Here is a 72089-nt window from a genome sequence, read left to right as displayed (position 1 = left end):
ACATCTACTAAGAACTGATTTTACAAAACTCGGCCTACTTTACTAAGTTGTGCCTTTTAACGAAAATCGACCCCTAAAGGGGTAAAACGGGGGTTGGAAGTTTGTATGAAAATCCTATGTTTTTGAAGTAAGAGACTTGAAATTTGAAATGTATGCTCTATAGATGGTGAGAAAGTGTTCAAATAATGTATCTTTAGAAATCAACTCCCTTTTGGGGTTAAAACGGGGGATGGTAGGTTTACTCACTCATCACGAAATCTCCGAAACTATAACACCTACAAACTTAAAATATGGCAGGTAGGCTCCTTATAGGGCGTAGACATTCGCTAAGAACGGGTTTTACGAAATTCAACCCCTAGAGGGGTAATACGGGGTCGGAAGTTTGTATGAAAGTCTTACGTTTTTGAAGTAAGAGACTTGAAATTTAAAACATATGCTCTATAGATGGTGAAAAGGTGTCCAAATAATGTATCTTTAGAAATTAACTCCCTTTTAGGGTTAAAACGGGGGATGGTAGGCTGACTCACTCATCGCCAAATCTCCGAAACTATAATAGCTACAAACTTGAAATTTGGTAAGTAGGCTCTTTATAGGACATAAACATCCGGTAAGAACGGATTTTACGAAATTCGACCCCTAAGGGGGTAAAACGGGGGTTGGAATTTTGTATGAAAGTCCTATATTTTTGAAGTAAGAGACTTGAAATTTAAAATGTATGCTCTATAGATGGTGAAAAGATGTCCAAATAATTTATCTTTAGAAATCAACTCCCTTTTGGAGTTAAAACGGGGAATGGTACGCTGACTCACTCATCGCGAAATCTCCGAAACTATAATAGCTACAAACTTGAAATTTGGCAGGACGGCTCCTTATAGAGCGTAGACATCCGCTAGGAACGGATTTTCCAAAATTCGACCCTTAAAGGGGCAAAACGGGGGTTGGAAGTTTGTGTGAAAGTCCCATGTTTTTGAAGAGACTTTAAATTTAAAATGTATGCCTTATAGATGATGAGAAGGTGTCCTAATAATGTGTCTTTAGAAATCAACTCCCTTTTGGGGTTAAAACGGGGGATGGTAGGTTGACTCACTCATCACGAAACCTCCGAAACTATAACAGCTACAAACTTGAAATTTGGCAGATATGCTCCTTTTAGGGCGTAAACATTCGCTGAGAATGGGTTTTACGAAATTCGACCCCTAAGGGGGTAAAACGGGCGTTGGAAGTTTGTATGAAAGTCCTATGTTTTTGAAGTAAGAGACTTGAAATTTAAAATGTATACTCTATAGATGGTAGAAAGGTGACCAAATAATGTATCTTTAGAAATCAACTCCCTTTTGGGGTTAAAACGGGGGATGGTAGGTTGACTCAATCACCACGAAATCTCCGAAACTATAACAGCTACAAACTTAAATTCGGCAGGTAGGTTCCTTATAGGGCGTAGACATCCGCTAGGAACGGATTTTACGAAACTCGACCCCTAAGGTGATAAAATGGGGGTCGGAAGTTTGTATGAAAGTCTTATGTTTTTGAAGTAAGAGACTTGAAATTTAAAATATATGCTCTATAGATGGTGAGGAGGTGTCCAAATAATGCATCGAAATCTATATATATAGAAGTGAAGGGATCACTCATCACGAGAACTCAAAAACCGCTGGATGGTCTATCCATCCAGGTTGGACAAAGATAAAGTTTGGCAGGGATGTAGATTATAGTTAGCAGACGTCCGCTAAGAACGGATTTTACGATATTCCATCGCTAAGGGGGTTTAATTGGGGTTGATAGTTTGTATGAAACATATACAGCCTGGAAATAAAACCAAAAATGTGGTGTATAGAGAGGTTTTATAGAAATAACTATTAAAATATACTAAGTTGTGCCTTTTAAAAAGTTAGTCAGTTTGATAAGCATTTCAAGTGACTGAAATAAAAAAATAATTTGCGTTAAACATCTTAATAGTAATAATACATATCTTCATAACCACGAGTCCCCAAAAGTGTATGTGATCGATTCGCTCAAAATTTACTGAATGGATTTTCATGCGGTTTCACCATTGTAGAGAGGGCTCCACCATTGGCAAGAGGAAGGTTTACGGAACGGCTAAGCCGATTTTGATGAGAGTTTCACTGGAAGTTTGCCGGCAAAACTTTGTGACACACTAATTTCAACGCGGGCGAAGCCGCGGGCACAGCTAGTAATATTTACTTGCGCCTCAAAAGTGTAGTGGATTAATGATATACTTTTCTGTTATAACTATTGCTATTTACTTGTGTTTCTTTTTTAATGATTATAATTATATAAAAAAGTGAACGTTGTTATCATGGACAATTAAAGGCAATTGCGGCGCGAAGGTAGAGCAGCGTTACTGATTAAGCTCCATTCCTTTTCCTATATAGAGATGAGCCATTTTCCCAGTTGTGGGATGATTATACTATAGGTTTATTCAGTTCCGTTAAGTTTATGTAAGCAATGTTTTATAGAACTGCGGTAAAACATAGTTTTTACAACTTATGAGATATACAATTCGAGACTCTATATTATCTACATATGTTCTCTACGTTTCCTATTTTCTGTTAAATTCTATTTAGTACATGTTCAATTGTTACTGATGTTATCCCAGAAATAATATAAGCACTTACTTAAACATAACGCTTTAATTACACTTAGCTTTGAAGTTATCATAACGGTAACTGACGCTAGTTTCTGTGTTACTGCACACATTTATCTCATAGGAACGGCAAACGACCAATAACTCTTGCTTTCAGTGATATTAACACTATCATAGGTTACTCTTCAGTTTTATGAAGACACATTAGACTAGAAGTTTCCATATATGTCGTGGAAAGCTTGTTCTCAATTGCTTTTTATATAATTTGAATTTGGGATCGCTAGTTTTCCTCTTCCAAATTTATAATATTAATTATAGAAAATGTAAAACATTTTTATTTTCATGTATAAAGTTAGTATTATAACTTTTTCCTAATTAGTGCAAGAATTAATGCATTTTATATTACTCAATCTGATTTTTAATTTTAATTTTCTATTTTTCGTTAAAAGTTATCAATCTCTTAAAAAATGGTTTGATATCGTCTTAAGAGCGAATCGCAAATGAATACACGGTCCATTAGGTTTTTTTTTTTTTCAGTGAATTAATGTGGCACCTATTTATCGACTTTTTGTATAGTTAGCTTTTTTCAAATGGATTAAAACTATTTTATGATCAATGCTCAGATCTTGAGCTATATAATAACTACTCAAATATCGATATAGCTCCACTTTTTCAAAAATGACGTCACGTTTATCCGCAACTGGTGCCGAGTGTGATTCATCTTTGACATAAAAATTTCCTGAGCGAAAAGGTTTAAACCAATTTTGTGGTTGTTTAACTGATACTGCATTAGGTTTATAATCGTCACAAAGTTTTTTCGCAGTTTTAGGCGCATTTTTTTCTTTTTTAAAGTAAAACTTGTAAATATCCCGAACTGAATTTTCGAATTTCTTGGTTGGGTTCAGCCATTTTGGTGAACATAAAAACAAATATAAGTGGCGGGAAACTGTTTATTGCTTTTTAATTTGATTTTACAGATACGTGCGGAAAGAAAGTTCATTTTTTCGCACTACACAGCCTTTCCTGCAACAAGAGTTCAGGTAAGTTTTCTCGCCACGGTTCCCTAAATGATACCATAATACGCTTGCCACCATCGATGGTCCTGTTCTTATCGAGACTACTGGAATTAGTCACGATGGTGGCAAGCGACCTGATGGATTTACGTTGGTTCCCTGGGAAAGGGGACGGGTGCTTTTATGGCAACCTGCGTTGATACACTTGTTCCGTCTCCTGTCAGGGCAGAGCCGGAGCCGCAACAGAAAAAGCTTAATCAACTAAACGGCACAAATATTCGTCACTAATTCCAAATTACATCTTTGTGTCGTTTGTAGTCGAAATACTTGGACCCTGGAGTAGCAACACTAAAAATTTTTTAAGTGAGATAACTCTCCACCTGGTTGCCCCATTGGTGACAAGAGCGCTGGTGCATTTTTTGCCGAGAGAATCAAGAAGTATTAATATATATGGGATTATAACTTTAAAAAAAATTTAAAAAGAAAACTGAAACATATTGACCATGTATTTATTAAACCGAATATTAATATATTTTCATATAAAATAAAACATGCGTAATGTTTTTTTTTTTAAATATGTTTTACCAATAATTTCGCTGCCCGTACTGTGACTATATTCAGTGCAAGCGGAACGGGCAAAGCGCTAACTGCCTAATAAGTCCGCGTTCGATATTAACGGCGACATAGTTTACGGCGCCGCCTGTTCATTATTGCCGCTCCCAATTTTATGACGTTCCGATTCGAATTTATATAATTGACCAGTTAAATACCGGAGACCAGTTAACCAACTGAGTGGCTGATGTTTAATTACGTACGGCTTATCGAATTTATTGTGCCAAAATTTTCGTTACTCTCAATAATTACTTCGCGTTTATTGTTATTATATTTATGGAATCGTAAACATATTTTGAAATGAAAATCGTCGAGAAAATATTATTGTTGAAATAATATTAAAAAATATAAATTACAAAATTGATTTAGCTTTTCAAATGTATCAATTTCGACGTTGATTAACTGAGGTAGCCCGACTGGGGTAGTTAGTTACTCGACCTTAAAGAAGATCACAGCTAAATAATACTGTTTTCAAGCAGTGTTGTGTTCCTGTTGGTGAGTAAGGTGACCAGAGCTCCTGGGGATAAGCTTGATCCGTACGCTTGTTTAAATGGTGTAATTATTAATGTATTAAAAAACTGTAAAATTTCTGAAGAAAAAATTACCTAAAACGTAATGAATAATATAAATATGACTTTTAGAGCTATAAAACCTGACGCATATATATGTATTATGAATAAATTGATAAATAAGAACAATAGATGAGCTCTGGAGTCCCGAAAATATTCTGTCTACGAAAGCTCCGGGATAAAGCGGGATAGACCGAAACGTGGCCTCACCGATCCCTGACGAGTCCTTTGATATGTTATTGAGTTCAATTTACGTTTTCATATTCGAAGGCTCGTGTGCCGCCTTTCTGATGTTTTACTGAATCATATTATGTACCGAATATTCGTTATCCTCAAGATCTAGACATTGTTTTTACATTGAATAAAATAATTTACTAGAAACGACTAAATAAATTAAGAAATAGCTTTATAGAAATATAATTAGAAACAACAATATATTATCAAAGTAAATATAAGTATTATAGTTATTTTGGTAAATATACTGTGTATACATCCATATACATTTAGTAAAAAGCGGTTATTTTATTATTATAAACAGACACTCCTATTTTTTTATTTGTATAGATGATAGACTAAACAATTTTAAATCTGGTTTACTTGTAAAATATTGATCAAAAATTTAACACATATACACATAAGTTCGAGTGAGATACATTTATGAATCGTAATTATATTATTAGTTAAATATTAGATACGTACGTACCTAATCACCCCACGTGTACGTACGTTTGCTTACTACAGATACGCTAAGTTTTTTAACTATAATTACTTCACCATCAAAAAAAATTTTTTAGAAAAACATCTCGTCTATTCATGTAAAAGCACGCGCTACATATGTATAGTAGGTACAAACAATATGTTTCCTTGTTCTTCTTTGAAGAAAATAAATATATCCGAGATCAAATATAAAGACGGGAGTCCGATGAAGGCTTCTTATAATGATTATTGAAATGTTTTCCCGTAAGCCCATAGGGTTGCTCTTAATTTTGCCACAAAAAATGGCTTTTTAGTATGACAAAAGTTTTCTTGGGATCAAATATATTCCAGAAATAACAGTAAAAAAAAATACAAAGTAGCTAATCAAATAGCCCGTCCTTAATTCGACAATAAAAAAAAACAGTTTCATATTGTTTCGTTTACATAAAATTTGGTATGATTTTAGGATAATAAGTTAAATTATATATGTATTTATATTATGTAATACGTATCACATAAGTCTTTATGCACCAACTATTCCTACCGCATCTCTGTTTCATTTTTTTTCTATTGCTATTTTGTTCTATCTTACAAACTCAAAGGCTGCAAAAGCTAAGCTGTACTAGAATCAAGCAGATTTTTCCGATAGGTTGCATTAAGTACCTTCAGTAGCTTCAAGTGCAACTCTCGTTACACCGTTGGCGCGGGTAGATAATTGTGTAATAGAAAAGAAATCAATATTAATAATAAATATTTGCATTTAATAATAATTATTGCAGTAATAATAAATATTTTATTGTACATACATCGTGTCAAAATTGTGTAGCGTTTTAATCACTTTGTGTTTTTCTGAATCCTTTAACGTGTAATTAGTTTACGTCTATTTCAAATTTTAAAAATAATTAAGTGATATAATAAACAATTTGTATTTATTTTAATTATTTTACGCGTGGTCTCTAGGCGTGCTGATAGTATGTCTTCAAACATGCTGTTATATCTTTAGTTACTCTAAAACTTCCTACAACACCTATTTATATGTATATATGAACTCTAATTCAACACAGTTATTATATTATTTACGCAGGTATGTCCGCTTCTTGTATATAATTGAAATAAAATATTAAGACAAAATGTTTTTAGAAAAGGACTAAAAAAAGTCACGACCGTCCGGGTTCAAATTCGCACCAAAATTTGCAACGTTTTCCTATTCTATCATACTCGTATATTATAAATCAAAATTTTCAATCCAAGTCATTTCAAGGCATTCTAATTTACTTAAGGATAACATTATATGTTTTGTATGCAAGTATAACGATAATTTTAAAACTTCAATATCGTTGTGATATTAAAAAATCCCTTTTGCGCCTCGCTGTCGTTATTCGCAAGTCTAATAGGTCTAATAAAAATTATAGTAAGAAAATAATAATTTTATTTGTCATGATTTGTCATAAAAATAATAAAAATTATAGTAAGAAAATAATAATTTTATTTGTCATGATTTGTCATAAAAATGCGTATTAATGAAGAATACATTTATTATAAGTTATATAAGTGTAAATTACACTGATGTTAACTGATGAACACGTGACGTAATGGGTTGCTAAGCAACGAGACTCGACGCTGTTGAATAGTAGTGGACCAAATAACTTGAAACTCAGAATATGCGGAAACGTTTTAACGTACAACTCAACTAAAGCTGGTTTATCTACATTATCTTTCAGACTTAATGAACGGAATAGCCATTGTGAACTAAGTCACCAGCATAGCTTATAATATGTAAATAAATAGAACGTTTTTTTTGGTTTAAATTGCAATATTAAATATACTACGTAACTGTTAAAAAAATATTTCTTATTATCAAATTGAATTATATACGTCATTTCATATTAACCGTAAATATATTAGCAAAAAGGTAATCTTGAACCTATCACAGACTTCGAGGTTGCAATGATAAATCTTTGACAGCAGTTATTCTAGTTTCTTTATAGCAATATAAAGCGTTTGGTACACTTACAACACGTAATAACTCGAATATTTTCTTTTATCTTTAAGCAACTACAACAAAAGCTTAGGAATAATTGAGCTAACACACACTTCCTTTTTTTAAGTCGCTCAAAGAAGAGTATATAAAAAAAAATATTCAAATCGATTTCTATTACAGCTTTAGTATACAGCCTGAGACCCGCTCGAAAGGCATAGTTCTAAGATGAATCGGTATCAACAAATTGTTCTGAATAATTCATCAAAGCAGCAAGCGCTGACAAATGAAATCTAATGAATATGATATGAGATAGAAGAGAAAGGAAAACGCGCAGATTCAAGAAACTTTCACAGGGGTTTTTTCTCGCGTGACAATGGCTTTGTTAACAAATTTCTCTCGCGTATTTCCTTCTAGCAAAAAAAGCAAAAAATATAATGTAAAAGTACGTGGTTGTGCTAAGCTTGAAATTATAAAATGTGGTAGAACTTTAGAGTTCTCTTAAAAAATACAATTATGATGTTATTAAAATGTATTGCTTTATATGCTTTAATGAAAGCCAACTGAAATTTTCATATCTTTGATCTCGTTACAAGAGCATTCCATTCGAGTGAATCCAAAAAACGACCAAGTATATACAGTCAAGGTATATATAGAAGATCAAGTATATAGGTACATACAATTAGATCAATTCGCTTAATTTAGTATCACTGAAAAAAAGTATAAAACTTTGATTTTATTTATCATTAAAAAATTTTAAAACATCTAAAACTTTGAATACATAACCTTATTATTAATTTAAAATTCTGCAAATGAAAGTTCGATTCAGTCTATTACTTTACGAGATAGATTAAGAGAGAATTCCACTCGTCAACTTAGAGGATACATAATTGTAAAGTCGTGTTCGGGAAAGTTTATTGGGAATACTGAATTTGAGTAATTCGAGAGGCACAAAGCGCTCGCGATCCTTTGATATTGCTTTAGCCTACCTTAGGTTTGATTACACTGAACGATATTAAAAGCTAAAATCATAATATACAGCTTTAGTTGAGGCTATTTTTTTGGTTATCATTTGTTTATTAAATAATTACAATGTTGGTAGATAACATATGTCATTTTAATATAAGGTTATTTTAAGCCTTAATGACAGTATTTTTATGAATATAGTACAGAGTTACGTTATAAACGTCTTACTCCTTTTTTTACTCCCAATCATAGAAGTTTCAACACCATTACCATATTTTAAAACTAGATTTATGAAGAGAATCACTTCAACAACCTATCACTTGATATCTATAAAACCTACTGGTTGAATAAATGAAACAGTTTTTATTTTTTACACATATTTACATCATTATTACCTATTTATGTAATTCAAGTACATATTTATCATTATGGCGTTTTCTAGCTAAGAAAATAAATTTTAACTACCAATACAGTAGCGCGATATCTCTCAAGTCTTTGTAGCAAACCACCCTAACATTACGTACGCATATTATTATTATTGCCCTTTATATATACATGCATATATATACTATAGTATAATATTTGTATATATTTTAATATAGAACGAAGAGTCTTCATTAAGAGTCATACGTGCTGTGTGTGAACATTTCAATGAAGAAAATTCATATTACTACACTTTTTATAGAAATTAACAACCGTTTCGAGATATCTTTCTTGATTAAAGAAAGATTCTAATTTCGAATTTGCATTTTACATTTATAAAAATTATTAAGTCTATTACAAGTTAAATAACAGCGAACGAATTTTTAATTTAAAAAAATGTTTATTTGTAAAATACAATAATGTTTACAATGTGAATCATTTTACAAGACTGATTAGAAAAATAAAAATAACAAACAATTTACATTCTAACTAATTTACACTTTACGATGTCATACGGCCGATGCTTGACCACGAGACATTGTTATTTATGCAGGCCGATGCTGCCGATGGATTGCTGAACTTACATCAGATTTATATATATATATACTAGCTGTGCCCGCGACTTCGTCCGCGTGGAATTTAACAAAATAATTATTAAATATATCGGTTAGGTCTGAGAATCGGCTAACATCTATTTTTCATACCCTTAAGTTATAGGAGGGGGGGGGGGGGGTTAAGGGGTTTAATAACATATATGGCAAAATAGCGTTTGCGGGGTGAGCTAGTATATGTATACATATAAATATATTATATTGTATATATATATATACAAAATATATATATATATATATATATATATATATATATATATATATATATATATATATTACATTTTATTTTATATAAGTTTGTCATTTACTTATATTTATTCTTCCAAAACATACAAGTTTGACATATTAATTTATTCTTTAATGTCTACTTTTAAATCTACATTATATCAACTCGCATTCCCTCCTTTCCATTTCCCTTTTTCCGTCATATTACGTCCATAAAATATTTATTTCCGTACAAAAAAAAAAATGTATAACGCTGTCTACCCTAGCGGTATTTAATAAACTTTTAGAAAGGGCTACAGGCTCGTTAAATAGGCTAGTCGCTTTATACGATGCTATGCCAAAAAGCTCTAATACAGCGTGCCGATATACACAGAGTACCTCGGAACAAACACTGGCATCCGTCCACTCTTCATACATTTTCCAGCCGGCTGCAATCCTGAAATTAAAAAACCGCATTTTTCGATTAAGGTACGTAAATAAATTAGTTTTTATTCCTTCTTAGTATGAGAAGCCTTTGATAAATCCGAGACATATTTTCAGACTTAAATAGTACGATATAGTAGATATCTAAATGATTCCATATGCTTGTAATTATTGCATATTTAATATTGGGGGCGGGACATGGTTTTATCCGTGACGTCATGATGGTAATGATGACTACAGAAATAATATATTTTTTCTGGATAAGTAATTTCGTCTTATTTTTAAGTATATATAACTTTTAAAAGTTGCGGTCAAATATATTTTTTTCTTTCTTTCTCTCTTCTTCTTTCTAATGACGCAAAACGTTTGATGTAAACATGATGACGTATACATATTTTACCACAAAATATAAGGTAAGTGTACCTCCTATATAACAAGATATTGTAAGGTATTGTAAGGTCGTAAAGATTAATATTATGACACATTTCGTTAGTTAGAGATTACGCAGATACTACAAAAAATATAACACTGACTTGTCAATTACAAATTTGTGCTTCCTGTGACAAGTGAAGTCGAAAATCATAGTTTTACAGGAGCATAGTTTTAAGTGAGCTAGGTTCAATTGAAGTATCTTCTTTTGTAGGGTAAAAATTTTTCTTTCAATATACGTTTAAGTGCTGTGTGGCTACGGCATCAAAGAATATAGCCACCCCCTCTCTTCCCGTGGGTATCGTAAGAGGCGACTAAGGGATAACACAGTTCCACTAACACCTTGGAACTTAAAAGCCGACCGGTAGCGGGATAACCATACAACCGCTGACTTTGAAATACACAGGTCGAAGACAGGCAGCAGCGTCTTAGGTGCGACAAAGCCAGCCCTGCGGTCACCAACCCGCCTGCCCATCGTGGTGACTATGGGCAACACACATGAGTTCGCGCCATTTTTGGCGCGAACTTGTGGAGGCCTATGTCCAGCAGTGGACTGCAATAGCGTTTAAGTTTTTTTTTTTTTTTTTTGTGTAAACATTTAAATTTAAAGGCAGTTTACAAAAAAAAACTTTTGAGTTATGCTTGTTATTAAGTGCTAAAATTATTTGATACACGATACTTCTACAGTTATCTTTCGTAGGTTGACGAGAAAAAAATCAAGTCAAAACACATTACTAGCTATATATATCCCGAAAAGAACCTGTTAGATCTAATTAAATATCGGGTTCGATCTACACATATGACAAACATTTGTATTGACCATACAGATGTTTCTCGTGGTCTGGGTGTTTGTGCAGTCATTGTGGGTCTCCCCACTGTGCCTCGAAAAGCACATTAAGCCGTCGGTCCCGGTTGTTATCATGTACACCTGATAGCGATCGTTACTCATAGTAGGGAATATACCCACCAACCCGCATTGTAGTATCGTAGTAGAATATGCTATGATCCTTCCTCCTACACGGGGAAACAGGCCTATGCCCAGCAGAGGAATATTACAGGCTGAAGCGAAGCGAGGGACTACATGAGATGAGACCTATTTTTTGATTAACAAAAATTTCAAAAGTTCTCGGGTAACATACATTGAAAAAAATAAAAAAAAAATGTTTGTGTACTTATGTACGCACTTAAGAATTTATACTTTATTGCCTACCTAACTTCACGTTACTAATTTCTACTTTGTTGACTGGCTAACTTTAGGGTGTCGGTTTTTTGTGACGGTGTGTGTGCGCATCGAAAAAATTTAGTCTCATCGTTAAATTCAATCGAATTGAGAACTTTTAGATGAGTCTTTTTTGGAAGTCGTTTAAAAAGGATTTTTTTTTTAATGTCACTAGGTCGGCAAATAAGCGTACGGCTCACCTGATGGTAAGCGATTACCGTATCTTATAGACGCCTGCAACACCAGAAGCATCGCAAGCGCGTTGCCGACCCAATCCCCAACCCTCCCAGGAGCTCTGGTCACCTTACTTACCAACAGGAACACAATACTGCTTGAAAACAGTATTATTTTGCTGTGAGTTTTGCTGTCGAGGGACTACCCCAGTCGGGCTGCTCCATATTTTGAGCAGGAAATTCCTGCTGTGCCCTACCTCAGTTGAATTGAAGGATTGAAGGATTTAATTCGATTTATATAATTTATCAAAGAAGGTATAAACTTAATTGAAAAAGCTGTTCGTATAAAAATCCGTAAACGAACTTGTCGCCATTTTAACACATAGTTACGATGCACGAGAAAGCAAATATACTTTCTAAGTAACATAACAATAGCATCAAATAAACCAAACGTTAAGATTACGGAACATGTTCTTACACAATTAATTTCGGTATCCATGTATTGAATATCATCTTGTTTATTAGTACCGGACGCTCCTATGCCCTAGGCAAGGATCCGATATAATAGAATATTTCAACGTTATTTGCAGTACACGGATACTTAGACATGTAGCAGATAAGCCTCAGGCCGGTATTAATGTGAGGTACGGGTTTAAATCGTGTCGACACGAAGACAACTCCTTATTGGGATTAGCGCTTGGATCCGTTCCGTCAAGACCCCTTTTTCTTTGATGGCATTGTTGTTTTACCCTCAAGCAATATTTCAAAGTGTATTTTGGTAATTGTAATACAAAAATGGGTTTATTGAATGTATATAATTTGAAACAGTTGTGTACACTTTATTATCATCAAAAGGTTGTGTCAACATTCAATTGTCGAGGAATCTTTGATGTGTTTGCAATAATATTTGTTTGGGAGTTCTTGTAAGTAAACGTTTTAACAACATTTTTGTAATAAAAAGAAATATGGGAGATTTTTCAAGTTTCTTTATCAAACGCCTAAGATTGTGAGTAGAGATTAATTTTAAAAAAAATAAATTCTAGACAGTTATATGTGTTCAAATAAAACTTCTTGGTATTGGGATAAAAATGATGCATAGCTTAGAACTATCACGAGTCTTCAACAGATATCAGAAGCGTTGTCAAAAATAGAAATCAGTTGCTGTCTTGCTAGTCATCTACGCAAATACAACAAATTTTCCTTGAGTTGTATTTCTTTCATTCGTTGCTTGTTGTCGTTAACTCGGAAAAAGGAACAGTCAGATTCTAAGCTAAACAACTATTGCAGCTTCAAGTTCCTTACATATTATAGTTTGATATAAATTTTAATAAATTTAATTTTCTGAACAATAATGATTAGGAACATTTTTATTAAAAACACATAACTTAGCAGTAAATTGTAATAATTAGACTGCCACCTAAAACACATTGACTTCTAACAAATATTTTCGTTCTAGAATAACGGTTTCAATACGAGTAATGTTCATCCAAGCGTTAATTGCAGTTAACGGTCAACAGAATACAAGCAACTGAAACAAAGGACAAATTATAACTTTAATAATATGTATTCGTAGATACAAACAAGTTACCCCGAGCCTGTATAATAGACTACTGTGATATCGAATGCAAAACATTATGTAATGCTTGTTTTATGTAAATATCTTTTAGGGTATTATCACATATGTATGTTCTACTGTTACAATGCACTTTTGATGTGAATCTCAAGTTTGATCAACCTTATATTGCTAAGCTGAATACATTCTTCTTCTGCTTGGCATTATTAATCCTGGCTTTTATTGCCTGGGTTTATCTTCCAACTAACGCTCTTCCACTTTGTGCAATATTTTGTATAATTTGTAGGTAGCCACCGCTATCTTGAACGTCCGTGAGGTCTAGTGCCAGGGACAGATATTTCAAGGCACTTTCTTCTTACGTAGTCCTTCATACCGAGGCACGACATGGCCACACCACCCCCGACGCCGCTCTTGGAGTTTATCAGCTATGTCACGGACAATAACAGTAATGTAAAACTTCTATGTTATATAAACTTAATCCTTGTACAATAAAATAGTTTTAAAATAATAATAATAAAGTATTTACACATGCATGATACTAATGCTATATAAACTTTTAATATACGATATTAAGTAAAGGCGTAAGAGGCGACTAAGGGATAACAAGGTTCCACAACCACCTTGGAACTTAAGAAGCCGACCGCGATGGCGGGATAACCATCCAACTGCTGGCTTTGAAATACACAGGCCGAAGACGGGCAGCAGCGTCTTCGGTGCGACAAAGCCAGTACTGTGGTCACCAACCCGCCTGCCCAGCGTGGTGACTATGGGCAAAACACATGAGTTCACGTTATTTTTGGCGTAAACTTGTGGAGGCCTATGTCCAGCAGTGGACTGTATAGGCTGTAATGAAATACGATATTAAGTGATGCTTTTTTAAAATCACGAACAACCCTTTGCCCCTTATAGCAACACTGTTTTACCGATTCTTTATAAAGAAAGGAACGTAAGATAACGACTTATAAAAGTGTTAGAAAAAACAAGAAGGGAGAACTATGTAATCGAAACAACGATCTTACAGGTGGAAAGGCCAAGCTACGGTTATTAAATAAAATAATATTTATTATGAGTTTAGTCATAGTGCGTATTAGGAAATACCCTTATGGCAACTTTGTTATAAGCTAGTTAAGTTACTCGAACAAGTGTACGAACATTATAAACCGTCCTGCTGGCTGAGCTTTGTTGGTCGCTTGTTAGATAGTGTTGTTACGCCTTCTCTACTGAGAAATCTCCTTTGTTGTTCCATTATATGCATGAAAGTAACAATGTTGATCATTATGTAAACAAGTAGTTGAATATTACTGTAATATCAGTATTGGCTGGGTAAGTAAATAAAATCATTTTCATGTCGTTTTTTTGTTTCATGTAATCTTTACAAAGGTTGGAAAGATTTTAATGATGTTTCATTAGAAGGTTAATAACTAGTATCATAATAAGTAACTTTGATTTATTTTAAATTCAAAAGCATTATGGTTACAAAATGTAAAAACTGTTTAATTCTATGAATAAAATAAAATGTTTTACTAGAGCCAGAGTAAAATTTGTTGTCACTAACCTAAAAAGGTATCTATGTGTGAGTACGTAGAGTATTTCTGAAATTATATTCTTCAATGTAAATATATATGTACATACAAAACCCATTGAGACATCTTATCTCAATAAATATAAATACTTAACAACCTGCAAAAGAAAGCAAAAGTCGCACACTCGTACCCTTCGTACTGGCATGTGCGAGAGACACTTGAGTTTTTTTTTTGTTTAAGCACGTGTTTAAGGAGTTCACACGTGCTATCTTATTTTCACTGAATTTCGATTTGCGATAGCCACTTAACTCGTAATTTATGGTTTCCTCCTTTTATTCAATGTCGTTGTAACACTTCTCAAGTGCATCTTGTTAATATATGCTTATTTTATAACCTTATTGTGTGATTTTTGTTCATGGATATTCTTAAAACTATAACAATATGTATAGAATGAAAATGAAGTACTCAACAAATAAATATTGATATAAAAATATTGATTTCAAAAATACAATTTAATTTAATTTGCCTGTTTGTAGTATTTAGGTCTAACACAGCAAAAATTTATACAAAAACACGTGGAAGTAACATAAAATCTTACTAAGTTTGCAAAAAATCGACTTACGAACTAAATTTATTCGTAGCACTCAAATAGTAACTTTTAAAAATTTGAAGTGCAATAGTTTTTCATTAACTTATAGATCATTTTCATATTATTATTATAAACAACATATGAGGAAGAAACACAAGATAAGACTTATCATTAAATATTTTGTTCGTTTAATAAATATTCATTTTATAAATGAAAATGTGAGACATTAATTATGCGAATGAAATTAATATAATGAGTTAATATATTTACCGAGCGCTTCACATAATCGCAGATAATCACTCATCTTAGCCTCTCAGACATTCACAGGCACTTGTAAACATATTGAAACATTAAGACGCCCCCGGGAGTGGAACAGGAAGCATCGCAAATAGCAATTCCGGGAATATTGTGTAATAATTACTTATACCGCACTTCTATGTTCCGTTTTGCGTACGGCTTATATGGAAAGCACTTTTGTGTGCGTATGTATATTTAAATGTGTCAAATAAGTATTATTAAAATGAATCATATTTTTATGATCATCATCATAGATGGTAATTTTCCTTGGTCACGTCATAACTTGAGAATGATTTTATCTCTTTCATGTTTTTTTTTAATACTTAACATAAGATTTTGCGGAATAAATATTAGGGGAAAGGCAAAACGAAGAAATCGCAGAAAAATAAACAATTACACATTTATTCATTTTACAATAAACACACAACGTCTGTCGGATACACTAGTTAAATTTATAATGCACAAGAAGTTCGTTTTTCAACTTAAAATTGTTATAAATATTTTTATCGTAGTAGGTGAACCATGTAAGAAACTCTAAAAGTTTTTAAACTAAAATGTATTTACATTAACTGCTACGTTTTGCACAAAGTTTACTTCCCTACTTTCCTACCCTCACAGGGTGCCGATAGACAGACGAGTATTTCTCCAACCGTTTTAAGATGGCCATAATTCTATGCAAGTGCTTCACACCTAATAATCGGCTAACACGTTGTTATGCTTGCATTCGCTGCATTCACTAAGTGCTACTTCGGTAAATACATTTAAACGTGTTCCTAGTGCTTTGCTAAATCTCTGTTTATTGTTCTTAAGTATAATATGCATTGTGAAGTTAGAATATAATAACGTTAAGTTACAGCCTGTTTATGTTTCACTGCTGGGCGTAAAGCTCATAACATATTTTGAGAAAATGGGTATGAATATACAGCTTTATTCACCACAACATTGCTTTACGCATTGAAGAATCCAAAAACTGCTAGTCCATTATTTCAATGGAGTGTTATAATTTTTCAGATTATTAATACACACATATTAGTTTATTACTTTTATTTTATTTATATTAATAAAATTATAAACATAAAAATAAATAGTTAAAACGTATTTACGTGCACAAACTCCAAAAAACTATACCAAACGGGTTTTTTTTTTCAATCATTATTGTCAGGAGTAGGTTCATATACAAAAAATTTAAACAAATAATTAAAATATTCACAAAAAATATATGAGTCAGCTAGTTGTTAATAATAATAATAGATATTTCTTACAGATGGTACATTCAGTGTCAGCCAGATTGTTCAGAAAATCAACACGTGTCTTTATTGTAACACATCATTAGAAGGTACACGTTGAGAGAGTCGGTCACGTGTGTTAGGATTTCATTTTAGCACTTTTAACAAAAAGGCCGTGTGGGTGTATTCATTTTACACACTTTAACGTATGTTCATTATTTTCCTTTTCAAATTTACTATACAATATTTTATTAAAGTCTTTTTTTTTCATAATTCGATGGTTCTATTATTACAGGAGAATTTAAAATATTGTTTATAGCTTGATATACCCGTTTAAATGATATCAAAGTATTGGGTTACGTAACGTAAGTGGCCATTATTCATCGTAACCACATACTAAAAAAATACATCGAGAGAAAATCTGAATGGGCGCCCGTCTATACGCTAGGGTGAGTTCCGAATCATAACACAAAAGAAAAATACGGTTATTTTACACCAGCGCGGTAGATTATATCTTTTATGTTCAAAATCAACAGGAAACATTTAAATGGGGCATGTAACCTACACTTATTATTGATGCCGCAGCCAGCGGGGAGGGTGCATAAATTTCAAAATGCAAACTTCGAAAGGGTTTGTTCAAACAAAACGAGAAGTAATTTGCTTTTTTAGTAATCGCGGATACTGTTTCTCGTAGAGCTTCGAAATTAACTCCGATATTGTCGCCAGAGGAATTCCTTTTACATCGTATTTTTTGTGAGTTTAAAATTAAACGTTCGATTAACGTGATTTGTTAACATTCGCATGAATTTATTTAAAGCGTTGCGTTTAAATTATTGACATAAAAAGCTACTTCATTTGCTTCCAAAATATCTCGACTTTTATATTTATTTAATATTATCTAATTTTAGTAACTATTTGTTAAAGTCGGAGTAAACAATTATTGTTGTATATAAATTACTCAAGACGAGATATAGTTAAGGTACAACATTATTTTGAATAACTGAACTAGGTAAGCAAACACCGGGAACTTTTGACCGCAGTTTACATAACTGTTGTTAAGCAAGAGATTCTTCACCGCTTTAAGGGGTTATACTGTTGTTGTTATGAATACATTTCAGTAATGTTAATAGAGCTTCCGAAAGTTTGTGTTATTTCTGTATCAATTATATTTAATGTGTTTTATTTAGAATACATTTAATAAATAAAGTAGTTTAATTACTTACTCTTCTGTTCATTTAATATACAAGTATCCAATTTCTTTTTAATAATATGACAAAATCCTATGTCATGTTCTACTAGTGAACTTTTGTAATCATAGTAGTTTTTAAGTTCATTTAAAATTGGTGTGTGTAGTGTATTTAAGCCCCTTTTTAAAGTTCATTTTAAAGGGGGCTGAACAATAGTCATAAATCAACATTGCACCTGGTCAGTGCCACTACTGATTTCCACTTGTGGCTATAGATATACAGATATTACGAGAAAAGTTTCGTTTCGGTAATGATGAAATTGTCGCGAAGGATACATTTCTCATTCGTTTCTACTGATAATTCTGTTAAAGATCTTAAAAATATTTATAACTAGCTGTGCCCACGATTTCGTTCGTGTGAAATAAAAAAAATATTTTTTTTAACTCACAGAATTACAAAATAAAAATATTGCTAAAATAAAAGTAGCCTAAGTTACTCCTTATTACTTCAGCTATCTGCCAGTGAAACTCCCGCTAAAATCGGCCCAGCTGTTTCAGAGATTAGTGGGAACAGACAGACAGACAGACAGCCAAAAATTGTAAAAAAATGTCATTTTGGTACATGTACCGTGTATAATTCATATGCACGTAGTAAAAATCGGTTATATTAATATTAAAAACAGACACTCCAATTTTATTTATTTGTATGGATACAATTGTTTATTTGTCACTACCCACCTCTAAACTTGTTTGTATCTCTGGTAAATTTTGCACGGGTACATTGAACGAATATTGTTGTTTAAACAGGACCCATTCTGTTTACACTTTTATTAACTTGGGAATTTTTATTAAAAACAACGTCATGTAACCTAGTCGCTTGAGATTTGAAATTATTTGTGAAATTTTTACTTTTGTTTTATGAAAATGTTATAAGGTTCCTAAACCAAATTAGAGAAATATCAAAAATAAAATTATTTAACTGTAAAAATTATATATATATATATATTTTTTTTTTTTTTTTTTGATAACTTAAGCATTATTTTGTTAGGTTAAAAGCATCAAATTTTACAAAGGCAGGTAAGTAATTTAAATTTTTACCGTGGATACTTTAAATACTTACTAAAAAATAATTAAAGCTTTGTAATGTGATCTTTATATTTTACTGACCCCGCAAACGTTGTTTTGCCTTATATTTTATTAACCTCCTCAATACCCCCCCCCCCTCCCTTATAACTGAGGGGAATGAAAAATAGATGTTGGCGGATTCTCAGACCTACCCGATATGCACACAAAATTTCATATTATTTTATTAACCCTCTTAACAACCCCCCCCCTCCATATAGCTTAGGGGTATGAAAAATAGATATTGTTTGATTTTAAGACAAGTCAAGGTCAAGTCGTTGCCTACGCCGGCAATCTTACGTAGCTCGTTGGTCCAGCGGGTCGGAGGACGTCCCTGCGACGGAGACGGACGAACGTACACTGGACGTACGGAAGGACGTATACTGCGTTTGCCAAGACACTGTCTCCACTCCAGGACACGTCTGCTACAACGGCCATCGGTCCTTCGACACAGGTGACCAGCACACTGCCATTTCAACTTGCTGATTCTGTGGGCTATGTCAGTTACTTACGTTTTCTCACGAAGAGTCTCATTTCTAATCCTATCTTTGAGAGAAAAACCCCAAGCATAGCCCAGTGACCCGTTTATAGCAGAGGGCTAGCTAGATTTAATTATCATTTACTTATTTATTTATTTAGTTGCACCAACAAGATAAAAACCAATACATCACAAAAAAGTAGCATGAATATAGAATGTTGATTGTTGAGTGTCACTTCAATTACAGGTGCAAACCACAATGCGAATTAGACAATTTTTACTTCATTTGAACATAACAAGTAAATATTAAGTAACTAACACTGAATTAAATTGCAATTATTAGAACATATATAATAAAACACTTAATTAGAATAACATTGATTAATACTTAATTATTTTAACTAAATGAGAATGTAAATAGAAATAGACGGTATAAGCTAGATTGAATTAAAAATTAAAAGTTAATTACATGTAAATTTTTGACAATAGACGTAGATAAATGGAAAACTATCAGGACATTATATACATACATCAAGAATTCCAAGTACAAACTGTCGCCTACAATTCATAATTCATAATATTTTAAGCCTACACGTTTTCTAAATGAATTCAGACTATTAGAGAATATATCAATTTCAAGGCTTGAGTGGTTGACGGACACAGTGGTATTATGAATAACATTGTAGGCCTTCGTGACTCTGTTTAAAAGAGAAAACAGCCCCAGATTGGATCTAACACGTTTTTGAGCAAAAGGCCTGTATTTGTTGACTCTCGGTTGGCGCTTAGCTATATTTATATCTAACAAAGATAGAAGCTGAGGAGCATCCATGTTAGCATTAATCAGCTTGTATAGAAATATTGCATCGAGAAACCTTCTACGACTAGAAAGGGAATTCAGGTGGAAGTGTTGCAGCCTATCCGAATAGCTTGTTGAATTCTTCAACATATTACAACTATATGACAAGTGCCATAGGAATCTTTTCTGAACGCTTTCCAAACGCTTGCTATACACCTCGTAATGCGGATTCCAAACAATTTCCAACAATCATTAGAACACTAATCATCTTTAAGACTAAATAATTTTTAAAGGGTTGCGAAAAAATATAAGAATTAAATGCAGTACCTATATTAGTTAGAAAATGCGCATAAAATATAATAAAACAAAGGTTTTATTATACTGTCGTCTACGCTTAATTTTTATATCAGCATTCTTTTTTTAAATAACTATATTTTCTCAAAAGAAAAATAAATGAATTAGCTTAAAATAATTGTATGGAAACGCATTATTTAGGTAACCTATTCGCTAGGATTCGCATTTTTTTCCATAACTCAACAAATACAACTTGCTAAGTATGTACAAGGAGGGGAACTATCGCAAACAATCTTAAAGTCAGATATTTTTCTAACGCTATCAGACTCCCATGATGTATGTCCCACGCCACATGTTAAGTATTAGCGATACAGTAGGCTTAAGTCCGACGATCATAATATATGATGCCAGGGATTACTAAGGATTTGTCGCTTTAGTTCTGTTGGTGGTCTGACACCCTTGCGTTTTTTTTTGCGTGACATACGTTGAAGAGTCTGTAAGGGTGATGCATCTGGTCCTATTCGCGTGTTTTTTAGATACTCGAATCGAAGTGGTATTTAGTAATGTTCAATATGAGAGATTTATCATATTTATTATAATTTTTCGTACTATCTCGTACGTTATTTACATTTTACTATCGTTATGGATTTTAAAAAATAATGACATCTCTAAGGAAAATTCTGACAATTGTGTATTTTTCTGCGGAATTTTGCTTTACTATCATTTTTACCCATTTTAGTCTCTAATGACATTAAAAAAAAAAACTTGGATGAGTTAATCAAACCCGACAATGTTCAATTTTTAAGTACGTCCAAAATTAAAATTTAAAAACTGAAGTATTATTATAACATTATATCCAACAATCATAATAGACTTACAGCTGGTACATACGTAGTACAATTAGGTAGCCTACGTAGGTACAATAAAAAAAATCTCCAATTAAATTATTAGATTATTTGCTTACAAATATTCTAAATAAATAAATTCTTTTCAAATAGTCACAATCGTTGTACAATATATATGTAAAGTATAATTTCATTTAATATCATACTTTTCTATTCTATACTATTTCGTTTATAGAATCAGTATTAGTAGGTGCTCAAAATTAACTAAACTACATAGTATTAAAGTTACAGAATAGTCTAAATAATAAAAACATAACATTAAGTTTAAAGTATCGTAAAATAGATCCGTTATTCGAACATTTGTTGTCATTGCGTCAACCCTTAGCTCATGTTCATTCATGATTTAGGGGTCGTATTGTGTTACCAGTAAAATTAGTGGAGAGGTGCTACATAGTCACTCGAACTGTATTAATATGTGAGGATGAAACCGGATTTTTATTTTATAAGTATCATACCGGCAAAAGTGGTCTTATGTAGCACGAGTCGGATAGACATTTTATTATTCATTTGCATTCCCACAATACTTAATAAGAACTTATTATAATGCATTATATCTATGCACATTACTATATTATTATAATAATAGTGTCTGTAAGGGTTATTAAAAGTTTAATGAAGTGTTCATATTTTAATTTATTATTTTATAGGACAACACCGTAAGGAAATTCCAAATTTTATTTAAAGTTTTAGTGTCTTAGTATTTAACATATATGGTAACATTTATATTCATAATTTATATAAAAGTATTTTGGTGTAACTATTTTTGGGTAAATAAAAAGAAAAATCGGCTCTAAGCATTACATCAAAACAATAAATTTATTCCTTTTTAAGCTAAACTCAATGAACTAAAAAGACATTAATGATATCAGACTGTACGCTAAAATCAATGAGCCTCGACTAAAATGGCTAGACGCTGTAATCGCAAATTTTAATGGACAATATGTTTACGATATTATAGTACCTACCTATATTCGATATTCATGTACAATAGCTATATTTGCATTATAAAAAGGGAACAATTATCGCTTCTGTCGCTTTGATTCGAACATAAAATAAAATTTTATAGAAAGAACGATATTTTTGAATTGTAATCTTGCAAATGGTTTTAGTTTGAATAAGTATAAATACTTTCTAGATAGTCTAAACTAATTTAATGTCTCTTAATACTTTAGTGAGGAATTTTGCATGGATAATTTGCTTAAACACAGTTTACAAGTTAAACCGAGCGACGGTCAAGTGCCTTTAGCCGACCGTCGGCCACCCAAAGCGCATTTTCTTAATTAAATCCCTAAGTGCTTTAGGAATCATTTAAGTATCACTTCTTACGTAAATCGTATGTGAGCAATTAGGAATGCATTTCTAAAAGGCGTTAACATAAATTACAGAAATATATTACAGAATTACAGTAGGTATTATAGAACTATGTGAGGAACCTTGACGGAGGGTGGACTTTCAGCCTAAACTTCGCTATGGTGGGGACGAAGGTCGTGAAGGCGGCGAGTGCATTGGGCAGACTCCTCCCGAACCTCGGAGGACCCAGCGCCGCCTGCAAGCAGCTATATTCCGGAGTCTGCCGGAGTATGGCAACGTACGGTGCCCCAATTTGGGCGGACCGCCTCACTGCGAGGAAAAAGGCCGCACTGCGTTCTGCGCAGAGGATCCGGGGGTACCGTACTGTATCGTGGGCTGCAGCTACTACTCTAACCGGCGACCCCCCGTGGGAGCTTGTGGTGGAGGTCCTTGCCGAGACCTACTCATACGTCTCGGGTAGGAGGGCCGTATGGCACACGCGTAACGGCTGCCTTGCGCTCGGTCCTTAAGGATATAATGTGTGTGTAATGATGATAATGTCCCAGAAGGAGAATGATGAGCGGATGAGAGAGAATGCACCTCCAATGATGTCCCTGTGCCCGTGCCGGGTCGGGATAGGAACCCGGTCCTGCTAGACACAGCGTCGTCGGAATTGTTCAGAGGTGGCCGGAAAGCCCCCGCGGAGGAGAAGTCTGGCCTTTTCGCTAAGACCAGCCTGTTGCTGGAGGGATCCTGTTGCCTGCAGATCCGGGACCCTCCAAATAAAGCGGCTGAAGGGTCCCACAGGAGTTTGGTCGGTATTGCACCTCCAATTGCTAAAGCTAACATACGGTCTAGGACTGCCTACCCGGGCGTCCTGGATATCACCCGTAAATGGGTTCCCCTGCGATACCAAAAAAAATGTGAGAGCTATAACCATTGTTTCGTAAAATTTATGATGATGATGATTAAAACGGTTACAGCATTAAGAATATAGCCACCCCTCTCTCCCTGTGGGTGTCGTAAGAGGCGACTAAGGGATAATACAGTTCCACTACCACCTTGGAACTTTAAAGGCCGACCGATGGCGGGATAACCATCCAACAGCTGACTTTGAAATACACAGACCGAAGACGGGCAGCAGCGTTTTCGGTGCGATAAAGCCAGCTCTGCAGTCACCAACCCGCCTGCCTAGCGTGGTGACTATGGGCAAAACACATGAGTTCACGCCATTTTTGGCATGAACTTGTGGAGGCCTATGTCCAGCAGTGGACTGCAATAGGCTGAAATGATGACGATGGTGATGAATGATTAAAACTATAAAACCATATTTTAAATAAGAATTCTGTTTGAAGTAGTCAACAATATCTCAATGTTTTTAACCGATTTCAAAAAAGGAAAGAGGAAAAAAGAGGAGGTTTCTCAATTCGACGTTATATTTTTTTATCTGTGTTCGCGGATAGCTTCGTAAATTATGAACTAATTTTGATGAATTTTTTTATTAAAAAGGAGATATCCTAAGGGTAGTACCGTGATAAGGAAACCAGGATCTGATGATGGCACCCCACAGTAATCGAGAGGAACTTTCGAAAAACGTAATGGCGACTAGTGTATTTGTTAATCTTTTTTTTTTTGTCTACTTACGTTGTATATTACTTGTTGATGTTATTGAAGTCGGTTTTTTTTTCATTTGCTGGCAAACACAATTATTAACGTTTCTATTGTGTTAGTGAGAACCATAACTTTGACTCCTAAATAAGTACCTTCAACATTTTATTGTTCATATTTCAATTTTTTATCTACTGAACAAACTAATAAAAACGTGATTCAGTATCTTTATTTGAAGACCACTCATACTTAGATGGACGAGCAATTCTAAACAGTTAATGAAAATCGGCTTGGCCGCTCTCTGCATATAGAGAGGCAATTTGCTAAAACGATCTGCCTTCGAACTAATACGAAATATTGCCACGATAGCTGTTTGACAGAGTAATATAGACTTTACTATAAACGTATTAAGGCGTCTAAGCAGGCCGTTAGTCGGCGCCTCTCCGTTACGTTCGATACTTAATGATTATGCAAATACAAAAGCCCTAGGAGTATTTAGGTTCAATATCTTCCGAGTGATAAATTGATAAAGCAAACATGCTCGACTGAGTCTATTAGTCGAACTATTTACATCCATTACATGATAAATAGTTCCGAGTTAGCAGACGATGAATCTATCGATATCATTACAATAAACAAGTGATGTGTATAGTAAAACAGTTGTTATGTTATGTGCGTTCGAATTGCTGTATGGGCGTATCGATACCAACTAATATTAAAACAAATAGTGTTATAGTTCCAGAACCCAGTCAATTTATCAGAGATTAACTTTACGTTACTCGTTAAAACGCCGAAAGTTTACGGTTAGCTTGGCTTTACGTACACAATTTGGGTCGAATAACGAGCTTTTCATTTTTACCTTTAAAACGGATTTTTCTGTTAAACCGGCTGAATGTTAGAACCGCAGAATGATGAAATTATGTCACAAAAATTCAAAGAGAAAATTTACAAACCACTTTTCCATCACTGAAATTTCGAAGTGGTATTGTAAAACTATTTTCTATAGATTAGCTAACATTGTAAATTCTTAACATAGAAATTTTGTAAAAACCATATGCTAATACCTACCAAATACTTATGTATTTTAGCTGACATTGTCTGATCAATATTTTTTTAATGGATTCGATGGACTGAACTGCTATCGGTACGCTCTTTACGAATTTGCACATTTCAATACATATCCGTAAAAATTCCCTTTGTCTCTTTTCCCTGTGAATAAAAAACAGGGAGATTTAGTAAGTCTCTTTTTTTCATTCCATTTTTAATTTAAATTTCGATATTTTACAATAAGTAAATCTGTAATAACTCGTACCAGTTCTTTTTAATTTTTGTTTTTATATTTACACTATTAGGATAATTGCATGGTTTATTTTGTACCTAATTTTAACAATGCTTGAATTTAAATAAAAGCAGAAACTTGTTTGTTCATAATTTATGTTTTGTTTATTTTGTTCAGTAGCTGTTTTGATAAATTTACGATAATCTATAATATAAGTGTCACTTCAGTGGAGTAGTTAAACATGTATCCAACAGCGTTTTCCCATAAACTACGACACTAGCATCCTAAAGGTCATTATTTTAAAATTCAATTTCTGTTTATTACATAATTTAACAACCATAAATATTTACGAGGAATATATTTTAGATTTTATGTACAATTCTATTGTACGAGTGAATATTAAATGATTCTGTCAAAATAAATATAAAAACATTCTTGATATTAATGATTTATTATGATAATTTTATTTTACAACTTTGTAAAATAAAATTATCGTAGAAGTTTGTAAAGCTGAATAATTACACTTTTTTTTTACTTTTAAGTGCTATTTTAAATAAGTACAGTATTTATATCCCATATGAAATACAGAAATAGTGTTAATCTCTGCTATAAGGTATTATTGATTATTTAATTAATAGGATTCGTCCACAACAAGGTAAATTAACACTAGGCTAAAATATTTTGAAATGAATTATTTTTGAAGATGTATGTGCGTAAATTCGTAACCTTTAATTATCGTTTAATTCAATATTTATCATATACTTATAGTTTTATGACTTACTAGCTGTATATCATTGACTTTTGTTTCGTTTAGGAAAGAAGCGAAGAAATTTGACAGTTTAGGGAGTACGACAAGTTAAAAATAATAATAACATTGTAAAATTATTTGTTAAAAAATTAATTTTACTAAAAAAATACTTCGTATTAAAGGTACAAATGTAGGTACAAATCATCGCAAAACTTTTTTTTATAATTGTAAGGTATATAAACATTTAATAAAAGTAAATAAACATTTAATAAAAGGCATGGGTATCCGTAAATTGATATTGTAAATGTATTACCATCGAAAGAAAGATGGTAGCACAGAAATCTGACACCGTTCCCTAAAGCGTTCTTAAATAAACATGCCAACGTATCCGAAATAACTATATAAATCATTTTCTCTAAGCCCGTGATTTTTTGTAATGAAATTTGTTAGTTTCATGACAATCTGTTCCGCTATTTGCTTAACGTCAGACAACAGATGTTCGGACACATTCATCATATTCAAATAAATGAGATTTTAAATGTAACAGTATTGTCGTAAAAGTAACAAATTAAAAAGTTCATTTTTTTTACGCAAACACAAATCTTAATTGAATTTTATTATTATTATATCTTTACATAAATGTTAAAGGCATTTTACATAGTATATAGTTTACATACATTCATGATTAAGGTAGAAACGTCCATATTAGAAGCAAAACAGACGTACTATTTTATGTAATACAAAATCTATCTACTTCTAATATTTCGTATTTTATATAAAATTTTGGACGAAGATGTTTCATTATTTTTTTAATTATAACTTATGATTGACTTAATCTAAGGTCACTGCATTTTTGTATCCTGCATGCGTGTGCTTAATACTTAAATATCGAAAATCATAGAAACAGATTCACAAAAATAAACTTCATTTGAATTTGAGATTTTAAAAGTAACCAATTCTTTTTACTTAGTTACTTTTTTATTAGTAAATATTACATCAATCATCCATAACGTATTAAAAATTAAGGCAATATTATTTAAGAAGAATCACAACTTATCGAGTATACAACCGTGCATCAATATCAACATACCTCAAAGAGAATGGCCACTACCGTAAACATATTAATTACTATTTGACTGTCTAATTATATAATTATAGAGTACAAATTATCTTTAATCAATACATTATAGCTTAATTAACAGTCGCATTGAGTGATAATTGATAGACTCGCTAATTGAGATTAGATTGCATTGTGAATCTATGCATCCAGGTTTTGTCCAATTTGTATCCTTATTAACAAGAACAAAAACGTTTTGCAAAAAATGATAAAACTGACGAGATAAACCGAAAATTACCTCCGATCGTGTGATAATAGAGATCAAGGTAAAGGATCGGCTGTTACCAATAAATACATTTGTTTGAATGTTTTAGCTTATTTATTAGTGCCTCATAGGCATCACAAATAATAAAACAAAAGAGACTCTGATGATACCAAGTGCCAGTTAAAATATTTTTTAAAATCGAAATACCATAACAAAATTACATAAACTTTTGACATTTAAACGAAAGGTAGAATGTTGTATTTAGAGCTATTTTACAGGATTGTATTGTATTGTAATAGTACAAAAGCAAATAACGAGACCGTCGGACTTTTTGTTAAACTAAGTTCGATTACGCTCGCGTTGCTATCATGTTCGAAATGCTATTAGATGCTGACATTTGCTCCCTCGCTGTGCGGGCATCTAGAGAATCTTAAAATTACTCATTTGGTATTACAGTCACGAGCCCGCAATAGCTTCTACGCTGATTTTTACTTCTTTCCATTCCGATTGCAGTATTTCACCTGGTAATTTATCTTCATATTTCGTTGAATGTGCTGAACTATATTACAATATATTTATTAATATATCTCGGATGATTTCAGTAATGCTTGTCTAGAGTATGCGTAATACTTTATTTATTGTGTAGATAAAGTTAATAACATTAGCTATTTTGTCCACTCATAGGTGTTGTGATTGCAAAATTCGCTAACAATATTTTTATTGATGAAAATAGATACAGCTGAAAATTAAGTACTAAGTTGTAGATAACTTATACAAATCTATTATGTTTGTCTTCTAAGAATATAGAAGTCAGATTTTGAACTGTATTTTATTACTATCTACTTCAAGTCCTAAATAATTTTACCTAAAATATATTTCGTCCTAAATTGTATAGTGAGTTCTCGTATATATTCTAATTGCTTACACTTCCTACGCATTTTTTATCACTATTCTGAAAAAACGATGTTGATGTGTTGACACTTTCACGCGCATTACACTTGGCAAGACGGTAACGAAATAAAGTGGAGCATTAAATTAGCGTTGAAAATTGCCGGAACCAATATTTAAATTCCAATATTGGAACTATTTACAAAATAATATTGATGAAATCTACCTAAAGTAACTTTTTCTCATTTCTTCTTTGAAAATTTTCAACGAAAATTTATTTTAAAGAATTGAATACAATGATATAAAAGATTGCTCATAAAAATTGATGAATATTAAAAATAATCGCTCGATAAATGTTATGGAAATTCTATCAAGTGTCTATAAAGTCAGGGTCATCAAAGTCAGCGATAAAATATTCCGTCTAGACTAAATCGGAGCAAGTCGAAACTTTTTAAAGCACCCTCGAGACCAAATTTGTTAGGAACGTCGTGAGTGAATCTCCAGCGAGAGAAAAAAGTACCGAAACAAATTGTTGGCAAACGAGAGAAGTGTCCAAGAGCGAAAATATGTTGATTGAATAAAGAAAAAACTATTAAAAGTTTTCCTTAGAGGTTCTGGTTCAGAGACGGACAAAATGGGTGCGATGCGTGGAACGGTGCAAGTTTTAACTTTAGTTAGAAGAATACGCAATTATTGCTTCTTGTTAACTTTGTTTCTAGTGTCATGTTTATTTTGTTTTTTATTTGTTTACTATTCTACACTAAGGACTCATTCCGAGTTTGAAGTAGCTACTTAAGGCTTAAGTAGGATAATAAAACTAAAGCAATAAACTGAAATGAAATCATTCTACATTATTCTAACGGCTTTATTCATTCTTAATTATTCAAACGTACTTTTAATTATGTCTGTGATATTTTCGAAGTTGGATTTCAAAATTTTCAAGATTAATACAATATGACACATTCAATGCTTGCTTTTAATCAATCGCTTACTAATCGAGTGTGTACCTAATAAGTAAAATAGACATGTTGGACTTATTATTGCTCTTGAAGTTTTTGTAGACGGAATATTACGAGCAAAGTTAGTTACCCTCGCTTAAGGTTCGCGCAACTTTCTTAATACCAACCCGAGATTACAGTTTCCGTATGGCGGACTAGATATATGAATAATAATAAAAACGACAATCCTCTTTTATTTGTTGAGCTATAAATTGTACGGAGAATACTGCTTAGTTATTAATTCTAGTCGATAAACTCCTATCTATATTGGTAATATCTTCGACTACCGCTTGAGATGGTCAAGTTATATTTTATTATAAGTTGTTACGAAGGAAAATAATATTATAGTGTCTCATAAAATAGAATAACATTCCTTAATAGCAATTTGTTTTATTATTTATTTTCAAGTGTTAGATTTGGGTTATGGAATATTAATAAGAATAAGAATAAAAATAGAAAAATAGAAAAAAATAATAAAAGAGGATTAATATTTCATTCAAAGTAAGTTATGTATTTCAATTATTGAACGTTTACTAAATATCTACTGGCAAACTACCATCGATTCGGAATGTAGGCTCTAGCTAGAGAAGAATCGGCAAGAAACTCTGCAGTTACTCTTTTAACCAGTTACAGTTGTCATTCACACAATTTTATACCGAGTAATATGCTTTTACTCTATCGTTACAGTTGAAAAATTGTGTTACGTTTACTAAACAATATAACGAAAAACATTATACAAAATACTTATCTGTAATGACGTCACTAACTCGACAAGTTGTCACAGCCAAACAGTACCTTACCGTACTTCACCAAAGGCAGTATAGCCACCTCGACTATTTTTACCGTTCTCCCCAACCATCACAGTACAGTTCCTTTATATAAAAAGTCAGTTGATCGTCTAAATACTAACAATAATCTAATCATTATTTGATGACGCCGGATCGTAATAATCAAAAACTAAACGATTTAAAATATTCTTTAATAATAATTGCAATAACATTATTAATCAAAAATAATCAAAACAACTTCCTTTTAATGTCAGTATTAAATATCTCAAAATACTATGTTGTTTAAAACCTTTATATTTAAAATTTTACTATATTAACGTAGGTAAAAGCCCGATAGTTGACTCGATGGGGTCCATGCCTCAGTTTTGAATGTTATGACTATGTTAGGTTTGTCGATTGTGTTAGTGTTTCATCGTCATCGGAAGTGCCCCCCGTGTAGGCTCCGCTCCGTGTAGGATACCACATAGACTGTATCTTGCATTTCCTTAATTAATCATGAAATAGTAGATTTTTCCTGTTTACTCATATTATAAAAGAGTGAGTAATAAGGTCCAGTTTTTATTCAAAAACGAAACAATATAAAATATCAACATTCATTAACAGCATGCGTGTTCCAATTTCAAATGTAGCTAAGAATTATTTGCATACCGCTACCATAAATACATTTCGAACATTTTCCATTCCGAAAACCTCCGAATAATTCATTCAGAAAAGGTTCTTTTAATAGGCATCCGACGTCAATTAAAATAGCGTCGCCGGATTTTTTCGGTTTACCTAAAAAGTGTTGGACGATGTGGGCTTTATATCTCACCGCGCGATAAATGCATTCTACAGGTGCTGTGTTTGCTGGTGGCCATTCGTGTCAAGTTCGGAAGAGAGGATGCTTTTTAATTTATATTGCATTCAATATTCGACCAAACGACACATATACTTAACGCTCATTTGGCTTGATCGACGAGGGTCGTGGACGGGTCAGATATAAAAAAGTGGGAATCAGAGTGATGAACTATCACAATAAACCGTCCTATCTGGTGCCGAAGATGAGTTTTATTGTTTAAAATGAGAACAAAATATTCTATGACATTTTAAGTTCTTTGGCACTATAAATTTTATTGTCCGCTCAACGTGTATTAACCTTAATACCATATATAAAACCTCATATAGTTGTCGTGTACATATTCGTATGTATTTTTGTATCGATATAAAATACACATCACTGGATAAATGCGTAATGAAATAATCCCATTTACTATATATCGTATAGACCCTTAACTCTTTAATAATTTTCACGATACTACGCAACCCAGCTGTATTTGATTTCACTAGGGGTTCAAACAAATTTACATACGCGTATCCCTTAAAACCTATATTTAGACAATATATTATTAATCTTTAATTTACTTTATTAGCGCTTGCTCCCCTCCAGACGCCCTCCCCAAGGGATTTGTCGAGAGCGAAAATTTAAATTTGTATGACCCTTCCGTTACCTACGGCTTAGTTTTTTTTAAACGGTATATGTAAACAAAATTAGTTATTTAAATATAAGCTGGCGAGTTTCAAACGTAAAGACAAAGGCCCTTATTAAAACAAAGACATAAGCCCTGATTATTGTAAAATAATATTGTTAAAGGGTTTTAATTTTAATATTTGCGCCCTTGGAACTAATTGTTAGTTGACTGATTTAGCAAAATATTTTTTTTTGCATTAAAATTGTAGTTATAACAGTTTTGAATTAGAATACTATATTTACATATTCCTTTTTTCATAACATAAAAAAAATTATAATAGGACTTCTAAACATTTTTGAATATCATATCAAAAATTGACCGCTCCAGCGGGATTCGAACCCGCGTCTCCGACTGACCGTGTCGGCGCTCTAGCCAATTAACGCCACGGTTCGCTTAAACCGAAAATAAAAATCATCATATCAAAAATTTCGCTCTAGCGGGTACATCGTTCCATAGCTTAATTGGCTAGAGCGCCGACACGGTCAGTCGGAGACGCGGGTTCGAATCCCGCTGGAGCGGTCAATTTTTGATATGATATTCAAAAATTTTTAGAATTCCTAATGTGTGGGTAACACAAAAATAAAATCGTACATATTATAATAGGACTACTGAACTTAAGTTAACTAAATCATATTGTAAACATCTCACTACTTTGTTTTCTTTTATTTTTTGAGAAAGGTGAAACTTAATTTATTATGCTGCTCCACGACGGCTTGGCTGATAATTTTCTTAACATAATTTACGATTGCTATCAGGTGTCTATGATAACAACCAAGACCAACGGCTTCACGTGCTCTGCAAAAGACACTGGGGAGACCCATTGAACACATATGCAGACCAAAATAAATATTAATTTGTATGTCCACAAATATCTCGAGTGGGACTCGAAGCACACATAACTGTAAACAGAGAACGATTGTCACTACTACGGACGGTTGACTATCCCCTATGGATTACCACATGAAAATGTATTAATAACAATAAATAAGAAATTTATTTTAAAGAACATAAACATGTTTACAACAAGAATATAAATAACATTCTGTATAAAGTATATAATAAAAGATTCTCATTAAAATGTCTTAGCATAATTTCGTTAAATACAGTCTTTATGCAGCTATCAACAACACCGTTACTTAGAAAACCCATCAACGCAAGAAAATGTTATCTGCGTTGTTTTCAAATGCAAATAACCCGAGGTAATGAGTAGTATGCAATTTAAAAGAGGCACTTGGAGGGGTATTCCCGAAAAGATAGGAAGTAGGATTAAGAATGAATAGTCAAACATACATTTTCTGCTAATAGTCGCTGCATGAAATTGCTTCGTGTTATATTAATGAGAATCGTAACAAAGGCGACTGGCCAAATACAAAATCTACTAAAAAAAGTTTAATTTCGGTTTGTAGTTGAGTTTTGGTACGAGCCTTACTATTTATTTTAGAAAGCAATCTATTAATATTTATAGGAACTTAATTAGTAGGTTATTATTGTTCCACTGAAGATTAAGTATTATTAGACTGGGTACTGCCCGCGACTTCGTCTGCGTTGAATAGCTACTTGAAAAAAAACCCCGATTTCAAAACATTCTTCACTAGTGCTCCGCTCCTACTGATCTTAGCGTGATGGTTTATAGCGTTCCTCTATTAATGGGCTATCTAACAATAAAAGAATTTTACAAATCGGACCAGTAGTTCCTGAGATTGGCGTGTTTAAACAAACAAACAAACTTTTCAGCATTATAATGTTAGTATAGGTAATTTCGAAAAAAATAAATTATAGATTATACACACTTGGGGCTCGGTTCTTAAGGTAATAAATTTATGTTTTACGTAACACATGACTAATTAACCGACTTCGAAAAAAGGAGGAGGTTCTCAATTCGACTGTATTTTTTTTTTTTTTTTATGTATGTTACATCAGAACTTTTGACTGGGTAGACCGATTTCGACAAATTTTGTTTTAATCGAAAGGTGGTGTGTGCCAATTGGTCCCATTTAAATTTATTTGAGATCTAACAACTACTTTTCGAGTTATATCTAATAATGCGTTTTTACTTGACGCTTTTTTCGTCGACCTACGTTGTATTATACTGCATAACTTTCTACTGGATGTACCGATTTTGATAATTCTTTTTTTGTTGGAAAGGGGATATCCCTAGTTTGGTACCATGATAAGGAAACCAGGATCTAATGATGGGATCCTAGAGAAATCGAGGGAAACTCTCAAAAATCCGCAATAACTTTTTACTGGGTGTACCGATTTTGATAATTTTTAATTTAATCGAAAGCCGATGTTTATCATGTAGCCACATATAAATTTTATCGAGATCTGATAACTACTTTTTGAGTAATCTTTGATAACGCGTAGTTGCTTGACTATTTTTTCGTGGATCTACGTTGTATTACTTGTCGATGTAATTGAAGTCGGTTTTTTTTTCGTTTGCGAGCAAACACAATTATATATATCTGTACTTAAATGTAGATAATTCATATAGATAGTACTTAAATGTAGATAATTCATATAGATAGTATGTAGATATTACCTCTTACATCCATAGAATGGCCATTCTTAGTGCGTGAATCGAATCCGCATACCTGAAAACGAACACAAGATCATTGTTACTTGGACTTACAGGTCGAACTAATTTAGTTTAGTTTAGCAAGTTTACTGGTAAGTTTAAACTTTGTTCTAACGACTTCATTATGATAAAGATATCTTTAATTTCTAATAAAACCGAAGATGAACATTAATTCAGATAAAAAGTAAGAATGCGATAAGATAAAAAGATATTTAGTTCCATAGTAAAGGTACGAATTCAAAAGGCAAGCCATTAAATGACGTCCAAAGAAATGTTCGGGTTGTAATCAGCTAGCTGGCGGCGATTAAGACGTACAAACTTAAGTTGTCTCTGAGACAACGGTTAAACGGGGATGTACGAAATATATTTATTGGGTCTTATTGAAAATATGATTTTAATGGTTTAGTAGTCGTGTAAATATGAGCATTGAACTATTTATTTTTGTAGCTCAGTTATAAAATTTGATGGTTTTTTTCTAATATTACTTGTATTTACTATCGATACGATACTTTATACATAACATATTTGATTCAAGTTACATTTAATAAATACATATACATTTCAATTAACATACAATGTATTAAACCGTAAGTTTATATTTAGTAAAATCTTTTTTAAATTAAATAAAGAACTAACGGGAATTGTGTGCAAAATTAAGCAAAATTGCTTAAATCTATTGACAACGAAAAATCCAACCAATAATAGTAATAATTATCCTGGAATATGAATTATTTGATAATTACTAAATCATTTTGTTTAACCCGGCAGAGCTTCTAACGCAAAAAAGTTATTCAAATCGGACCGATGAAAGCCTGTACAAGCTGTAAAGGTAGTAGGCTCTAGGTAAAATAAAAAATTAGCTTTGAAGTCAAAGATTTTCATTGTAATATAAACCGTGACGCCAGGTTGGCGCAACGGTCACAGTCATGGATTGTACCTGTTGCGCTGGCGGTTGCGAGTTCGATCCCCGCACATGACAAACATTTGTATTGGCCATACAGGTGTTTGCCGTGGTCTGGGTGTTTGTGCAGTCCTTGTGGGTCTACCCACCGTGCCTCGGAGAGCACGTTAAGCCGTCGGTCCCGGTTGTTATCATGTACACCTGATAGCGATCGTTACTCATAGTAGGGAATATATTCGCCAAACCACATTGGAGCAGTGTGGTGGATTAAGCTCTGATCCTTCTCCTACATGGGGAAAGAGGCCTATGCCCTGTAGTGGGATATTACAGACTGAAGCGTATATAAAACTTCGAATAGTTCGGGTTTCTGTAAAAAACTCACTATAGACGGCGCCACGGTCGCTTAGATCGAATATAAAATCATCATATCAAAAATTTCGATCTAGCGAATACGTCGTTCCATAACTTAACTGGCTAAAGCACCGACACGGTCAGTCGGAGACGCAGGTTCTATCGCCGCTGGAACGGTCGATTTTTGATATGATATTAAAAATGTTTAGCTTTGAAGCTTATAGAACACGATTACACTTTTTGTCGCATATGCCACTTTTTTCGTAATTTTTTAAATACGTTCGAATTAGGGGATTTACTCAATTTTAATTTTTTGAGTTTAATTATTCCCGAAAAAAGCCCATTACCGCATCTGCAGTGGAATAATTCATGGTCCACTTATTGCCCCTCTTATTTACCGAAAACTTTTCCGTCGTAGCTAATTTATTTTCCAACTAAATCTCATAAAGTCTTGCCAGCCGTCCGCACGCGATCTCATTCAAACGTCGACTTTTTGATAACAGCATTATAACAAATGGCTAACGTGTACCGACCTTCCTAAATCAAGCTTTTTTCGAGATAGTTTAGAATTTATAGACTCCTAAGAAACTATTTTATTTTTCAATAATTATTTAGTCACCAACCCGCCTGCCCAGCGTGGTGACTATGGGCAAAACACATGAGTTCTCTCCATTTTTGGCGCGAACTTGTGGAGGACTATGTCCAGCAGTGGACTATATTAGGCTGAAGTGATTATGATGATGATAAATTATTATTTATAAATTTCCGGCAAAAATAGCATTTTTATGAAATCGCTATAAAATGGTAATCTATAGAAATAAAATATTACAAACTGATACCAAAATAACAATTTGTAGCTAAGTAAATAAAGCTTGCGTTTTCCTTATTTTTTAAACAACAGTTAAAGTAATAATCTTTTAAAGGAAATAATTATTACGTGCATAAGATGCGAACGTATTTTTATATTATAGTATCCCTTTCCGATTTCATTATATTAATAAATTGACGTATTTTTACATTACAAATTTCAATTTTTTTTTTCAAGTTTCAGGAACTGTAAACTTTAGACAAACTTTATCATTCTAATAACAAATCATTTCAGTGATCGCTTCGTTTGAAATTTCCAAATAAGTGCAATGGAAAATTCCGATGGAGCAAACCATTTAAATTAGGCCCGATAACTTGAAAACTGAATGAATAGGGCTTAACCAGGAGTGCTCCAATTAGTTTGCTGTTATTTTTCCATTCCGTACGACGTGAAAATTGGGTCGCTTGGAATCGATCATAATACGTATTGGAAAGGAGCGTGATTAGCTTCGTCCTGGAACTTTATTAGCTTAAACTATTCTTGAATGTATTAAGACGTTATTTTATATTTTGTACGAGTATTACAAAATGAGAAATAAAAATTAAAGTGTGTTTTATACCCTAATAACGTAGTTAAAGGAAAGCCGCAAGTTTTTATAATAATAAAAATTTAAAAATTGTAAAATAAATTAATATGGAAAGGCAATTTTTCTACCCAACTTGTTGTAAAGTGTTAGTAAATTAGAACCTAAGATACTGCTACATTTCTCTATTCAAAGGCGACCAGTTTAACAAAAAGTAAACGAAAATGATTGCTTTGAAATAATGTTCAAATATTTGTTCGAACTCCATTGCCCTTAGAAATTGACGAAAACGACTACAGTTTGCATAACGTCTAGTATCAAATTTAAATGGTTACAATTACGAGTTAATTTTAATTAGTTCTGGAGGAGCACTTAATTTCATTTTATCGAAGATTATATTAAAGGTTATACCTACTAAGCGTTTTTGTAACAGTAATAAATAGCAATTTCGTGAATAAAATTATTTAAATTTTTTATTTGTTCCGAAAAAAAAATATTTTTATGACGAATATGTCACGCAATATACAGATAATAGCAGTTATCTTGAATAATTATAAAAACTAAATAAAGCTTTCAGCTTATCACTGAATTTATGCTTATGGCAAGTAAATTAAATAAAAATGACTGTGAAATATAAGAGTAGAAAACTGAAAAGTTATATTTTCGTTGAAAATATTCCTGTCTGACATAAGCAAAGTTGAATTATAAGTAAGTTGTGAATGAAAAAATTCAATATATATATATGTAGCATTTTTTCTTAGACGCTTATCATCGTTTAATTTTAGAATTTATAAATTAAAAGTAAAACAATATAGAAGTAAAATGCTACGGTAGTACATAATGATTTAAAATACCTTTAGGTGAAATAAAAAAGTTTATTATGATAATATTTTGCGCATATGCGTTATTTTCGTAAGTCGTTCGCATTTTCGTTCGTCTCGTCGTTGAGTCGTAATCGCTTATTAAGATATCTAAAAAACTACATATCAATAGAACCATCGATGAGACTGGAAGTTATAACTCATATGACGGCAAACGAATAAGGACAAAAAGGAATTCCTTTAAAACTTTTTATATGTTATGGTCGGATGGACAATAACTTAATGAGTTAGTCGGGCGCCTGTCGACAGCTCCATGACACCCTTATCTAAGGGCACACGCGATGTTTGTTCAGCCGTTAATACTTTATTTTAATGAAGGCTTCCTGAAAAAACACCCAAAATAGGTCTAGGCTTCGGTGAAAACTTTCGTATTCGAAAGAATTTTTGGTGAAAGAATTAACTAAAAAAAAAAACGAAATAATCTGACATAAAATATAATAATATTATCTCCTTTATTATTTTCGTATATTGAGCTAAAATATCATTTTTTTACAAAAGTATCTTGGTTAATACTAACATGTGTGTAGTATCTGAAACATGTTTGATTAATTTCCAATGTCTTCGTTTTTAACCTCTCAAGCTCTATTTAAAAAGAGTTAAAAATAAAACGTATATGTCCTGCAGTTCACTGTAAAACAACACAGTTCTTTGATTGATTTTTAAAAGAACCTTTAGTGTAAAACCTTTCGTTTGGGACATAGCAAAAAACCACCAAGTTAAAAGACTTAAAATAATTTTTATAATAAATTTATTGCTAATTACTGTCAAAGTGACTATCAGGGGGTCATAACTTAAGTGTAACACGTTTTAAAAGGTGATTAACCTTTTCTTTCAAGTAGTATATTCATGGTCTTGCAAGTAACTCGGCGTTTATATCCGGGGACAATATACAGCGAGTTGTTATCAACGTGATTTAAGTGCCGACTATTTCTAAAACATTAAGTTCAAGGAACTGCGTTTGAATTATGTGTTCCGTTGTTCTTTACTATTAAATTAATTAAATAATAGATAATAATTAATTTACTTATATAAATATAAAATTTTATAAAGTTGTTTATTATTGTTTTATTACACATTTCTAATAATAATACAGAAAATAACAATGTTCTAAGTAAAGAAAGTGGTGTGATACACAGCTATTTAAAGTATATACGAGCCTTTTAAACGTGCCATATTTTAAAGTAGTTCTATAAGTACACAGCCACTATTGAATGTACATAATATGTATGAGTAAATTAAATCAACATATCTACATATATTATAACCAAATAAAATGAATTAATTGCTGTTATTTCAGTGCAATATTAATATAAAAACAACAATATTTTTTTAAGACTACAAACACAAACCGCAAATTCCGTCAGCAAATACTATGTAAATTCATAACAACGTGGTTTTTTTTTCTTGGAAAGCCGCATAAAATGCGGGTTTTTAATTAAATGCAATGTAAACATGGAACCGCTACTACGTAAATTATGACCGAGTGGTGAATGTATCTACAAATAAAATCACAAACGCATAAAAACTGGAGCATCTCATGTGACAATATTTTTTTCACTATTAATCTAAATATCAAACGAAGCTATAAAAGTTATGCGAAAGTGAGACACTATCAACTGTAGTCAAATTATGAGTTGAATAATAATTTCACTTTGAGCGTCAAAGAAAGATCCATACCATAAACAATTTATGTCTTCAAATAATATACACAGGAAAGTGAAATTTTGCGTAGAAGTCGTAATATGATAAAGTTATGGTACCCTACGTGAAAAAAGAGGCCTAAGCCCAGCAGTGGGATGTTAATCGTATAATGGTACTACGTTCCCTTTAAGGTATTAATAAAATATTAGAGCATAAGGTATATTTATTTAAGAAAAAAAAACATCTTAGAAAAACTGTTTAGTTTTTATTCTGTATATGCGTTATGCAGTGTAATCAAACGTCATAGTAAAATACAATCAATGGTTCGTATTTTATCTATATATTAATACGTGAAGCAAAGACTTTGTACCCCTTTTTTTACGGAAATTGCGCGGACGGAGGAGTACGAAATTTCGCACACTTATAGGTAATATAGAGGAATATATTAATAATAACATTGAATTTTTTAAAAAAAAGGTTCTTCATTTTCATAATTTTTTGTTTTATTTAATTTAAATCTTTAATTATGGTCGAATTTAGACATTTGGGTGACCACTAGTGTATATAAATGTTAAAAAAACTATTAACACAAAGTAATTCATAGAAAGTAGAGCGATAGAAGATGCGAGAAGCTTTGACACAATATATTTTACAAAGATTTCTAAGACTTTCTAACTTCTAGTTTATAGTGTAATATTACAAAACTGTACACAAAACATGTTATCCCAAATATACTTTACCAGGCTCGATAGTGTTCAATGAAAGAAACATATTAATCCTTTTAATGATATAATTAACTAGCGTGAATGAATAAAATGACAACATAAGGTTGGTTTGGTTTGGTATTAAAGTATACCTAATAACATTTTCACCAAATTCAAATACTTTTAACAATCAATACAGAAATTTATTATATGTTTTCCGTGAATTAAAAACTGTCGCATGTTATGATTAACGTTACAACACAATAAACTGCCTAAAAAGTGCAGATATTCAAATGAGGCGCTCATTACATCACGCGTATCACGCTAATGAACGTTTTCGAATTTTAAATAACGTTAAGCAATTTCATTGTAAACACAGTGCTAAAAACTAACCCAACTTTTTATAAATATAAGGTAAGGTGTAATGTGTGTGTAAGTAATATGTGTTTTAAAATTATTTTCTAAACTCAGAACAATTTTTCAAAACTCAGAACACTAAAACTAATCTGTCTACTACATATGAAAAGATAGTGATATAATATTAAATAACTAAACTACTGCTTGTTCGCTATGAAAATAAAGCATCAAAAAAAACTTGGCAAATCTCCACAGATAAGAAAGACAAAAAATTAACTGAAATGAGGTCTTTGCCCTGTTAAAAATAGGCTATTGCGGGGTAAATAAAAACAATGAAACATTCAAATGTACCTTGAAGTAGTTGTAAGGCTGTGTGCAGTACAACTGTGTGGCGGTTATCAACTCCGGTCACTTAGCATATCGCAGGCCGTTGTTGGTTTTTGTGAGCCAGGCGACAATACGTATACCGCCTTAAAAAGGCACGCCATTCATTATTTTTAAACATGTAACGTTACCCGCTTATCTCATATAGTTTATACCTATATATTATTATAAGCCTGGGGGCCCTGGGTTTTAACGGAATTGAAAAATGACCGTCAATTTATACATTTACCTCACGTACCTCAAAAGAAGAGGGGATCTGATGTCTGATGTCAGAATAGGTGACTCAGCTGAATTTCCGCTTGAAATTACGAGTGACACAATGTTCCCTATTAGCTTCTAATCGTTATCTAAATACTGAAGATAAAAAGGCTGTATCATTAAAATAATTGTAAATGTTGTCGTTTCAACTAAGGTATAGCAAAATAGGAAATATCCTGCACAAAATCTGGAGTGGGTCAACTTGGGGAGTATCTCGACCTTACAGAAGATCACAGTTTTTAAGCAGTGCTGTGTTACTGTTGTGAGTAATTTACTTAATATTGTATCAAACTATTTTTGAGAAAAAAATATTTGTTTTATTTACTTGGAATTTCTGGTAAACTCGATAAATAAATAACAATAGAATAAAAATTATGATTAAGTTTGTGAACAGCCTTCATTCCATGTCGTGACTAACTTTGTTAGCTACGAAATAATGGCGCTGAAATATTTCTGATATCCTTATATTTATTTACGTTCCGCGAAAAATGATTGTAATGCTAATATTTATTATTTATGTATTAATTACTTTCAGTACAATTTCGTTCGCGTGAACAATCGATATAGCTTTTAGTGTTACGTCAAATTGCTCCATGGGACCATTGCTTATCTTATTTGGAAACGTATAACGTAGAAGTCGTACTCATTAACCACATTAAATTAATTATTGTGAGCCATAGTTGGCTAATGTTCTTTGGTCTGTTCTAATTTTTACGTAAATTAGTTCAATTGGGCTAACCGTTAGCATGTCATACACTGCCAATAAATAAACTCGAATGTCTTTTTTTCAAAAACTTACGACTATAATATACAAAATTTTAATGACATTAAAAACGTCTTACATTAATTTTAAACAATATTTAAAATTTGGCAGTCAACCTCTTTAGCTGCTTACTTTTCCACACATAGCGAAATCGTATGTAATCATATTATGCATATGTGTAATGTAGGTAAACCCCCACATACTATTTTTTTTTGGCTACTTACGTTGTCATTACTTGTCGATGTAATTAAAGTCGGTTCTTTCTTCGTTTACGAGCAAACACAATTATATTCAAAGTAGACAGAAGAAGCACTATGTATACTACAATTTTTTTAAGGATAGTAAACACAATATTGTATAGTATTATTCGACATGAGGCCAACATGAAGCTGAGGCCCGGGTGTAATTATTCTTCGGCTCTGTAAAGACACGCAAACTGGAAAGTGACAAAAAACTTTGAAATTTACTAATATGATCATATAATGTCTATTAATGAATTCATATAATGAGAGTCTTCTTCAATTCTCCTAAATACGGTAGACTACACTGATTATATATAACAATATATTTAGGACCGAAAAATTATACCGCCATATTTTTTATTTTTTTTTTTATTTTGGAATTATCTATTTATTTTATATTAATTAAGTAAACTTCTAATATTTTTGTAATGTCGTGTATAGTCACGCATTGTCTTCACTATCACTACCGTTGTTTATATACCTTCAGGTCGCATAGGGTTATGAAATCATAATATACACAGCGTTTACTGTATGAGGTGTTAACGTGTGACATATTTGTTGTTTTCACTTTCCAAGTCACGTGACGTGAGGACAAACGCTTAACCAAGCTATTATATTAACGCCTTCTAAAAATACACAAATTATCAACTTCGAGTCCACTTACGAAGCCCTTGCGAATGGTTAGTTTGGTCAATTAAAACGAATTAGGTTAATGTATGTGGGTTTTTGACGTTAGCCTTCGTTTAGGATTCCGTCATTAATCTGCTTTTTTAATTTGTTATTAAACATAGGCTTTTTACCTTTCATGTCACAAGAACAATGTCTTCTCTTGTCTTACTTGATTGTCAGAATTATTTTTTGTCTAAGATTAACATTACGCGATACAATTGTATTAATATCATAATAATTTCCGCATCCAAAAGGTTGTAGTAATGAAATGAAATATTAAACATATACTAGATAGATATTTGATATTAATCGACTGCAAAAAAGGAGAAAGTTTTCAATCCGACTGTATTTTTTTAACCGACTTTAAAAAAGGATGAGGTTGCTCAATTTGACCTTATATATAAATATATATTATTGTATGTTCGGGGATAACTTCGTCGTTTATGAACCGATTTTGATAATCCTTTTTTTTTGTTTGCAAGGATATCTTATGGTGGTAACATGATAAGGAAACCAGGTTCTGAAGATGGAAACTAGGGAAATCGAGGGGAGCCCTCGCAAATCGTAGTGGCGACAAGTGCGTTTGTTAATTTTTTTCGTCAACTTACGTTTTATTACTTGTCTATATAATTGAAGTCGTTTTTTTTTTTTCGTTTGCAAGTTAACACAATTATTATTGTGTTACCTCATAACTTTTTACTGAGTGGATTGATTTCTTTATTTAATCGAAAGATGTTGCTTGTCGAATGATTCGATTTAAATTTCGATCGACAAGATCTGTCGTGTAACTATTAAGCTTTCTCTAATTATAAGTATTTACTTGACTATTTATTCGCCTACCTACGTTATGTTACTATCGATGTAATTGAAGATGAAATTTTTAACATACACAATTATATTATACGTCATTTTTTTTAAACTATACTTTTCTGCTAACAAGTATCAACTAAGAGAACTTATACGTGAAAAGAAGCAACATTTTTACAGAACCCAAAGTCTTAAAATTAAACCGGCACTTAACTTCGATATTTACTTTTTCGTGCCACGCTTTCTTCTTATCAGATGGCATTAATCACAATTTCCACCCCCAATTAAAACTTCTATGACCAAGCGTTTCGCGTTTGAATCTAGCCATTGTATTCCGTTTATTACACATTGCACTTTGCTTTGTTACTTTCCTTGTACTACAATGGTTTTAACGGCGCCGACGATCATAAACTGGCAAGTGCGAGTATAATGACGCAAACAGCAATCGCTTCTGTATAATTTAACTACCGTGTTTACTTTTGCATAATATATTTTTTTGAAACACTTTACCATAGCAGCACTTGAAATTTGTCTTTAGACCAGTAATTGCTTTACATATTTGCTAACGTTCAGCAAGTAATAACGTCATTTAGCCAGATGTTGTCAACATTTAAGAAGCAAGCTCACAAATCATTCTTACACCTGACCGCAACGTTATCGTGACGACGCGACGTGAAAAATTACCGTTTCCCAAATCGTTGTCACAATTTTTTCACGCAGAGCTCTAGGGGGCGTTGACGATTAAAATGAAATGTTTACTACAACAGCTTTAATAAGGGGCGTCCACATCTAAATTTGAATCTAACTGTTTAAAAATGGTGCATGTTATTTATTACACGCTAATTGTAATTTATTAGGCGTCGACCTAATTGATGAATATTTTAACGCCAATCAACAGTACATACAGTATATGAATTAATGTATACCGTTTTATCAATTCATTAGTAACGTTTAATGTAATGAACAAATTTGTCAATTTCATGAAAGTAGGATAAATAAATTTCGTATAAAATATTGCTTCTAGTTTTCTATTTCAGGACAGTAATTAAATGTTATAAATGAAATTAGTATTATATATATATATATATATATATATATATATATATATATATATATATATATATATATATATATATAACTATATAAATATTAATATGACTTGTTGACTTGTAGTGATTTAAATGTTTTTCAGTCTTAACCTTTAATACCATTTTTGAAAAAATGTTTTCTTTTAACGCAGATTGGTATATATTTGTCAATAATACAATATCAATAATAAATCATATGCTATGGCTGTCGAGTACATGCCCATGACACAGGTTTTGTCATTTAGCTGTAAGTTGTGTTTAGTTTCTAGAAAGTACTGATAACGTTATAGACGATGATCATTTGAAAATGGATATGTAATGGGATATTACAAGCTGATACAGTAAATTTGATAATAGCAATAGATAACTATAATTATGTAATAAACAAGAAATTAAATCTTTGTGAGTAAATATTGTGGGTACTGTTTGCGTTGTAAACGGTTTTAATAGGTGTGAACGAATACAAACGATTATTGGTATTAACGCAGCGGTGTATCAATTTATTGTGCAATTAAACTTTATCGTTAAGGTTGCGAGAAAAAATTCATTCCAATTTGTTTTTAGCTCGTTTATATTGAATGATATTTTATTATTATTTTATTACTTAATTGCGTTTTTATTTACACGAATTTTATATTGAAATTTTCTGTATTTTTTATTGCGATACTGATTTACCATCTAAATTAGATTTTTTTTATTTGTGTTAAATCGTCTCTTCTTTTATAATGGTTATTAGATATGTTAGTATGAAGAAAAACGTAAATATCATGATATTTTATTTCCATTACACTAATCGTACTTTTTTATAGTTTTTTGGATAATACGATAAAATATTTTACTACTTATAGTTCTTGTTATATAGCTTCTTACCGCTTATGATTAGTGTATTGTATGTAGTAGCTTCCTCCTAATACTAAATCATTAGATATTTATAACTACATCATGGCACTATACTACGTAACTTTGTTTAATTTTTATTTAAAAAAAAAATTTTTATGAGAACGATACCAATTACCTACCTTCAAGTATAGTAAAAGTCCTTTAAATACCGGAATAACATTTAAAATTTAATGTCATGATAAAATTGCTGCGACCAATAATGTTTTTAATAGCTCTAAAGTGCAAAATAAATAGTAGATTTTAATTAAGATGACAGTGTCGGTATAAAACGTCTGATTGCGCGGTTGGCGGACGTTTTAATGGCTATCATATCTTCGGAGGTGGTGTGGTCGTAGAGTAGAAATATACAGATGGAACAACTTAAGTAATAATTATACATAATAATTTGTTTTTATTTCTCTGTTCAAATTTAAAATTAAATGAAACATAGATTAAAATAATTATCTCGATTATATATTACTAAAAAATAGCAATACTACAAAAAAAAATAAAAATAAAAATTTCTTGTATAACTAGAAGGCGGCGCTAGAAGTGAATTATGTTTTTTTTTTCAATATTCATATAAATTATTTAAATAAATTCCGATATGAGCTTGATTATTTTTTTTTTGTGGTCCCAAACACCCATTTACACTTCTTTTTTTAAGAGCTTGCTTTTATTTTCTCTTTGATACCAAAATATAATCTAAAAGAAAATAAAAACATATACTTTTTATAACAAGAAAAAAAAATTATATATTCAATACGCTACAGATAACAAAATATCTCCCATACGAGCGAATCTTTTTCAGACTTTTCGGGCAAATTATATTATAAAATTCGGTGCCACTAGATTTATATCAATGTGGGATATTTTTCACCCCGGTAAGCTCTATTGCATCTCAGTGAACTACGCTGTGGAGTGGGCTCGGTCGCTCATAAAAGTGTTATGAGTTCATTTCCAGACGGCGCCTAGTGAACCCCTACGATAGAATGTGGTAAAATTTGACGTCGCGGATACATTGGAGCGGAAAGGGTTTCGAATAAAATAACATAGGATATATTTTGATGGCTTACCATTAAACGTAACGTAATTCTATAATGATATTGAACGTCGGCCATTGACTTCTTTTTATACTGACACATTTTGTACGAGATAAAAAATTATACTGAATTGCATTGAATGCTTGGGTTAGTTTCAAAATATTTATTTTATATTTAAAAAGAACAAATTCTGAGATTTTCAACAGCGAGAATTCTCTGAAAAGACAACTTTTTATGTCTGTTTTAAAGTATTCCCACCAGACTAAGTTTTGTATGACAAAATTGTTCAGAAAGTTTCAAATGTGCCGAATTTGTAAACACGATTCTCGAAGTACATAATCGAAAACATTAACCCGAAACAAATTCCTCATGTGTATAACTCTGACGATTCTTCATGTGTCAAGGGGCCGATAAATATATTATATGTCCCTAAAAGCGTAAGAAATCCGTAGATTTGTAAAGTTTCCCCTTTATGACGGGTGAAGCGCTTTGGCAATGTTTTCCGACTGAGCGATATGAAAAACTTTTTACAATCACGTGCCAATCGATTTATAACTTAAAAACAATGCAGTAAGATAATTTTTTGATTGGTGTTTACTAAAAGAAAGATTCATTTGCAATCTTTGTCAACAAAGCGTTTAACATATCTTAGTTTATACCCGCCGTCAAAGAGCGAGTAAACTATTTATGATGTTATTAAACGGATACATACACGTTTCTTTTATTATTATTTTTATATTATTAAACTTTTAATAAGCAGTAAACGTTTCATTGTTGTAGTTATAGTTTGTTGAAGAATAAAACGTTGTTTGTGTATAGAGAAATAAAATTATTTATTGCCTCTTTATGTGCTGAATGTTATTCGGTTATTTGTTTTTGCTTATATTAATATATCGTGAAGAACTCGTAGACTTGCCTGCAAATAGAACGACACTAAAGAATATAAAGTCATTTTGTTTATGTATTAATTTGACAATAATTCCAATTATTAATTCTAAATCACAATAACTGTCCTCTCCGTTAATCATATTTTTGCGATTTTGTCTGAAAATGATCAGTCAGGTGAGTCAGGAAATGGTATGAATACCATTTCCACTACAAATAAAATACCAATCCTGACACTGACTTAATCCGCGCTCAAGTAACACTATCATTTAACAGTACATTCAATCACATGACAAAATGAAACAACCATAATTATGTATAAATATAATTATATTAATCGCCCCACTAATGGTGCAATCATCTATCATTTCGAATCGTAAGACATTTTAAATCCAGTTCATTGCTACGGTAAACACCATTCGATCGCGTATTTTGTTCGGTTAATTATTCGACTGCCTTAATCCGAGAAGTCACGTGACGCGCACGTGTAGGGGAGAGTTATGGGAACCTCAGAACACAGACTGGTGTAGAAGTTCTGTGTGTACGAATATTGTATAAAATAATATGAACTGGGTGTATTATTTTCCAGCTTATACTTATTGTTTTGGCACTGATTGTTAAAAAAATACTATTGCACTTAATATATTTTTACTATAACCAAGTTTAAAAACTGTATATTATCACTATATATGTCATTGTATCAATTCAATATAACTGTAAATTTATTTAAGTAGTTCCACGTGAAATAAAATAGAATTGAAAAGTTGTTATTTGATTTTGCCAGTAAATCCTCCATTAATAAGATAGAACTGAAAATTATGAGTTTTAGTTTGAGTTTTGTACTACGAATGTGTCCGTTTTAAATAATATGTAACAACGTTTTAAAGGCATTAAACAATTACTGTAATAATAAATAATATAATCACTATTCATTTTACAAGTACCATACTATAGGGAAAATTAACACATACGTATTAATTCTCTAAAAATATTAAGGGCGTTATTGAGTTCATTTTATAAACGAACTGTTTGCACTTACATTTATGTAATTTCTGTGATAGTATGTGGTCTTAGTATTAAGCGCCATGCCGTATCTAGATTATACAATTGCTTTTAACTAAGTCCTCTCAGATTTAGGCGCTATACAGTCATTAATACGATGCATTGCACAAAGCTTTAAGTACCACTTAATATGTAGGTATAATTATACATATTTCTAAAATCGTTCTCTATTATTAACTCTGTCTCATTCTTTTACCTTTGATAAAGTTTAAAGTGACAGAGATAGATAAAGTAAGAATTTCTTTAGATTTGTTAAGTACTAGCTGTACCCTGCGCGCGACGCTTTTTTTTTGGTCGTACCAACTCAGAAACCTTTGTGGGCTCATGCACAACACTTTGCTGAAGACCATGACATGATCAAATGCGTAGTTTACGATTCTATAAAGGAAATACAGACAAACAGTCATTTTTATATCTATAGATTGTTGACATAATATATTAGTTACAATCAAATTGATTTTACAAAATAAGTCGTAAAAGCACTAATCTTAAATGTAGTAAAGAAAAATAATTGCGAAATGTAGTCGGGTATAATATTACTTTATTAAGCTTAGAATTTTTTTAATATAATCATTAAATATACTTTATGTATATGTAAAACGATGCTCTAAAGAATGAAATCCAAAAGCAAAATACAAATACATAAACAAAAATGAAATTTAATTTAAATTCAACAAAGGTAAGTAAGCACAAAAAAAGTTTCAGTGTGTCTGAAAAGTATATTAATTAAAATTTTCATGTATTACACGCAAATTTAGTTACCATTTTGTATGGAACCGTTGCAATTCAGATTAAACAAAAGATTTGTATAAAGGCAAGTGTGTTGGTTATAGATTACTGAGAGCCACGGGGGTCGCTTTCATATCTCCCCAAAATCATAACATCATTTTGTATGTGCATTAGTTAGGGATAAATACACGATTGGAACAATAGGTTGTCTCTAAGAACTCAGGAGATACTAAACAAATCTAGGGGTTTTTTTTCGGAAACATATTTTGTGCTTAGCAAACTCTAATTTCAGTTAAACTATATTTCAATTAATCTATTTGTAGATATTTTTGTAATCGTTATTTATTTATAAATATTTGATTCGTATCACACATGTATCTTTTACTTATCGGTAACGTACACAACACGTAACGAAAAAAAAATTATGAAAACACACAGAAAGTAACGCCTGAATTTCTTAATAGCCCTATTTCAACTTTGACGGAGCGCCATCTCGCGGCCAATTCCTTCCGCAAGCAGATATTATTTTAATGCTTAACTCCAGCTACGGAACGGTTATAGTTAAAGTTGTCGACCAATTACTCGAATTGCAATTGCCTTCTCTTTGTCCAGTTTGTTTTCTTTGCAAACTGTGAACACAGTACGTGAATAACGTGCAAGTTCAACGGCAACAATAGCTGAGACTCCTTTATAGTGATTGCTAACAATCGCTATAATGTTGTCACATTATCTAAGGAAAATACAAAGAAACAACTTTTTATTTCAAGTAAAATTTATTTTTGTATCTATATTTGAAATGAATTTGTTATTATGTTAAAAACAAACTTAATTATCAAGGTTCTTACTAAATACAAATTTCGGGAAAACGAAAAAAAAAACCTAAAAAATATCTCACAAGACAGGAAAATATCTATGGAGTCAGCTTGTTATTAATACAAAATATATTACAGTTTTTCTTAATTATTTTCTTCGATACAAAACAAGAGAGTAATATTTCCAGTTATCATATCAATCACAAAACTTATCGAAATACGAAAACAGAAAATACGACATAATATCAAATAACTTGAACAAAAGAAATGTTATCATACATTAACAATAATATTAATGAAATATGTTTGTTCTTCTGGATATACTCTTACGTGTTCATTTATCGTATTTATAAATAGAGACAGTCTATTCCCGATTGAATCACTTAGCATATGAGTATTTAGTAATTTCATTTAGTTGAGTGTTCGGTGTAGGAAGCCCGCACGTATTGTTGGTATTCAAGGAACTGCAGGGCTATCGGTAGCGCACTCTGTCGTATGGACTCGTTTGATTGTAGAAGCTTGTAAGGTGCTTACTTATTAGTGTGAATATATTAAAAATAAATCTTTTTACACCGAAAACAACGATTTAGAAATATAATAAAATTAAGGAAACAACAAACATGTACCATTTTTGGGATCCTCTTTTGTTTTTAATTTAATTTAATTTTTCTAGTTTCTCCTTATAGCAATAACAATATAATTGTTTCAGTCAAAATTCAATGTTTCAAATTTTATTTCTAAAAAAGGATGACAGGGCGAAACTTAGTAACTGACTTCTGTAAGCACATTATCATCAAAAGTCAGTTGTATAGCTCAAATATTTACGAAATTAATTTTGATAACTGTAAATTAGGTTAAGATGCGAGAATATTAAATTTATATTGATTAAAACTTGTTTTATTTTGAATTATTTACATTACGATAAAATTTACAAAATTAAATCATGAACATTTTTTTTAACGAAGGAAAAACAGAACAATTTGGAACGATTCGACTTAACAAGCCCGCAGTGGAATGGAAGTCGTTCGCAGTTGGCGAAGCGTTAAATGCTACATTTTCCGTGGCCATTTGCAATTCGATACCCAACTAAGCTGTGCGGGATTGAGCTCTGCGAATTGCATGTCTCTTATTTTATATTGTAATAATATTCATCCCTTTTAAATATAAAGTGGATTACTTTCACGGATACAGACGTTTACGCGGTTGTTTTGCTAACAAGCGAATTGAACAACTCGTTCAGTTGTTTGAATAACAAAAATATCAACATTTTGTAGTTTTCGTAAATATTGCACGACGTTTGTAACATTTTTTTCCGTTGCAATTAAAAATGGCTAAAATATTTCGTATTTGTAATGTAACTTTAGCAATTTTTAGTTTGCAACAATTGTCTTCGTTACTATATTAGGCTCTGGAAAACAACCAAATAGAAAAAATATAATATTTAAACATCTAACATAAACATCTGAGAAAAAATATTGTGTTGCCAAGATCATTACAAGTAACGATATAGAGGTTACAATTATATATATTTTATTTTTATATATATAAAGGTTATAATAACCAAAGGTAAGGCAAGAAAGAAAATATTCAATTCTAAAATCACTTTAAGTACTTATGATAAATATTGAATTTACACATACATCTGTTTGCCGTTGTCTAGGCGTCTGTGTTCTATGTGGTTCTGTGCCTCTAACTCATGATTATCGTCCCATAGGTATCATAATACATAGGTTAGTACTTTCATAATAAATTAATTATCTGATTAACTAATAATTTGATCCTGATATCCGCAAATTAAAAAAATATGTATATTTATTCACGGACTTAATAACGTAAAATAAGATCCAAGTAGCAAAAGATTTTTTTTCATGACATCACAAAACTAAATAAAAAATTGTAAATATTTTTTTCAAGACAGGCAGCAAAGTCCTATTTACCCATCATATCTAACAGTTATCTGTAACACAGAATATTTCGACTAATAAATAAAAACGCAGCCTTTTAAAATAAAGTTAAACTTGGGTATATTTTTCTGTTGTGCGTTCTAGTTGAAAACAAAATTTTATTCCAAGTCCCTTGTAAGAAATAACTCTGCGGGAGTTTTAAGGAACCGACCTAATCAGTCTCTAATATTATTTTCACTCATAGTTAGGTGCGAATTTGTATGAAAAGTTATAGTTTATATTAACCTATTACTTCGAATTCAATTAATTAACTCACAGGTGGTTAATTATTAAGAATTAATGAATTAATTGAGTGTTTGTATACCTAAGTGCTGATTACAAATACCGTCATATATATAACATATTTTTTTCGCTTTTTTACTTTGATAAACACATTAAATATTTAAACAGTACATATCTCAAAAAGTTGCCTACATTTGGATATATATACTGTTCACATTTTATGGATAATTTATTAATTATTTTTTACGTCCTTACTGTATCGGCCAGTTTCAATATTCATCTGTCTCTGTTTTCATACTTATCTGTCTCTGAATTTGCTTATTTGACATAGAATTTTGAAGTAAGCTCCATATAAATTGTGTCAACAATCTATCGTTTGTAGGCAACCGGCCGTATATCACACCACATCCATCACACACCTTGAAAAGTTGCTGAAAAAGGTGATGAATTCTATTTCTCAAACGTTCACCCTAATTTACGTTAGAAGCTTAAAAGTAACATGTAGCTTAGCGTGTGATCGTGTGTGTAATAATTTGATTTCTACCCTCATAATACCCTAATAACAAGCGAGTATTAAAGTCATTAATTATGCCTTTTAATGTATTTTAATGGTTTGAGCTGAATGCAAGAGGATTACGTTGGATACACCCAGAAGACATAAACAAAGGAGGCGTTTTCAGATTATAGCTAAGGAAGTAAGGTTCTGAATAGTTTAGAATTGCATTAGTATTTAACATCTGGCACAGCAATGTTTCTTCGCTGTTTATTTCAGACTAGACTTAAGAATTTAAAACTAGATATTTGTACAAGAGCTAATAATTTTCTCAGAAAAATAAAAATAAAAATACCCTAACTACTTTTTCAAATACCCTTACTACTTTTTCAAAAATTCATCATACGAGTTTATAGCTATTCTCTATTATCTATTTGGTCTTCAATCCTAATCAAAACAGGTTAACTTAAAGTATAGAACTATAAATATTTTATATTAAAAAATAGTTTTGAATTAATAAAAATATATTTTTAGAAATAAGTGTCTAGAATAATTTAAATCTACAATTAAACTGTATTCTCCATACAAAATTTAATACAATATTCACGCATTATGAATAAAGATATTGTCACAATTCATGAAAGAAAATTTAGTTTAAGACTTATTTCACGCTCAGAAGTTGTTAAAGTAGAGTGACCATGAAATTTTAATAAAACTTCACACTTCACCACAGACACCACGCTGAGCTAGCGGGTTGGTGACCACAGGCTGGCTTCATTGCACTGAAGACGCCGAAGCCAGCAGTTAGATGGTTATCCCGTCATCGGTCGGCTTTTTAAGTTCAAAGGTGGTAGTGGAACTGTGTTATTTAATTAATAATTTAAATTAAAAAACGGAGCTTAAGGATAAATATTATAGTATAAATAAATATATGATTTATTACGTTAATATAAGCACAAAATTACAAAAAATAAAATTGAAATAGAAGTTTTTATAAGTAATTCTAATTTCTGGGCCGTTTTAAAATTATTTGATAAAATAACACCATGGTGTTCCTACACGCAACTGCCCTAATGATATCTCAAGACGCGCTTAAGAGCTCATACATAACATTTTAGGCGGCGTTTTTAAAATTTAAGTCAACGTTAATGCATTCTGCCCTGTTTACTGTAAATACTTATTCAAATTTGTAGGCGACTCCACAATACGGTCCAGCCTTTGTGATACTTAAATATTAGCATAACACGAAGAGTATTTCAATGAACAAAGTAACCGGTATAAAATAAAATTTTACGGTTTAGCCTTATATTGAAAAAGAGAGGTCGTGTTAGGGCATAATAAAATGACTACGTGTTCTCTGGTTCATGTTATGGGAACCGAATATTAATGTTGACGAGATGTTTAAGCCGGTTTGAACAAGATGGGGTTTTTATACAAACTGGCCTGCAATTTTGTTATTTTTGGTAAAAGTTTTCGTTTTATATGCATGCATATATAATCCGTAAAATGAATTATATAAAGACATACTGACTGACCCGGTACGAAACATATTATTAGTAAATTAATCTTCATCTACTGATAAAGGCATCATTTCATAATTTTTTACGTAGTTGAGTAAAAAATGTTAAAGATTATTTTGTTTAATTGAACTAAATAGATTAACAATCGTTGTAAGCTACTCATGACAACAACCGAAACTAATGTTTTGATATACTTAGCACTAAGGTCAACATGGATTAACATGTAGACTAAAAAGAAAAGTTTTTACAAATACAAATATCCAATTTAAATGGGATTCAAAACTATTACCGTTACTGCTAATGGAACTTATACTAAACAACTTAAGTTATATAGCTATCAAGTAAACAAAATGCATGCAGTACTAGCTTTGAAAATATTTATAATTATTTCAACGTTAGTCAGAATCAACAAAGTAAAATTTACGCATAGACCACCAAGATATATTAAGAGGAAATTCAACTAAAATTAAATATTAAATACAGTACTACAATATAAATGCTTATAAACGTCTGAAATGATATCTTTCCTACTATATTCTCATTATATTTAAAGGGCACACAAATATGTTTCATAATGCAGTTTTAAGTGAACATAAATCGCATTGTGATACACTGTACGAGATTATATTATTGTCCTAAGAAAAGCAGCTTTGTAAAGCACCATGTAAGTAGACACAAAAGTTTTGATTCACCCACGTCTTGCTGTAGCCAGACTTAAAATTATTGTCATTCCTTTTACTTAGACGTTATTATATATATAAATTATTTTTCGCAAACAAAAAGCTTTACACATTTATAAATCTTTGATTGTATTTACTTTCAGAATAAGAAGTTATTTGAAAACTCGGTATTTTTTACATTAGATTTAACTTTCGTAAAAATATACCACTTCCGTAACAAAAGCGTAAGTATTAAGTTTTGTTTATATTAAGAAATTTTCATTATGTACCTTTTTGACGTTTACAAATAATATTTTAATTATGAGATGTAATATTATAAATGTGAATGTAAGTTTGTTTGTTACCTTTTCACGCGAAAACTATTCAACCGATCATCATTAAACTTTGTCTACATAATCTTGGAGGAATTCGAAGTGAAAGTTGGCTACATTTGTGGGAAATGTAATAAGCAATTTATTCCAATTGAATTATAAATAATGTCATTGTAAATTCAGATGAAAAGTAAGCGTAAATATTTGAGGCCTATTTCAATAAAATAACCATTGATTTAACTTCTCGACTGAATTCATCTTCAACGAATGCTACTAAACTTCTTAAAAATAGCGTTATCAAATGTAATTTTGATTTTACTTTCACGCAAGTTGATAGTTTAAAAATTCTGAGATTATTTCATAAATAATAAAAATAAATATCTTATAGCATACACACTTGGTCGTCGGTTCCTATGGTAAGCAACTTAATGGTCGTGAGTTGTATTGTACCTATACTATTTTTATCACCGATTGTCTTAACTTTTTTTTGTGATAAATATACATAGAAATAATACATGTATAAATATATAAATTCAACTATTATACCCAGAATTAGAATGGAATCGAACCCGCAACCCGCCGAGCAGAAATTAGTATTTATAACAATATTATGTTTAATCACAAGAATATCGATGGTTTTGACATAAATAATAATAATCACAGTAAAACACGAGAACGAATAACAAAATTGTAACTCCAAGTTTCCGACTACGCAAAATAAACATCTCTTTATTGGGTTATGGTATTCGCATGTATAATAAAATCCCACAAACGATATTGAACTTGTCTATGAATAAGTTTAAAGTTTGTATTAAAAAGAGATTAATAGCTAAAGGTTATTATTTTTTTTTTATGTCACTAGGTCGGCAAACAAGCGTACGGCTCACCTGATGGTAAGCGATTACCGTAGCTTATAGAAACCTGCAACACCAGAAGCATCGCAAGCGCGTTGCCGACCCAATCCCCAATCCCCCCAGGAGCTCTGGTCACCTTACTCACCAACAGGAACACAATACTGCTTGTAAACAGTATTATTTTGCTGTGATCTTCTGTAAGGTCGAGGTACTACCTCAGTCGGGCTGCTCCATATTTTGAGCAGGAAATTCCTGCTGTGCCCTACCTCAGTTTATTCGGCGTAGGATTACATAAATGATGAGAGTGTTATTTCATGGGCCGTATTTAGTGCAAGATATTATCAAATTTGTATAATAACACACTATATATATTTTCCACTCCTATAATTAGGCCAAATCTGCGTTGGGAAATGGTGGTAGCTTCACTTTTAAAAATAATTATAACTTGTAAAATAATGATTAGAAGGTGCTTTTGTAGCTTATTTGAATATTTTTTTTTTTAATTTTAATACATACATTAAGGCAGGCATTTACATAATGCCTTTTTATAGTATTAATTCGTTACCTTTAAGTACTACCTGTAAGGTAACGAATTAATATAGGTACTTGAATTATATAAGCTTACACCTATGTAATAAAACATCTAAATACAATTGATTTATTTTTTATTTCAAAAGCACTAAATCAGAAAGTTGGTTAAAATTAATAATCGTTATCCTTAGTTTGAGAAAGGATTTTCATAATAAACTGTGCTCCGTTCAACTCTAAATACTTTATTTTGTTCCTCGCTCCTCGGGGGTATTTCTGCACCATTATTGAAACGAATTGTTTTCTAAAGTTTTAATATTAAAAGGCTCTGGCTGTTGGTCTTTACTCTGAGTTAATTTTCATCGATTATATCGCCTGCACTCTTTAATTAAAAATATTTTATCAACAGTATAAATATTAGTTATTATTTTAACTTTCTTAATTTTTTGCTTCTTTCGTTAATGTTATCTAATTTAAAACACTAAATGTTTTATTCTTTAAATGTTATTTTTATGGCACTATTGGAGAACTAGCGTAAAAATGATAGCAATCAACTTTTGTATAAATAGCACATTATTTTTGTATAAATTCTGATTGTTTACATGTGTGTAAAAAGCTAAAAGTTATTCAAAATCATTTATAACATACGAGTTCAAGGGTAAAATGAAAAAGATTATTAATTTTTTTTTAAATTTAAAGAGACTATCATAAAAAGAAAACGATGTATCTTGGATTACTAGTGAAATATTTAAATCTTCTATTGGAGTTAGTTAGTATGTTATACCTTACTTCATTTCGCATTCGAGGCAGCTTGAAGAAAACCGGGCTGCGAACTCCAATTGGAAAAACATTTTCCACGTCCTCTCGACAAACTTCTTAATACTTTTGTATTGCATTTTAATTGAGACGAAACTTTTTATACAACTCTTTGATTCAATTACATTATTTGTTAATTTATCGCCGATTTAACTTTTATTCGCAAGGATAATGCAAAAGTTAATCAAAGGATTTGCACTTTTACTATAAACTTATCTCCTTTTGTATTCTATATAATATATAGTAAAACGGCATCGTATATCTTCGTCATCTATCATTGATTTATTTATCTAGTTGACCTATCATAGGTACATTTCAAGTCAGATTTGGCAGTATAATGTTCGGAGTAAATTTTGAATACGCGCCTTTTTTAAGAGACAGACAGAAAAAAGCTTACAAATTTATTTTCTTCTGGTTGTTGTTATGTCGTAAGTATGAGACTTAACTCTATTTAAAGGGCATTTTTAAGATGTTTCATATGTTAACACATTTAATGCTGTTTATGAAAATAAAATGAGTAGTGGTCATTCCCTTGCCTTTGTCTAAAACGGCTAAAATATTACAGATATAGTTTTTTTTCTTTAGTGTTTCCTAAGTTTTCTTATCATACCTAGTAAAATGTTATTTATACATATCAATAAATTGTACCAAAGAACAAAGTATTCACTTTTAAGAAACATTAAGTAAATAGATTTTATTTGTAATACATACTCTGTTGAACTCACTACCGCGATTTCTAAAATTATAAAGCCAAGTGGCAAATATGGGTAGTGGCCGTGGCAGGTCGGAGAGTCGATAATATCGGCGAATAACATTCTTCAATAAAGTATACGCATATTTATGTTATTTGGAAAAATCGATAACTATTTAACTGACACTAATTTAATTATGATTTCATATAAATCACACACTAGATAATATTAAATTTTAACATTAGTGCTTTAGCTCAATTTTATAGTGGATTAATTTGCTCGCTTAATCTTTATACATTTAAACTTCATTTTTATCAAAGCTTTTCAAACCATTGTTTCCATCGCAGTTATTAAGAACAACAAGACATAAAAGTGTACCTGGGACAACAGAAGGTGAGCGTAGAACCACCTCATTATTGGCTGGAATATATATTTTTAAGCTTTCATTTGTTGAAACGAGGTGTTGTTCTTTTATGTACTAAAATTAAACGTCAATCGATATGTCAATATCAGCGCTGTAGTTTGTTATTTCAATTAACGAAGTCTCCGATGAAAATTTTCTAAAACATGCATCTTTTATAGGAATTTTTAATTTAACCACCCCTTGTGTCCGCGTACTTGTTTTTTTTTTTTTTTTGTTGTTGACTAAAAACTATTAAGTCCGTGGGAATTCCGTAAGGAAAAATTCGTAGCACGTGTACTATGTTTCTTATTTAACGGACATTTTAATAAACAAATACTTTAATGGGAATTAACTGAATTATATGAAAATTGCACAAATATTCAGGGTTACTTAATTTGCATTGTAAAATTAGTCAAAAGTTGTAAAATAGACTTAATTTTTACAAACTGTAATATCGAAGTATAAGCACAATAGTAATTAAAAAAGTTCTTGCATCGCAACGTAAAATTACTTTACCAATTGACTTGCAATTGCATTTTTATAATGTCCTCAGAGGAATATGCAAAATACGGAAATGGCAAAAGTTTATATCGTGCTCAGGCATTGGCCAGTCTCATTCCGAACGCCCGATAGGATTTGACAATGCACATGAAAATTATTCTACGAAGACCATTTCAGAACGGAAAGTTTAATGGGATTCGCCGGCTCAAGTTTAGCGATCCTTGCAACAATTATTTTGGTTCTTGTTTATAATGCTTCCTGTTTTGACCATGGAATCCAATAAATAATTATTGGAAGTGGAAGAATTACTTATCCATTTGTGATAATCTTGGGTATATGTGGTTAGGGTAAATAGAATATATCAAAATGTTTTTTTAAAGCTATATCTATTATCAATTAAACAATATTGTTTAAAACTTACATACATGCAACACATATAAATTATAATATAATTAAATTTGTAACTATGTATTATAACGACGTTTTTTTTTTTTCATATTAATTATAAAAAAAATCTGTATGATTTCATAAGCCTTTTAAAACAAGATAATTAAAAATTTAAGCAAATAAGTTAAATAAATAGTAAGTAGATATAAATATTCTAAAAAGCTCTTGTAAATTTATTTTCTGCCGTTTTAGTATATTCTTGCTCGTGCCTTTTATCTCAATTCATCTCGGTGTTTTAATAGGATGAGAATACTCTAGGAATAAACTAATGAAATATTTTGTAAACAAAGTAGGTTATACCAAAAACCCGATATTAAGAAATTAAGTTTTTAATTAATATTCTTTTGGAATTCGCGGCAGTTGGTTTTCCTTGCCTAGGGCTATCCCGCTACAATATTGAGTTCGACGTCGTTTTTATAAACCGGAAATTGATTAAGACCAATATTTGGTTATGTTATGCTTTTTTCAATATCATCGTCATTTTTATAAAACCGTATAATATTCCAGTCACGTAAAATATTTGATAATAATTAAGGATTGTATCGGCTAGTTTAGATTACGCTGGCTATCGACTCTTTCCACATTTTTAGGACTTCGATCAAAATCAAATTCAAAAATATATTTATACAAAAAGGCTTCAAAAGTACCTGCCAATCGTCAATTTACAAATTAACATGTTAGTTATTTTTAAAAGCTAAGCTACCACCAACTCGGAATGCAGCTTCTGCAGAGAAGTAGATTATACAGAAGAAAACTATTTTTCATACCCCTAAGTTATAAGAGATGTTAAGGGGTTGATAACATATAATAACTGAGGTAGGGCACAGCAAGAATTTCCTGTTCAAAATATGGAGCAGCCCGACTGGGGTAGTACCTCGACCTTACAGAAGATCACAGCAAAATAATACTGTTTTCAAGCAGTATTGTGTTCCTCTTGGTGAGTAAGGTGACCAGAGCTCCTGGGGGGATTGGGGATTGGGTCAGCAACGCACTTGCGATGCTTCTGGTGTTGCAGGTGTCTATAAGCTACGGTAATCGCTTACCATCAGGTGAGTCGTACGCTTGTTTGCCGACCTAGTGACATAAAAAAATATATAAGGCAAAATAACGTTTGCAGGGTTAGCTAGTATATATAATATATATATTTTTAAAACAGCTAAATAGACTTTGGTCTCTAAAATCTTTTGGTATCTTAAATAAGTAAAAATTAGTAAAGTGAATAGATAAAATAAACGATTACAACCCAAATGTAACTTATTAAAAAGTAGGAAGTATGTTAAATTACATATTGTTCTCTAATATATTGTAATGAAATGTGGGTACGGTTGTGTTTGTTGAAGCGGGAAATTGCTTAATCAGTCAGCTGTAGCGTACGTCGATGATTAGCCAGATATCAATATGAAATTGAGGGTAAAATTTTTGCTCCATATGCAAAATTGACGAAACAATAGCCGTTTATCGCACAAAAACACGTAAATGACCGGCCGAGTGTAAAACGTTTTGGACAAATGGGGGAATTATGGTAAAATAGAAACGGGAATTTTAATTACAGCAATAATTCATGTTTGTTTTCGTAATAGTTTTATTTTATTAATTGTTTTATATTACTGCTTTATTAAGTGTTTTTATTATTGCCTTTTATTCAACATTCTTAATTACAGTCCACTGTTCAACAATATATAACTATTTTTTTTTAAACTATATTAAGCATGAATTTTTATCTTAAAGGCATAAAAAAATGTTAGAAAAAAAAATTCTTTCGATATGTCTTTATTTGTCTATTATTTTTAACCCAAATTAATACTTACTACAAAACATCATTTTTTGACAAACATTACCGACGTTAAGAAAAACTCTCAACAAATATTAGGGTAAAAGTCATGTATGGAAGTTTTAGAAAGACACGTAACCACAAACCTCTCGACCTTGATAAACCTTATTTTATCAAACTCATTACCGCTAATATACCAGCTACTCGATTAAGTTACAAAAACTTACTTTACTGTAAATAAAAGCTATAACAGCAACAACTGTATTTTGGTATATTTCATTGCAAAATATTGTGCTGCTAGGACTATTTGTTAACACGCTTATAATCTTTCTGGCTGGTATTGCAATAACGTATTTTATTCAACAATTACTTTGTACTACTAAGTCCAAATTTAAATGACTACCTGATACTATTTATTTGAGAAATAGTGCTGAAACAACATCCACGCTATTTTGTTCAACCCTTCCGAACTTATAAGATTTATGACGCGTGAACTTCGCAACAAATGGCCCTTGACAGATTTCCTTCGAGTCAGTGAAATAAAGGAAAACAGAATGCATTGTTTAAGTAAGAACCAGTAACGTCAGTCAAATAACCTTATCATATCCACTTACAGTTATTTTTGGCGTAAACTTGTGGAGGCCTATATCCAGCAGTGGATTGTATAGGCTGTAATGATGATGATGATCCACTTACAGATTATTTTTACTTTCTAATTTCATTATTTTTACTTTAAAGGAATTCTAAAAAGAAATATTTATTTAAATACGTTTTGAATTACTTATTTTCAACAGAAACGTAAAATAAATGCAAATTAATTACAAGCATACTTCTATTTTGTAACACTTTATGTCATTTTTCTAAGAGTCAAAAATTACAACTTAATTTGCGGACATCGAAAGTCACTACTATCCCAAGGCACGTGTAATTTGTATTATCAGATTGTATAGTACACAAATATAAATAAGTTTATATCCCAAATAAAAGCTTTTACGTAATTCAAACCTCGATTACTAATCCCAAATTAGATTTAACCATTTTTAATACTTCAAAATATTTTATCAGTTAAGAAGTTACATTAAAGGATTAATTTATTACTTTAAAATTTAATATAAGATATGGGATCTTAGATATCAATAAATTGAAAAATATTAGTTTGCGAATTATATGTTTTTCTATTACGTAAAGTTACTAATATATTTGAAAGCTGCTTGGAATAAGGCGACTTGGGTACACGGCTCGTTTCCTTTTAAACGGAAGACCCCTATCTTCTAAAATCCTATGTAGTAACAAACTAGAAATACTACTGCAGTCAGAGAATTAAAGTACAAAAAGATTTCTTTTTATTTGATTCGTTATTAGCTTACTGTCTGCGGCTTTGCATGTGCGGATTGTAATTATGAATGATATTGGTTGTTTCGTTTTCTCTTATTAAATTATAGTAAATGTCACTAAGCGTCGTAGCATTCTCGTGTTGAATAAATTTTTAAAACTGGTCTAGCAGTCTCTTAATTTATTCGTTAGGTATTAACAGACAAAAAAACAAAAAAGTCAAATACTTCCTATATATTATATTAATATAGAGAAATATTCCTCGCCAAAATAATATAAAAATACAACGTTTTCTTTGAGCTTGTAAAATTAGTGCAGGATTTTTTAATTCATTTTCATCATCACAAATAATTTAAAATATAATTAAAACTACTCAGAAATGCAGCACCATTTCGTTCTATACATAAATACAGCCTTATTTTATTTATCATTCATTGAATAAAACTTTAGTGTAGAATTTCACATTAGAGCATGCAAATTGGAGTGCGATACCATTATTTGCTCGCAAAGTTAAATAGCTCTCACCGGCTTCTCGGAAAAATCAGGATGATAAAGTCTACCATCCACTAGGAATAACGGTAGAAAAAAAGAGAAAATGCTCAATATTTGTGATTAAAAATGAATAAAACGTTTAAATCTTGAAGACTCTTCACTTTTAAGCTGCAAATAATTAAAAAAATGTAGAATGTGTAATGGGGAACACTAGTGTCTCAATTAGTGGAAAGACTAGTGACAGGCTAGCTTTTTATAGTTAAGATTTCAATCGTCTCATATTACGTTAACGGTTTATCTATTTTTAAATAGATAAATTCAAATATTTTTTTTTTAATTTGAAAAAAGATGTGTTACGTTTTCTATATGATGAGATTTAATCGTAGTATTTTAATGAAAGTATAAAGCAAAGCAAAAAATAGTTAGATTTTCAGTTTTTGTTAAATGCTTAAAATACTTTCGTCTGAATAATTCCAATTTTAAACTGCTATTAAATAAAACTCAGTGCACTATTTTAATACTTTTTGCGAATAAAGTCCTATGTTTGATGGAATGTTAGGCTTAATCTCATATGGAATCAAAGCAGACGCGTAGGGTTCGTTGAGTAATGGAAATGAGTGAATGAGTGAATGAGATCTTTTGAAGTCGACCCCCTGATCTATTGACGTATCCGTTTTTGCAACACAGTTACTTACTTTTGATTGAACTTTCACTAACTTATTTTAATTGAAAAACCTAAATATATAATATTAAAAAAAAATTATTACCTTGTACATTATCTATTGTTGTGCTTTTCAAAAATGTATAAAAAAAGAAATAAGTTTTTGATACGTAATAAATAAGCATTTATTTATTTTCTATTATAAAAAAAATAAGAAACATCTATGTAAATTTGGTTTATGATATTATATATTTAAAAACCGTATTTAATAAGAGGTATGTATTTAAAAACTTCCACATAAGTAAATTAAGAGTAGATGTAATATGTAGTTCACAGGACTAATTTATTATTTTAATATTCATTATAATTAATTATTTTAATATTCATACACGACGATTAAGGAAAAGGTCATTGGAAAAGTCTTAGCAACTTAGCGGATTTGACCGTCATCATCATCGTTTCAGCTTAATACAGGTTACTGCTGGACATAGGCCTCCACAAGTTCGTGCCAAAAATGGCGTGAACTCATGTGTTTTGCCCATAGTCACCAAGCTGGGCAGGCGGGTTGATGACCGCGAGGCTTTGTCGCACCGAAGACGCTGCTGCCCGTCTTCGACCTGTGTATTTTAAAGCCAGCTGTTGGATAGCTATACCGCCATCAGTCGGCTTTTTAGATTTGGGGTGGTAGTGGAACTGTGTTATCCCTTAGTCGCTTTTTACGACACCCACGGGAAGAGAAGGGGTGGCTATATTCTTTCTACCGTAGCTACACAGCATGAGCAGGATTTTACCGTATTAGGAGGTAAATAGGGTCTTTAAGTCTGACTAGAAAAAAGGTCAGGTACAACCAGATCATATATCTGGACCGGATCAGGATAGAATGAGGCATGCCAGGTCCGGCAAGCTCTATCAGGACCAGGTCTGGTCCAGACAAGGATAACCTGATGTAAAATATAATTAAGTATGGTAAGGAATACTGGATCAGGACACGGTCCGGTCCAGATCAGGATAGCCTGGTGTAAAATATAATCAAGTATGGTAAGGCATACTGGATCAGGACCCAGTCCGGTCCAGATCAGGACAGTCTGAAAGAAATTACGTGAACTGGGCCTGAATCGCGCTATTAATGTTTTTAAGCGCACTTACTATATATACAGTTATCAGGACAGTCTAACAGGGAGTCCATTTCTACACAGTGGAACAGTCGTAAGTAATAGGAAATAGTTAATTAGTAGTTAATTATTAAAATTTTATTAATACAATTTATTAATAATAATAATTAATTAATAACATAAAAATAAATAAAAATTATTAATATTTAAAGTAAAAACATAAATAAATAATACACTGGAAAAAATAAACGGAAATAAATATCATAATAATTATGTTAAGTAACATATTATTCATAATATCAATTCGCTTTTTCTTTTTTTTTTTTTTTTTGTTAAACAATTTTGTCAAGAATTTACATTCCTGTTTTTTAAAAGGACCGGACCTAACCGGCTGATCAGAATGAGATGAGATTTCCTGATCTGGACCCGATCAGCAAATCTCATCTCACCCTGATCAGGTCCAGACAAATTATCTGCGTTACATGCGTTATCTAGTCCTGATCAGGCATGTCTGGTCCTGTCCTTCTAAGAAAGACGAAAAAATTTCTACTCGGGAGTGTCAAAGGCTGGTTATAATATGGAAATTACACTGGACCACGGATAAAGTTTTTCCGTGGACAAGAAACTTTCCTTCAAGATTCTTGTTCATGGAGTTAATACCTCACTAGTAAATATGGACTAGGTACTTCCTGACAATATGAAATTCAATATAATAAATAAAAATAGTAAGACAATATTTCCTTAATATCGTGTATTATGTGTAATAAACGGTACACCATAATTTCTAAGAAAACAAATCTTAGAGAACGAATAAATCCTTTCTAGGAAATTTTTACCACATAATATTGTACATATTACAATAATTTGTAACTGATATCTATTATTAAAGAAATCATGTTAAAAAAACAAGTTAACTACAATATGTTGACAACTTTATGAAAATAAGAAAAAACAAGTTATAAAAAGATTTTATTATTATTATTATATAGTTTTTGTTTATAGATATTTTTATTATAGTGTCGATATACTAAACGTAACTGAAATGTACTAAATAACTCTGTAAGCACTGCTAGACAAAGACTTCATATCTTTAAAGAAAACATTTTGAGCCGTTTCTCCCCTACGAGTTGACGGATAGTTTACCTACCATGAGTAATGATAGTAATCAGATTTCTATCATAACAACCGTAACTAACGAGTTAACGTGTTCTCCAAGAAATGGTTACATCAGTAACAAATATTTGTACAAGTAAAAATATCTCCCCAAGCGGAAATCGAACTCGTGGCCGCCGGCTTTATTGTCACCGCTCACACTACTAAACCAGAATAGTTGTCATTCTTGACAAACAGAATCTACAATCAAACCAGAATACTACAAATTCGAAAGTATAGATACTGATCCCTTTGATACTCTTTAACATAAAACTCCTGAACCATCTGCAATGAAAATTCATGCGTAAACTGCTGAAGATCTAGAATAACAATATGAGTGTTTACTTTTTATCAGAATACTAGTGGACTCGGCGATCTTCGTATTATAGTATTTTTTCGTGATTACGCCGATATTACATCGTCATAAATTTCGGTGATTCATTTTTATGCAAATAGATTATATGGTATCGAAAGCTATGCGGATAATAAATACCACAAGGCGCAGCTACTTAACACATATTCTTTAAGAGAATGAAAAAAAAGTTTCACTTTGTACATGTTTAAACAATGTTAGACTTAAATTACTCAGAATTTTTAATTAACGCTTAAAAGCTCTAGTCTTTCATATTTTATTTTATACCTAGTTTTATGAAAAAATGGCCGATTTTACAATGCGGCCGTAATGTCGTGTTGCATTATCTGACCTGATTTCGCATGACGTGAGCACTATTCCTAGATGCTCATACTAAGCCTTTAAGTAATAAACTAGCTGTAATAATGTAGAACACTCTTATACCCTTAGAACATTAGTTAAACAAAAGTGACATTAGTCTTGATATTGAAAATATTATTTTTTGTTTAAAAATAATTTGAAAAGGACGATAAAGACAAAACAGGAACATGGTGCAAATGTCGAAAGATTTACCTATTTAGATAAACAAGTAAATTAAATAACTTGATTTAATTGATTTTAATTTTTTCAATTTTCAAAAGTAAGTAAATACGGGTATTATAATGAAACAATTTTTTCGGATTTTATCGCGGTTCATTAAGTTTTTTAGATGCCCGATGTTTAGGATACTTTACAGCAACCATGGTCACGGGAGGATTATGAAATACGGGTTCTTAAATCTCGCGACAAGCTTTTATATCATATAAATTGTATAATGACGTTATACGTTGGATACTAAGAGTTTCGTCAAGTTTTATTTTTATTTTTTTAGCGCATTTAAGATAAAAGCTTGTTTTTTTTAAGTTTTACTTTTAATTTATTTCATCATTTTTTCGCTTTAAAAACATAATGTAGCATCATATTACCCCCCTTTATGCATAAGCACAAATACCTATACAATATATAATGGCTCAACAGAGTATATGATGCCAATTCATACAATCAAACAAATTCTCCAGCTTTACTATTTTACTTTCTAATGTACTACAGTGAACACGAAAACAGTCTCTATTCGTTTTCATGAAGCAAATTATATATCATTTATTCAATCATATTTTTCATTCAGCGACAGTAGGACTTAACTTACGTGTTTGCTGATACCATTTCTACAAGAACCTCAATACTTAGGCCTGATGACATCACTCACATAAATCTCAGTCGGCTCGCAGCGATACTGAAGTAACGTTGTCTATGCCTTCGCTAAATAATTATTATTGAGATATACGACCATTGTCACAAAAGGTTTAATATGTATTTATTGGCGATTGTAATTAAAATTGAGTACTATAATATCGACTACATTGGCACTGAAACGGAATAATAATTATTTTATTAACATTGCAATATATGATAATTGAATCGACTGTTGATTTAAAATGACAATTTCAATCAATTTATTTTGAACAATTCATAATATGAAGTGTTTTTCATTAAACCTAAAAATAAATGTAAATATTTGTTTGTATGTTTACATGTTTATATGTTGAAATACGTTTACGTGTAACATTTAGGTGGTTATTATATTTTTGTCCTGGAAAGAACAAAAGAAAAAAAAAATCTCGTTCGTTATTAAAGTCTTAGAAAACTCTTAAAACGTATTTGTAAAATCTAAGAGATTTTTGTTGTATCACCAAGTAATTCACATTGGAACTATTATGAAGAATTTATTTATTTAAGAAGGAAAATATTTATATAATAAGCTGCAAATAAATTTAACACCCGCAAAGAAGCGCGCGTTATACCGTTCATTATTTAACGCCTCATAACGAGTCGAGGCGGATAATAAGACTATTAGTTGAGTATTGTTAGCTATATACAGTGCAAAGCATAGTCGGCTGTAATGTGAAGCTACGCCTGTATTACTCGAAGCTGGCAACAATCTGAGCTAACTCGAGTGGAAAGGGTTTTTTTTTTAATAAATAGGCACAAAAAACGCAAAAAAATATGTTTTATTTTACGAAGCTGTGTACACAGTAAAAATAGTTTAGTTGAAGGTGTCTGTTGCTTTTTGCTGTTTTGCCTATTTTAAGACGATGATGATTTATGGAAATTGTTGCCGTAAAAAAAATATGGTTCGAATAACAAATATTTATCAGTTTATTTTTTTTTTTTTTATTGTTAAGGATGCGGGAAAAATCAACTACAATTATTGTCTAATAAAAATATATAAAACATCCCTGCGATAGCTAGAATTGTTATAAGAATGGAATGGATTTTGAAGGCAGTCGTAAAATAGGGGGTTATCATTAACTTCCAACTACAAATAGACTTTCAAAAATCACTATTTCTTTACAATATTAAAATAAAGACTTATTTACTTTTAAAGTAACTGAACTGCAGAACTATACAATGTTAAAAATTTCTAGGGCTTTTGCGATAGAAACTTAATAGTATCGTCTTTTTTAAAACGAGTACTAGAATAATAGTGCATTTCCTACTGCGTTTGTGTTTATTACCCTACTATAATACTTTATACCGGAACATTATAGCCTAAGCAATCCCTGAAAAAAAAAATTGTTACGAAAAATTATAAAAAAAAAAGTCTATATTAGCAAGTTCAGAGAGACGTACAAAAACTTATTTATGATGAAAAAAATTTGAATTTCGAATAGTTTAAAATCACTAAATGACAATAATAATACAAAATTTACTGAATTAAAAAGCTGATTTCATATGAACTAAGCTTTCTTAAGCGGCTGCATCTACGCTGTAAATATCAAACACTGGCTCGGTTTGTGACAATATTATGAACATCGTAAATAATTCCGTTTCAGAAGAAGTTTAAGAGATTGTTGCGTAACTTGAAGAATATTTGGTTACTCGTTATTTCTATCTAAAATATCTCAACATTATGGTAGATTTTAGCCTTGTATTTATGTATAAATAATACAATTGATTACAATAATTTTTTTTTTTTTTTTTTAATTAAGGACCCTAAACCTAACTAAACCATTTTTATTTTTGTTTTGAAGAGGTCGTTAATTTTGAATTTATTTATTTATTATTTTTAGATATAACGTTAATTAACATACACATTACATACATTTCTTGTCAGGTAATTATCACAATCCTCAGCAATTTCGATAAAAATACTTGCTAAGAAACTATAATATGATTATACGAGTACTTTCGAGTGGGAGTATAAGCCCACACTTGGCTGGTATTTAGTTTAAATCCTTTATAATTCTTTCTAAATATATATATGATTGCCCCTACATTGTCTAAATATATTAAATTATGCAATATAGGATATATTATGTATTATATATTTCAATATACCTACATAAATAGAAATGAATTACCGAATGTACAAATAATTCTTTCTTGTTATTTTCGTTATTAGTACAATGCTCTAGAACAAAGAATGTATAAAATATATTTATAAAAGTGCCAACTAGTAAAATATTATAACTTCGATCGGTCATTTGTTATACCAAAATACATAGCCCACGAAATTACTACACATATTTCAATAAAACTCAATCCCTTGATGATCACATAGGAATATATTTATTACGAGAAACGTAAGGGTTCTCGAAGGATAAGGGTCGAAAAACTTCGCCTTTATACAAAACAAAATGATGCTTTGATCCATCGGACAGCTGACATAACGAAATTAAAATAATTGAATCAACCGAAACGAATTATTCGTCTTTGATAACGTAATTATCAAACAAAATTATTGTTTCGTCACGAACCCTGTTTCATTTCACTCGTCTTTGTTGTACCACAATCACAATGTTATAGAAGCGACAAAGAATTTTAATATGATGCCGGTGTAATTTTATCTGCTCTGATGGAAATAATATTATCTGATATATTTATTTCTATAATATTAAGTTTGTATAATCTAATAAGACTAAAACATTGTCAAAAATTTCTCTTAACTAAAAATTATATTTAATAGTAATTCATAAATTGAAAGTAAAAAAGAAGTATCAAAATCGGCCTAATTTGTAAAAAGTTGTGTGTGGTTTTACATAAAAAATATAATATGCGTCGATTTGACAACCTCCTCCGTTTTAAAATAGTCATATATTAATAGAAATCAGAAATTAAAAGCTGTTTATCTGTAACAAAGATATTAATTTTTAAACTTTTCATTATAAGTAACTCAAAACATACTCTAAGCTAGTGACGCAAAGAGATCAATGAACAGACTTCATAAATCTGAATCGTACAGTAAAGGTCGTAGGTAGCAATAAGCAAACGCTGAAAAATTATAATTCAAAAGTATGAAAGTAATTTTGAAAAAATAAAACTTGCGCCTGGTGTGTTTCCATAAAAAATATATAGATAAAATTCTGATATATTAATATATGAAGTGTATTCCTCATTAAACACAACAAGATAGAATATAGATGGGCTGCTTGGTTCTTATTAATTTTAATATGCGGATTTAAAATATATTTTACACATATCATGCAATAATTTCACATAAAATTTGATTAATTTACGGGTACTTAATTGCGGAGTTGTGATATAAAATCAGACCTGCGTTAGAATAATGACAATAATATTGGCAGCTTTTCTCCTTTGAATCACATTTCTTATTATTTTGGGGAAATAATGAACCATACCTCTTTTTAAGTTTTTGCTACTCATTTTTGAATATCATATCAAAAATTGACCGCTCCAGCGGGGTTCGAACCCGCGTCTCCGACGTACCGTGTCGGCGCTCTAGCCAATTAATTTTTGCTACTCCATGGCCCAAAGTTGTTTTGACTGTAAACACCAGAAATACATATTTTTAGTTTTAATTAAAATTGTAGATAGAAGAGTATCTAATAGTAATTAAAACTAATATTTTTTTCCGTCTATAAATACATTATTTAAAGTCACGCTGATTCCTACATAAATCTGTCACGTGAAATTCAAGTTAATTGGCGAGGAGATGTCAGA

This window comes from Melitaea cinxia, chromosome 12 (assembly GCF_905220565.1).
Source record: "Melitaea cinxia chromosome 12, ilMelCinx1.1, whole genome shotgun sequence".
NCBI lineage: Eukaryota > Metazoa > Arthropoda > Insecta > Lepidoptera > Nymphalidae > Melitaea > Melitaea cinxia.
This window is presented reverse-complemented; position numbering follows the sequence as displayed.